This window comes from Lissotriton helveticus, chromosome 7 (genome assembly GCF_964261635.1).
Source record: "Lissotriton helveticus chromosome 7, aLisHel1.1, whole genome shotgun sequence".
Taxonomy (NCBI): domain Eukaryota; kingdom Metazoa; phylum Chordata; class Amphibia; order Caudata; family Salamandridae; genus Lissotriton; species Lissotriton helveticus.
This window is the reverse complement of record NC_136068.1, coordinates 1873888967-1873961055: the sequence shown is the minus strand read 5'-3', so window position 1 is coordinate 1873961055 and position 72089 is coordinate 1873888967.

The window sequence follows — 72089 nt, the reverse complement described above, 5'->3', positions numbered from 1 at the left end:
TTTCATTGAGTCAAGATCCACTAGGAGGACCTGTTATCGAAAATGAAGCTGCCACTGCCATGAATGAAGTGGAAAGAGCCATGGCACATGCTCAGGAGGATGTGGTTAACTTAGAAGACTTGGAAAGACAACTCAACGTTGAGCAGAGGAAAATATATGACGAAGTTACCAAGCAAATTGATCATGGATTAAGTCATGAGAAGAAAGAGTGCTCATGTACGTCGTTGAAGCCTGTCCGACTGTACGTGAGTGGAGAAGCGGGAACTGGAAAAAGTTTCCTCATTAAAGCAATTTCATGTTATTTGCAGGAAAGGACTGAGTCATCGCTGTCTTGTGTTGTCACCGCTCCAACTGGACTGGCAGCACATAACATTAAAGGTATTACTTTGCATCGTCTATTGATGCTGCCAGTGGAGCATGATAACAAATTACAATACCACAAGTTATCTGGAGATGCTTGTTGTGAAGTTTCAAGAGTCTTGAGGAAAATGAAACTTCTTATCATTGACGAAGTAAGCATGGTTTATAATGTCATGCTTGCCTTTGTGCATTTGAGAATGCAAGAAGTTCTTAAAAAAGAGTATGATGTGTTATTTGGTGGCAAACACATCATTGTTTTCGGAGATCTTCTGCAGCTGACACCAGTGAAAGGACAACCTGTGTTCAAAATGCTCACACATGAAGATACCAGGAAGTGCCTAGGGAGCATTGGCAACGTCAATATATGGTTAAACTTCAATTATGCTGAACTGCATGAAAATATGCGTCAGGCGAAGGATGAAGTTTACAAGAATATTCTACAAGATGTTAGAATTGGAAAAGTGACCGTGCATGGGAAAGAAGCTTTACATGCACGATTACTGTCAAATTTATATCCAGAACAAGACGTTGTGCCTGAGAATATTTTTCAGAAAAATACTGAGAAGAAATCTGGAATATGTTTGATGCCAACTCTTGCAGAATGTGCCATCTTCAACAACAAAATGTTGCATTTAGAAAACCAAGAGATTGTGAAACTGGAAGCTATTGACAGAGTAGAGCATATGGGATCAACAATTATTTTGTCTGAGAATTTGAAAACAAAATTGGATTAATTAGAGAAGACTATATCTAAAACAGCGGGTTTTGAAAAGACTCTGAATGTGTGCTTAAATTGCCGTATAATTTTAAGAAGGAATTTACATGTTGAAAGAGGTCTGGTAAATGGATCAATGGGTAATGTTGTTGATTTTGTGAAATACAGAAATAGAGATGGAATTGAATTTTTAAAAATTAAATTTGATGGCATTGAGGAAGTACAGCTAATTGGTCGTTGTTCTGCTAGATTTTTGCTTGTAAAAGACTTATATGTTCGCCGTAAGCAGTTTCCTGTTTGCTTGGCATATGCGGTGACAATCCATAAATCGCAAGGTTTAAGTGTAGACAGTGCATTGGTGAATATTGGCAGTTCTGTGTTCAAGGAGGGTATGGCATATGTGGCATTGTCACGAGTTAGAACTTTATCGGGATTGTACTTGATTGAGTGTGATGTCACAAACATTTGTGCGGATCTAGATTGTGTTAAGGAATACAATAGGTTAAGAAGAGAGTATGCGCCACATTTGCCTCAATATCCTTTGTTTGAGAAACGTGTGGTAGGCCGGAAAAGAAGAAATGTGACCAATAGTAGGGAGGTTGTAGCAAAAAGACGAAAAGTCGCTGAACCTGAAATTATAAGCAGAAAGAAAAAGGATTCTGTTGAAGATGTTGTTGGTTTTCAATTTGAAAACAGTTCTGGTGTCAACTGCTATGCTAATGTAGTGGTTAATGTTTTGTTTTCTCTAGAAAATGTAAAAGAAGAGATTGTGGTCAATTCTGATCAAAGATTTTGCAGTTTGTTAAATTCTGTGTTAGAGAAATGTAGCACTGATAGAACAAAAATAGAAAGTGTGTCTGAAATTCGAAATCTGTTAGACAGATGTTCAGGTCAAACACAATTCTCTCAAAATATTCAGCAAGATTGTCAGGAGTTTTTAATGTATATGCTTGATGTATTGCATGCTGAAGGTGTAGATGTAGATCACCTGTTTGGGCTTTCTTATCAATGGCAGCATGACTGCGAGAACTGTAGGGTATCAAGTACTACTAGTGTAGACTCAGAAAGATTTATATATTTAACGTTGCCAGAGAGTAAATCAGTGTCCTTTAATAAGCTAGTAAAAGCAGCTGATCACAACATGGAGTGTAGCCAATGTAAGTCTGCAATGTTGTCAACATTATTTATACGAACATATGGCCAGTATGTCATTTTAATGTTCCAACGATGTAGGCCTGATGGAACAAAATTGACAACTTTAATTAAAAATGTTGTGGCTTCACAGTTGTCAATATCAGGAAGGACTTTTGTAACTGCAGCAATTATATATCATGACGGTCCTTCAATAACATCAGGACATTACACAGCTTATTTAAAGTATAGAAATGGCTGGTCATTCTGCAATGATTCTGTTTTAACTTAAAAAAAATAATTGCCTTTTGACCTTAAAAATTCTTACCTGGTGTTTTTAAAACCAAAATTTTAGGGAAGGAATCTCAGGATTTGCTCTGAGGAATTTCAAGAGGTTCTAATGGCTCCTACACGATTTGGCCTTGAGGATAAGTGTAGTACAGAGTCAAAAGTTATTTTTGAGTTTTAAATAGTTCCTGGAAAAAAAGAAGATTTACTTACAGAAAGTGGTGGGCAGAGATTAGTTGAAGGACAACAGAGTATTTCCCAAAGCAAACGGTGTTCTTACCATAACACTTGACGTCATGGAAAAATAACTGCACTTTGTATGAGTTCAGAAAAACTGTTTCTTTTTAAAAGCTAATTCAAGCAGCCAATCAACACATGGAGTAGAGGGAATGTAAGTCTGCAATGCTGTCTAGATTATTGGTCCAAACTTTTGATTATAATGTCATTTTGAAAATCCAACTATATAAACCTGATGAAAGTAAGTCTTCAACTTTAATTACAAATGTTGTGGCTACACAGTCGTTGATTTTAGGAAGAACATTTGTAACTGCAGCTATTATATGGCATGATGGTCATTTGACAGATCCGCTTATTACACAGCTTAAAATGTAAAAAAAATTGCTGTTTCGGAAATTATTCCCATTTGACTACGATACAATGTTGCCTTTTTATTTAAAAATATTCTTACTTTCTGTTTTCAGAAAAGAGAATTTAGGGTAGGTAACTGGCGTATAATGATTCTAGGGGTTGATATAATTTTATCTACTGTTTTATATTGCTTTGTGATTAAAAGTGATGTAGACAATTAAATAATTGTAGTAGTCATAGAGGTAGTGTAAGTCTGCTTCATAGTAAGCAGTATCAGTGTCATAGGAAATGTAGAACATGAGTGAGCAAGAAGGGTAAGATATTACTAGTCCAGGATTGTGAAAGTGATCTTGAACGTTTTCTTTCTGAAAGTTGCGAAAATACAAAATGACGGGATTTGCTTACAAGAATTCCAAGAGTTATAAATGGCTCTTACATGATTTGGCCTTGTGGAAACATGTGGTAGAGAGCGAGAAGTCATTTATTGTATGTAACATATTTTTCAAAACGATGGAGGTTTTCTTTCAGAAAGTGGCGGGCTTAAAATAAAAACAGCACAACCGAGTGTAAGCTGTTCATAGGACATCCTTCGACGTCATGGAAAGTAAGTTACTTTTGAGGAGTTCTGATTTCTGATTGGTTATGTTATATGGGTTTTTTAAACACAATCATTTTGATTGTGGTTTTTTTTCCCCGCTGTTATATGATGAATACCTTCAAGTCACTGTTTTTAGTGAAATTTGATAAATTCTGAGAACAGCAAAAATAAACCATTTAACATGTATAATTAATTCTGTACTTTTTGTACTTATGATCTACATTTAGAAATGTGTAGTAGACATGGAGAAGCTGAGGCTTCTGTAAGTGTCAAAGTTGTTGCATACAGTGCTCACATTCTACATAGTCTTTCATATGAATGACTACATTTCCACAATGAGATACCTAAGCTAAGGATACACAGGTGATGTGATTGTGGAATGAGCAAAAGAAATTGCACGTTATTCAATTAAATTACCTGTGTTTCCTAACATTACACATCACATTGTGTAGATGAGGTTTAGGCCTGTTCCAGGAGACAGAGGAGGTCTGACATTTGTTCAAGAGTGCAGTGGGCATGACTCACTTCGTTAGTAGGCCTGCACATGTATTATCTCCTCTATACTCTTCAACAAGCCTAAATTTCATCTGCAACCCTGAGTAGGACTTACCTGAAACAAATCTGTGGATAGGTTACACCTTATCAGCATCTAGAAACAATCATTTAAAATGTTAAGGGCAGTTTTATGAAGGCTGTGTGCCTCTTTTACGCCGCTGTTCCGTCACTTTTGTGTAAAAGATGCACCATGTTGCAAGATAGGCCTCAGTTCTTTTCCAGCAAGATACCGTCAGTTTAAAATGTATATAATTAGGACTGTGTAGGGGGTATGGAGAAGCTGAGGCTTCAGTAAGTGTCAAAGTTGTTGCATGCAGTGCGTACTCTTTCATATGCTGGACTACATCTGCACAATGAGATACCTAACCAAAGGAAACACAAGTGATGTGATTGTGAAATGAGCAAAAGAAATTGCACATTTTTCAAATACATTACCTGTGTTTCGTAACATTACGAATCAAATTGTGCAGATGAAGTTTAGGCCTGTCCAGGGAAACAGAGGAAGTCTGAACTTTATTGGTTGGCCTGCACATGTATTATCTCCTCTGTACTCTTCAACAAGGCTAAATTTGATCTGCAATCCTGAGTAGGCCTCACCTGAAACAAACGTCTGGATAGGACACACCTTATTGCCATCCTGAAACAATCATTTAAAATGTTAGGAACAGTTTTATGATGATTGTGCACCTCTTTTGCGCTGCCATTGTGTCACTTTTGTGAGACAACAGCAGTGCAAAAGATGCACCATGTTCCAAGATAGGCCTCACTTCATCTGCATCAAGATACTGTTAGTTTAAAATGTATATCTTTAGGACTGTGTAGGGGGCCTGGAGAAGCAGAAGCTTCTGTAAGTGTCAAAGTTGTTGAAAAACTGTTTGTCCTTCAATCTTTTCCGTTGTCTTTTCTAATTTTTAAATACATGTTTTAATATTTTTCAAATGTTTGTTCTCTCTTTCACAGATTGAAAGTATAAAAATAACAAGTGACTAAGTTAACGACAATTATAAGGTAAATGTTTTGTACTCTTTTCATTACATTTCTATCACATTTAACTACTATTAGTTCCACTGCTTCATTTCTTTAACCCTCACTTTCCTGCCTTTGCTACTTCCCTCATTCCTTTCTCTATTACTTACTTACTCTACTCCTTCCACTCCTTTTCTCAGTCCCTCTCTTCTCATAGTTCCTCACTCTTGTTCACTCACTCCGTCTCTATTACTCTTAGTGTCTTTGACTGATCACTCTTTCACTACTTGTTCATTATGCTTTCTCTGTGTAGTTGAAGCACACTAAGGGGCATATTATGAACAGAGCCATTAAAATTATTGCTGTTTTTATCGGCAGAAAACTGCTGCAAAAGCGGTTTTAGCGGCAGTTTTCTGCCGCAAAAGCGGCTTTAGCGACACATTTCTGCCGATAAAAGCTGCAAAACTTTTATTGCCTATGTTGATAATATGGGCCTATGTTATTTACAATTTTTTGCTGTTTCAATTATTCTTTTTCTGTTACTTCTTCTTTTCTGCTTTCAGTTTTTTCTCTCTGTTATTCCACATGTTTTAATCTTATTTTGAACATTCACTCACATTCTCTAAGAAACTCTTCTGTGTTATTCTTCTACTCTCCTTTTTTTCTTTCATTTCCTTATCTATTTTGTTTTTCACAATTATATCCTCTTCCATCTTTTCTTCGGTAAATAAATCTATTAAACAGTATCTCTGGTTTAGTCCCTATAGCTGTCTTTCTTTTAACATTACTCTCTGTTTACTTCCCTTATACTTACTCTTCTTTTTTTTTTTTTTTTTGGTTCGCTCCCGGTTCGCGTACCGGCGAGCGAACCGGGAAGCGAACCAAAAGAAATAGAGCTTGCCAGAGTGCTAAACATTCTAGCAATTTTTTTATAAAGGGGAGGTAGTTCTGAAAATAACTTTTTTTTAAATGTTTTTGTTGTTTTATATATTTTTTTTATTTTTCTGAACATTTTTAATTTTTTTTGTATTTTTTTTTTTGGGGCGTTTAGAGCACTTGTGGTTTTCAAATGCTCTGTTTATTAAGTTAATGCTCATATTGGCACATGAGAGTAAGGTACCACAATATAAACAGACAATCTTCATGTGGATAAAGTTATCCTGAATGTTTGGCACTGTTTCCCGTGCCTCTGGCCCCGACAGAGATACCTGTGCCGATGTCCTGGCCACAGGAGTTGGTGGGTTGTCCTGGAGGTCACGCATCTGTGCCCGGCTGTAATTTAGTGGATGCCACCTCAGCATGTGACGGTGCATAGTATAGTTGCCATAACTATACTTCTTATCTGTGCCTCTAGATAAGTCCTCTTTGCATATGAGGCACGTCACATACCGAGCATTAACTTTTTTCTGTCCTTCAGGAAAAGAAAAAAACTGCCAAATGAAACTATTTTTATGATGAGATACCCGGGGCTCCTCTTGTAAAAACTGTGTTCCCTGTATTTCCTCTTCCTCTTCTTGATCATCTTCCTCCTCTGTGTTGGGAAGGAACTGTGGAGGTGGTCCTCTCTTCCTATGAGGAGGTGGTTGGTGTGGTGGGGGTGCACCAGCTGCAGCTACTAGTGAAGCCATTTTCCACTGATCAAAATAGGTCTTCCTTTCACAAAGTTGAAAGTCAGAGTGAGAAAAAAGGTGGGGGCTTTCATCATTTGGGAAAAAAATAGTTCTAAACCAATGAAAAGTGTTATTTTTAGGTCACCTGACCTAGCCTTACATCATTAGGAAACCAAAAGTGAAATGAACCAATGAAAAGTTGTATTAACAAGTCACATGACCTGTTACGCTTATGTTACGCGCTGCGGAACGCGCCCCGGATCGTTCCGGGGAGCTGCGCTTCGCGCCTCGGTTCGCGCTCCGGAGCACTTCCGGGTGCGCTAACGCGGCGCGTCATAAGACGCATTACGCGCCAACGCGATATGTCGCGCTTTCGCGACGCGCCCCGGATCGCTTCCGGGGAGCTGCGCTTCGCGTCTCAGTTCGCGTACCGGAGCACTTCCGGGTGCGCTAACGCGGCGCGTCATAAGACGCATTACGCGACAACGTGATACGTCGCGCTTCCGCGACGCGTCACGATGTTGATTTCTAACGCGGACCGGGTCGCGGCACCAAATTGAGCTAACGGGAAGCTTCCCGGTTCGCGAACCGGGAGCGAACAAAAAAAAATAATAATAAAAAAAATTATTAATAAACATATAAAATATATTTTTGATTTAAAGAAGAATACATTTTACAGCTATAGATATTAGCTTTTAAAAAACCAATGAAATTCACTGAAAAAACCATAGGTTATAGACCATATATAGTTAGGAATTAGCATTTACAAAACCTTGAAAATTCACTGAAAAAACCATAGGTTATAGACCATATATAGTTAGGAATTAGCATTTAAAAAACCTTTTTTTACTCACACAAAACCATTGAAATTCCATATATAGTTAGTTGTACTAACTATATATCGCGCACCCGCAATCCACTGCTGATCATGTCACATATTACATCATTCATGACATGGTCAGTGACATCACTGATGACATCACTGATGATATCTCAAATGACATCACTGATGACATCACTGATGACATCTCAAATGACATCACTGATGACATCACTGCTGACAACATCCAGTGACTGTATGTTTCTGTAAAGTTAAAATATGTCTTACATATTGAAGAATGAATGGATGTATAAGTGTCTGAATGAAGGATTTAGTAGGTGCATGACTGACTGTATGAGTGAGTGAATAAATGTGTGTCACTGAGTGCATGGGTTAGTGACTAAACTGTCTTAATTTGTGCATCATTATGTCTGTTGTTCTGTAAACTGCTGCATGTGTTGATCAGTAGCTACATGAGTAAGTATATGGGTTATTGATTGGTTGCCCAAGTATTTGTATGGGAGACTGAGTGTGTGTGTGTGGGTGGCTGGGAGGTGTATGACTCTGTGCATAGATGTGTGAGCAGTTGATTCACTAGATGTATGGGTTCAAAAGTGCATGTAGAAACACCTGTATGGGCGGTTGAATGAGTGCATTGGTGAGTGAATGGATATCTCAGTGCTACATGTCAAAGTAAGTACATATGTAAAACACAGTACATGTGAAAGTTGACATATATAAATAACTGTGCATAAGAGCCAGTGAATGTGTGAGTGGCTGTATTGATCATTGTGAACTTGTATCAGGCATTGTAAAAGAGAGTAAATATGTGTTAGTATATGTTTGAATAAGTAAGGTGTGTATAACTGTATAGTTGAGGAAATGGAGGTGTGATTGATTCTTTGCATGACTGACTAGGTGTGTGAGTAACTCCATGGATGAGTGACAGTCTGTGAGTGTCTGTTTACACTGAGTGTATCTAAGGTTATATTAGAGTCTGAAGAGGTTTATCGTATTATCACATGAATGATGCCATCAGTGATGTGATCAGTAATGTCAAATGAGATGTCATCAGTGATGTGATCAGTAATGTCAAATGAGATGTCATCAGTGATGTCATCAGTGATGTCATTTGAGATGTTATCAGTGATGTCATTTGAGATGTCATCAGTGATGTCATCAGTGATGTCATTTGAGATGTCATCAGTGATGTCATCAGTGATGTCATTTGAGATGTCATCAGTGATGTCATCAGTGATGTCACTGACCATGTCATGAATGATGTAATATGTGACATGATCAGCAGTGGATTGCGGGTGCGCGATATATAGTTAGTACAACTAACTATATATGGAATTTCAATGGTTTTGTGTGAGTAAAATAAGGTTTTTTAAATGCTAATCCCTAACTATATATGGTCTATAACCTATGGTTTTTTCAGTGAATTTTTAAGGTTTTGTAAATGCTAATTCCTAACTATATATGGTCTATAACCTATGGTTTTTTCAGTGAATATATATATATATATATATATATATATATATATATATATATATATATTCACTGAAAAAACCATAGGTTATAGACCATATATAGTTAGGAATTAGCATTTACAAAACCTTAAAAATTCACTGAAAAAACCATAGGTTATAGACCATATATAGTTAGGGATTAGCATTTAAAAAACCTTATTTTACTCACACAAAACCATTGAAATTCCATATATAGTTAGTTGTACTAACTATATATCACGCACCCGCAATCCACTGCTGATGATGTCACATATTACATCATTCATGACATGGTCAGTGACATCACTGATGACATCACTGATGACATCTCAAATGACATCACTGATGACATCACTGATGACATCTCAAATGACATCACTGATGACATCACTGATGACATCTCAAATGACATTACTGATGACATCACTGTTGTGATAATACGATGAACCTCTTCAGACTCTAATATAACCTTAGATACACTCAGTGTAAACACAGACTCACAGATTGTCACTCATCCATGAAGTTACACACACACCTAGACAGTCATGCAAACAATCAATCACACCTCCATTTCCTTAACTATACAGTTAAACACACCTTACTTACTTATTCAAACAAATACTAAAACATATTTACTCACTTATACGATCCTGGATACAAGTTCACAATGATCCATACAGCCACTCACACATTCACTGGCTCTTATGCACAGTTATTTATATATGTCAACTCTCACATGTACTGTATTTTACATATGTACTTAATTTGACATGTAGCACTGAGATATCTATTCACTCACCAATACAGTCATGCACACAGTCAACCGCCCATACAGCTGTTTCCAACATGCACTTTTGAACCCATACATCTATGCACAGAGTCATACACTTCCCAGCCACTCACACACACACTCAGTCTCCCATACAAATGCTTGGGCAACCAATCAATAACCTATATAGTTACTCATATAGCTACTGATCAACACATGCAGCAGTTTACAGAACAAAAGACATAATGATGCACAAATTAAGACAGTTTAGTCACTAACCCATGCACTCAGTGAGACACATTTAATCACTCACTCATACAGTCAGTCACGCACCTACTAAATCCTTCATCCAGACACTTCTACATCTACTCATTCTTCAATATGTAAAACATATTTAAACTTTACAGAAACACACAGTCACTGGATGATGTCATCAGTGATGTCATTTGAGATGTCATCAGTGATGTCATCAGTGATGTCACTGACCATGTCATGAATGATGTAATATGTGACATCATCAGCAGTGGATTGCGGGAGCGTGATATATAGTTAGTACAACTAACTATATATGGAATTTCAATGGTTTTGTGTGAGTAAAATAAGGTTTTTTAAATGCTAATCCCTAACTATATATGGTCTATAACCTATGGTTTTTTCAGTGAATTTTTAAGGTTTTTTAAATGCTAATTCCTAACTATATATGGTCTATAACCTATGGTTTTTTCAGTGAATTTTCAAGGTTTTGTAAATGCTAATTCCTAACTATATATGGTCTATAACCTATGGTTTTTTCAGTGAATTTTCAAGGTTTTGTAAATGCTAATTCCTAACTATATATGGTCTATAACCTATGGTTTTTTCAGTGAATTTCATTGGTTTTTTAATAGCTAATATCAAAACCTTTACAATGTATTATTCTTTAAAAAGAAAAATATTTTTTACATGTTTTTTATACAATTTTTTTTGTATTTTTTTTGTTTCGCTCCCAGTACGCGTACCGGTTAGCTTCCCGTTAGCTCAATCCGGAGGCGCGACCCGGTACGCGAACTGGTAAACGTTCCTTTAGCGCACCTCTCGCGTTACAAAACAACATCGCGACGCTTCGCGTCAGCATGACGTTTCGCGTTCTCGCGTAATACGTCATATTACGTGCTACGTTCGCGTACCCGGAAGCGCAGCGGTACGCGAACCGGAAGCGATCCGCGGCGCGGCGCCGACCGCGTAACGTAAACACAGCAGGTCATGTGACTCGGTAATAACACTTTTCATTGGTTCATTTCACTTTTGGTTTCCTAATGATGTAATACTAGGTCATGTGATCTAAAATGAACACTTTTCATTGGTTTAGAACTTTTGTTTTTCCCAAATGATGAAAACCCCTCCTTCTTTCATCACTCTGACTTTCATCTTGGTGAGAGAAAGACCCTTTATTGAGACTTTGTGATGGCTTCATTAGTAGCTTCAGCTGGTGCTAGCCCACCACCTCCACCAAATCCAAGAAAGAGAGGACCACCTGCAGAAGTAATTCTGCAAGAAGAGGAAGAACAGGAAGAGGAGGAAGAGGAGGAAGAGCATGAGTTTTTGCCAGAGGAGCCCAGGAGGTACAATCGACAGGAGAATTATATCTGGCAATTCTACAGAAATCCTGAGGGGCAAAAGAAAGTGAATGCTCGTTACGTGTTTTGCCGCATATGCGGTGACAGATTGTCAAGGGGCACTGATAAAAAATATAGTTATGGCAATCATACTATGCATCGGCATATGAGTAGGTGGCACCCAAATAATTATAGTGCTGCCCAGCTACGTGACCAACAACAAAATCCCCTCCAAATGGCAAGAAGATCGGTGGTTCCAGAGGTGTCGGGACCAGAGGCGAGGGAGGTGATTGCAAACATCCAAATGTTGTTTGGGCATGTAAAACAAGTGTGCGTGGAATGTGGCGCTTTCATCTGCTACAGAGAAAGTAGCATCACTTTGATTTTGCGAGCAATTCAAAATCATATTAATGTTTGCACAAGACGCACCAAAAAATAAATTCTTTTTTTTTTTTTGCTCCTGTTGAGCCCTTTATAATGGATCGTTTTTGTTTCCCCCCCCCCCAAAAAAACCAAAAAATTTTTAAAAACGTTCAGAAAATACAAAAAAAGTAAAAAAATGTTCAAAAAATACTAAAAAAAATATAAAACAACAAAAACATAAAAAAAAAGTTCTTTTCAGAACTAACTCCCCATTATAAAAAAATTTGTAGAATATTTGGAACTCTGCCAACCTGTATTTCTCTTAGTTCGCTCCCGGAGCGCTACCCGGTACGCGTACCGGAAGCTAACCCAAAAAATATTTTTTAAAAAAGAACAGTAACTATAAGGGAAGGAAATACACAGTTATGTTAAAAGAAAGACAGCTCTAGGGAGTAAACTAAGGATACTGTTACCTACAATCCACTGTTGATGATGTCACATATTACATCATTCATGACATGGTCAGTAACATCAACAGCAGTGGATTGTAGGTAACAGTATCGTTAGTTTACTCCCTATAGCTGTCTTTCTTTTAACATAACTGTCTATTTCCTTCCCTTATAGTTACTGTTCTTTTTTAAAAAACATTTTTTTGATCAGTCATAAACAGTGACATTAATAGAAACAGAGAGAGTGAACAAGAGTGAAGAACTATGGTCCTCCTCAGCCACCCTCAGAAAACCAAGGGGGTCAAGATACATCTACCGTGCCCCCTTCTACCTATTCTGAACATTATTTGCCCTCCATCTTGTATCTTGATTCGAACGAAACACAAAATGGTGGACTGCCATAACGCTGCTGGTTTGCGAACCGGGCAACTTCCCAGGAAGCGGTCCCAAAAAAAAAAAAGTTGGGAAAGTAATTCACAGACACTAAGAGTAATAGAGATGGAGTGAGTGAACAAGACTGAGGAACTATGAGAACAGAGGGACTGAGAAAAAGAGTGGAAGGAGTTGAGTAAATAGGTAATAGAGAAAGGAATGAGGAAAGTAGCAAAGGCAGGAAACTGAGGATTAAAGAAGTGAAGCAGTGGATCTAATAGTAGGTGAATGTGATAGAAATGTAACGAAAAGAGTACAACTATTTACCTTGTAATTGCCGTTAAATTAATCACATTTTATTTCTATACTTTCAATCTGTGAAAGAGAGAACCAACATTTGAAAAAAATTAAAATATGTATTTAAAAATTACAAAAGACAAGGGAAAATATTGAAGGACTAATAGTTTTTCAACAACTTTGACACTGACAGAAGCTTCTGCTTCTCCAGGTCCTCTACACAATGCTAAAGATATACATTTTAAACTAACAGTATCTTGATGCAGATGAAGTGAGGCCTATCTTAAAACATGGTGCATCTTTTGCATTGCTCTTGTTTCAGAAAAGTGTCGCTTCAGTATGCCAATAACATGTCTCCTATCCAGAGATTTGTTTGAGGTGAGGCCTACTCAGAGTTCAAGATGAGATTTACACTTGTTGAAGTGTACAGAGGAGATAATATCTGTGAAAGTCTACTAATGAAGTGAGTCATGTCCACTGCACTCTTCAACAAAGTAGAAACCTCCTATGTTTCCCTGGACAGACCTAAACTTGATCTGCACAATGTGATTCGTAATGATAGGAAACTCAGGTGATGTAATTGAAATATGTGCAATTTATTTTGCTCATTTCACAATCACATCACTTCTGTTTCCTTTGCTTAGGTATCTCATTCTGCAGATGTAGTCCAGCATATGAAAGAATACGTAGAAGTGCAGCACTGCATACAATAAATTTAACACTTACAGAAAACTCACCTTCTCCATGCCTCCAACACAGTTCTACATATACATCATAAATGCAAACAGTACAGAATTAATTATACATGTTAAATGGTTTATTTTTGCTGTTCTCAGAATGTATCAAAATTCACTAAAAACAGTGACTTGAAGGTATTCATCATGTAACAGCGGGGAAAAAAAAACACAATCAAAATGATTGTGTTTAAAAAACCCATACAACATCAGAAAATAAAATTCAGAACTCCTTAAAGTTAACTTACTTTCCATGACGTCCAAGGATGTCCTATGAACAGCTTACACTCTTTTGTGCTGTTATTACTTTCAGCCCGCCACTTTCTGAAAGAAAACCTCCATCGTTTTTAAAAACACGTTACATGCAATAAATGACTTCTTGCTCTCTACCACTATTTTCCACAAGGCCAAATCTAGTCAGAGATATTTATAACTCTTGGATTTCTTGTAAGCCAATCCCATCATTTGGCATTTCCGCAACTTTCAGAATTAAAATGTTGAAGATCATTTTCACAATCCTGGAATAGTAATATCTTCCCCTTCTTGGTCAGTCATGTTCTACATTTCCTATGACACTGATACTGCTTAATATGAAGCAGACTTACACTACCTCTATGAGTACTACAATTATTTAATTCTCTACATCACTTTTAATCACAAAGCAATGTAAAACAGTAGACAGCATTGCAGACTTACATTCCCTCTACTCCATGTTTTGATTGGCTGCTTCAATTAGCTTATGAAAAGAAACAGTTTTTCTGAACTCATTTAAAGTGCACATACATCTCCATGATGTCCAATCCTTTGATTAGAAGTTATGTCTCTGAACTACACTTATCCTCAAGGCCAAATTGTGTAGGAGCCATTAGAACTTCTTGAAATTCCACAGATCATATCCCGAGATTATTTTCCTAAAATTTTGGTTTTAAAAACACCAGGTAAGAGTTTTTAAGGTCATACGGCAATTTTTTTTTGAAAATTAAAACAGAATCATTGCAGAATGACCAGCCATTTCTAGACTTTAAATAAGCTGTGTAATGTCCTGATGATATTGAAGGGCCGTCATGATATATAATTGCTGTAGTTACAAAAGTCCTTCCTGATATTGACAACTGCGAAGCTACAAAATTTTTTATTAAAGTTGTCAATTTTGTTCCATCAGGCCTACATCGTTGGAACATTAAAATGACGTACTGGCCATATGTTCGTATAAATAATGTGGACATCATTTCAGATTTACATTGGCTACACTCCATGCTGTGATTAGCAGCTTTTACTAGCTTATTAAAGGAGACTGATTTACTGTCTGGCAAAGTTAAATATATAAATCTTTCTGAGTCTACACTAGTAGTACTTGATACCATACAGTTCTCGCAGTCATGCTGCCATTGATAAGAAAGCCCAAACAGCTGATCTACATCTACACCTTCAGCATGTAATACATCAAGCATATACATTAAAAACTCCTGACAATCTTGCTGAATATTTTGAGAGAATTGTGTTTGCCCTGAACATCTGTCTAACAGATTTCGAATTTCAGACACACTTTCTATTTTTGTTCTATCTGTGCTACATTTCTCTAACACAGAATTCAACAAACTGCAAAATCTTTGATCAGAATTGACCACAATCTCTTCTTTTACATGTTTTAGAGAAAACAAAACATTAATTACTACATTAGCATAGCAGTTGACACCAGAACTGTTTTCAAACTGAAAACCAACAACATCTTCAACAGAATCCTCTTTGTTTCTGCTTGTAATTTTAGGTTCATTCACTTTTTGTCTTTTTGCTACAACCTCCCCAGTATTGTTCTCATTTCTTCGTTTCCGGCCTACCAGACGTTTCTCAAACAAAGGAAACTGAGGCAAATGTGGCGCATACTCTCTTCTTAACCTATTGTATTCCTTAACACAATCTAGATCTGCACAAATGTTTCTGACATCACACTCAATCAAGTACAATCCCGATAAAGTTCTAACTCGTGACAATGCCACATATGCCATACCCTCCTTGAACACAGAACTGCCAATATTCACCAATGCAGTGTCTACACTTAAACCTTGCGATTTATGAATTGTCACCGCATATGCCAAGCAAACAGGGAACTGCTTACGGCGAACATATAAGTCTTTTACAAGCAAAAATCTAGCAGAACAACGAGCAATTAGCTGTACTTCCTCAATGCCATCAAATTTAATTTTTAAAAATTCAATTCCATCTCTATTTCTGTATTTCACAAAATCAACAACATTACCCATTGATCCATTTACCAGACCTCTTTCAACATGTAAATTCCTTCTTAAAATTATACGGCAGTTCAAGCACACATTCAGAGTCTTTTCAAAACCCGCAGTTTTAGATATAGTCTTCTCTAATGAATCCAATTTTGATTTCAGATTCTCAGACAAAATAATTGTTGATCCCATATGCTCTACTCTATCAATAGCTTCCACTTTCACAATCTCTTGCTTTTCTAAATGCAACATTTTGTTGTTAAATTTGGCACATTCTGCAAGAGTTGGCATCAAACATATTCCAGATTTCTTATCAGTAATTTTCTGAAAAATATTCTCAGGCACAACATCTTGTTCTGGATATAAATTTGACAGTAATCGTGCATGTAAAGCTTCTTTCCCATGCTCGGTCACTTTTCCAATTCTAACATCTTGTAGAATAGTCTTGTAAACTTCATCCTTTGCCTGACGCATATTTTCATGCAGTTCAGCATAATTGAAGTTTAACCATATATTGACGTTGCCAATGCTGCCTAGGCACTTCCTGGTATCTTCATGCGTGAGCATTTTGAACACAGGTTGCCCTTTCACTGGTGTCAGCTGCAGAAGATCTCCGAAAACAATGATGTGTTTGCCACCAAATAACACATCATACTCTGTTTTGAGAACTTCTTGCATCCTCAAATGCACAAAGGCAAGCATGACATTGGAAACCATGCTTACTTCGTCAATGATAAGAAGTTTCATTTTCCTCAAGATTCTTGAAACTTCAAAACAAGCATCTCCAGATAGCTTGTGATATTCTAATTTGTTGTCATGCTCCACTGGCAGCATCAGTAAACGATGTAAAGTAATCCCTTTAATATTATGTGCTGCCAGTCCAGTTGGAGCAGTGACAACACAAGACAGCGATGACTCTGTCCTTTCCTGCAAATAGCATGAAATTGCTTTAATGAGGAAACTTTTTCCAGTTCCCGCTTCTCCACTCACGTACAGTCGGACAGGCTTCAACGACGTACATGAGCACTCTTTCTTATCATGACTTAATCCATGATCAATTTGCATGGTAACTTCGTCATATATTTTCCTCTGCTCAACGTTGAGTTGCCTTTCCAACTCTTCTAAGTTAACCGCATCCTCTTGAGCATGTGCCATGGCTCTTTCCACCTCATTCATAGCAGTGGCAGCTTCATTTTCAATAAGAGGTCCTCCTAGTGGATCCTGACTCAATGAAGCAGAACTCTGACTGTCCTGAGAACTGTCTCTGGCAATCTCGGCTGCAATCGTTGCTTCCTGCTCAATTTCCGCATTCAACATTTCTACATATTTGGGAAAAGCAGGACATTCTATGGTCTCCTTGGCGGCATTGAAAGAGTCTTCATAACAGAGGAAATCTCCAAGCAGTTCCTCTTCTGCACGCCAAGGCTTGAAAAGTTGCAAAAGTGCTAAATAGAAAAACTCCTTTTTTTCAGGAGATTCGCCACTCAATTTTCGATGGTTTATCAAGTGGCATTTTCTTTGCTTGACCAGACATCCCTCACTTCCTATTACAGCATACACTCCTTTCTCAGTATCTTCTTTGATGTTCCTCTTGAACATGTAATTTTGCAGAACCTCATACAGACAAACATTCTCTAGGTGACTGCTTCGATTTGGATAATATGTATCCAACATGTTTGTCTTCAAAATGTCGGTACTGTTTGGCTCCTTTTCCGCCAAATACTCAATTTCCCGCACAGGTTTGAGAACTCGATTACGCGTTGCAGCAAGACCAAGACTCGCCCAAACGATACTCCTGGACTTGGCATAGAGACTTGCTGAAGACAACCGGTCAGAACATTCGTACGCTCCGATTTCTCGATGCGACAACATCTTCAGACTGAAACTGTACAACTTCTTGCTGAGGCTCTTTTCATGGGAAATGTCCTCCCACATATCCTTCAATTCTGTCTTCTCTTTTTTGGTGATGTAAGACGTCACATACCGAGCCACAGCCATACAGTTATCAGCCACAAACTGTATATCCATGTTAGCATTCCACATGGACAAAATCACCGGGTTGTAGTCGTTGATGTACTTGGACTCTTCGTTCCTCTTCAAATTGTAAGTGTTTTTAGGTGATTTCTTCATCACATTATGTCGCAGCGAAGACATCAAACTGTTTACTCTTCCTTTAGAAATCACCGGTCGTGGAAAGCCGAAACGACATTTGGTGTAGAACTTGTCTTTCTTTCGGAATTTACGACGGCAGTACTTTCCACATCGATGGCTTTGGAAACGCAGAACTTTTTCTCTTAGGCTTTTCTTCTCCTTTGCGTTTGGAACAGCACACGTAGAATACTGTTGGATGAAACTCATCACTGAGTCTTCTGGATCCGTTCCAAATTTAGGTGCATCCTTGATCCACAGCAACATATGTATATGAGGAGCACCTCTTGCTTGGTACTCCTTTCTCCAGAAGAAATCCAACACCTCTCCAAGAGGTGGATTCTTCTTATTCATGATGAAAGACATCATAGCTTCAAATCTATGATTGAAGTACCTACATACATTGACTGGATCCAAAGAGCACAGTTCTCCGGGTGTCTTGAATTCGATGTTTTCTACGTTAGCATTTGCCTCTCGTAGAAATTCAAGTAAGTCTTCCCAGCCATACTCGGCACAGCTCAGAGTGAGGAACCATGTGGGAGTACCTAAGTTCCTCAGCATACATTTTAAATCACCATGACGACGGTACCAGTACTCATTAGTACCACGCTGACACGCCATGAGATTAATCAGGTGAGAATCCAAAATACTATCTTGGACATTCACTTTATCCATAAAATCACTTGCCGAGATGTTTTGCATGTGTATACCACTTTTCAAGATGTGGTTCACTGCATATGACAGTCCAGAAAGATCGCTTTCAAACAGGAGATGAAACAAATAAGGAATGCATTGTCGAAACCTAGCATCTCCTGCATACAATCGCAAAGTCCGGTATTCAGAAGCAGGAATTTGATGAGGTCGCTCATCATATCTTCCTCCCTGACCTGTTGGAAAAAGCTGTGGGAAACACCGAGCTTCCAAACTTTCCTCCCAAACACTAATGGGACTCCCTTTGGCTTGTTTCATTTGAAACAACTCAATAGCATTCCCCATGACTTCCTTTGAATGCAAAGGATGAACACTATAATGTTCATATATTTCCTCACTAGTAGAGGGTTCTACTTTCTCAATTTGACCAGCACACAAATCGCTATCCCCTTCCTCACTTACTTCCTCTTCTGCAACATATACATTCTTATAGTATTTATTATTTTTTTTCAAATACAATGTTGCCTTTTTAACTTTCCTAACATCTACTAAATCTTGCCATATTTTCTTATTCTTTGTCGGAACCCCATTAACTAAGATAACCAGAGGTTCCTCTTCCACTTTTTCTACTCCAATTGTGTTAATGTTTTTCTTCAAATCTAGAGGCAAATAAACAACTCTTCCCTTTAATCCTCTCTGTAAATCTGATGGAGGCAATTTCCCTGTCTTTGGCTCCATTCTTACAATAGCCTGAAAGGGATGGATACTTTGAATCAAAATAGATTCATAAGTATTTAAATCCTTCAATTCAGAAGGAATCTCAACCAATTCCAGATTATTATGAACTGCTCTAGCAGGCATCTGGTTTTGTTTTAATTTGTTACAACAATAAGTACACACACGTTGATCCAATCCCAAATCAAAACAATTTTCTACCATCAAGTATGTTGCAAAATCCTTCCATTCACTATTATTTTCCCTTTCACTTTTTGCATATAAATCCACTAACTTAGTCTGATTCTTATAATAAGTGCGTCGACAACACACACAAGTGAAATTAGGCCTCTCACTTGATTTCATGTCAAACGTCGCAATTTCCCTCTGGAAATTATCTGTACTGGAAACATGTACAGTATCTTCCAAATGACCCTCTATTTCTTGCTCAATTTCAACATTCTCCTCTTTACTTCCAAAGTAACAAAACTCAATTTCTTCACATATATTCCTCACATCTATTTCAGAACCATGCAAAAGAGCAGCGCATAATTGTTTCAGCATAATTGCTGGACTCTTAGCATAATACAACAGTCTAACTAACTTCCTCACTTTGTTATGATGCACTGCTAGCATCCTGAAATGATGAAAAACACTCTGGCATACTCTCCTGGAAAGACAAGCCAGTGAATGACCATGCAAACCTGTCACTTCTCTCACTCTGCAAGGATCTAATTCTTGCAACAACCTCATTTTCTGCTTCAAACTTTTCTTGTTAAATGACCGTACAAAATCACAAAGCAAATTGATGGAATCCTGTCGCACACTGCAAATACTACTACACTTCCAGGTGTACACAGGACCCTTAGCACGTCTTCCTAAAACCTCATTACCTAACAACTCTTCTGCCTCTGTTGTCACAAGTTTTTCTTTTTCAACTGGACAACCATCTTTCACTTCATAAGCACGACCACTGATGTCAACTGCATGCACCAAATCATTATCCTGGAAATAACTCTCTTCATTAAAAAATGCCTCACAGCTTGAACTATGTATCCATTCTCCAGAAAAAACTTCACAAAAATTACTACGATTAACTATTCTCTTCCATCTACTATTTCTTTTGAAATCAAAAATTGCCTTGTTTAGCTTCCTAATTCTATTGATTATCAAAATAAATAACTTACATTTAATTTCAAAAGCCTGATCAATAACTTTCTCAACTTTTTTTTTTCTCCTATAAAAAACTAATTTCTGTTGACCTTTCTTAATATTTTTTAACAAATTGCCAATTATCCTGTTACGGAACATTCGTTTACGAATCTCCGTAAACTGTTGTTTCCTTCTACTATCATGCACAGATTTATCTCTTGCTCTAGCAGTAACATTTTCATTTGTCCTTTTCTTTCCATTTGATTTACTTGTGTTGTTATGGATTGAAACATTTTCTGTACTAATATTTTTTTTATTAGAAATATTTCTTATGAAATATTTAGAGCTCTTACCCGGTGCTTTCTTCATCGCTTGAGAAATCTTTTTGTTAGAGGACTGCTGCATTTTTTTTTTCTCCTGCTGTCTTTGACGTTTTGCAGCCTTCATCTCTCTTATTTTTGTAGGCATAGTTGAATCTGAGGAAAAATATAATAAAAATGTTATTAAACATTATTATCAAACAGTAAATCAGTAATAGTGATCAAAAACATAACACACTACTTGACATTTTAAATAGAAGATTTTTTAGTCCTTGCAAATTTACAATACAGAAATAGCAGAAAAGAAATGAGATTTATATTTATGTTACCTATGCTATTTTATATGTGAATCTGATCTAATTTTATGAGCATATTTTAATATTTTATTGAAGACACTACACATAACCTGTTTTTGAAGGTGTCTTTATTTTTAAATTAAACGGTTTACCTTTTTACTTTTTATTGATTATAAATTTTAAAAATAAATGTTTATAATTCCAAAGGCTCAAGCAGGTCAGCTTCCCATCCTATATCATATAATTCGGACAAATCTGCATCCTCATCACGCTCTTCTTCATCCTCAGGATTTAAATCATCCAATGGATCAACATCCACTGATGTTTCAATTACAAGTTCAATGATGAGGTCAAAATCAACTGATTGCAGATTGTCGCTCATGTTGAGGTTGTCTTTATCTTTAAAGAAAGACAACAACAATGAGATGTTGCAGAGTAAGAGACAAATCTCACAGATTATAATAGTAAAATTATTTAACAAGAGTAACATTTTGCAGCTATTATTTAGCCATGTCCAGCGATGCTGAGCAGGTGAAGCCTATGTCTAATTTTTCACTGAACAGGACTCATCTGTTCTTAACCTTGGATAAGCCTCAACGACTCTGTGTCCCCTGCACATACTCAAATGTTAAAGTGCAGATTTATATTAAATGGCACATCCCCAGGCATGCACCAGTTAATGTGCACCACTGCTTTACCACCCATGGTGTGCCGCATTTACAATCAGATAGGAGAAAGCTGCTTCAAAACCCTGCGCCTGCTTGAAGCTGGCATAGGTCTTGACGCAGCATTGTATAGATGGGGCACCCCTGATCCTTGCTGGAGCTGCATCGCACTTACGATACAACTCCAGCAATGCGCCACCTTTACAGCACAGATGCGTCACGCATCTGTGCCTTTTTTGCCCCATGCTGCGCCGCATTGTAAATGCAGCACACCATGGGTGGCGGAACAGTGGCGCAGGATGACTGTCACATCCCTGGGGATGCGCCACTCATCATAAATCTATCCCTAAGCTTCTTATCTTGTTACAGATGAACTGCCATATGTATCATCAAAATATTTTACATATTATAAATAGCAAATTTTAAGGAATAAATAGCGATTCTTTACTATTCCTAATTTGCAATGAGCAAATTGCTAATTGCAAATTACCCATTCATTTCCATAGGCTAGGAGGCTCATAGGAATTAATGTTGCAAGTTGTGATTAGCAATTAGCTCATCACAAAATAGGATTTTTTTCAAGCGTGCAGGGGTATCTCAAGAACACCCTGCTGCACCCCTGAAAAAGAAATTTGGGAGCACATGGCACACCTACATGCCCTAATGGCATGTATGGGCGTCATATGGGACCTTTTTTTTTTTTAAAAAAAAAAATGCTTTTTGAAAAGAATTCGCAAATTACCACAAACTACAAGTTGGTGGTAGTTTCCAAATCCTTAATATCATTTTTTACATATTTTTTTTTGATACATTGCATTTAAGGAATCACAAATTTTGAATTATTGACATTTTAAGTAATTTCCACATGTGCACTGTTTTCTAAATAAAATTTGAAAATCGTTTTTGGGGAAAAGTAATGGTTTGCAAATTTATGACAAGGACATAATGGTGTATGCTTCTCTATAAGGCATTTCAGTATCTCTAATGTCATTTTTCCCATATTACATTATAAGACCTTTCCCCATGAAGCACATTCCTTGTAAATATGCTCCCACCAGTGCATTGCAAATTTAGATTTTGACTGTTTCAGACACATAGCCATGTTGAAAGTGACCCAAAAAAATTGCAAACGTTTTAAAAAAAAACATTCATGTGTCTTAATGACATTTTAAGTCATTTCCCCATGGACAATGTTTTCTAAGTGGCACAAAAGAGGTATACACCTATCATAAATCTGTCCCTAGAATTATAAATGATTAAATCAGGATGACAATAAGATGTGGCCTATCCAGAGGTTTGTTTAAGGTGAGGCCTACTCAGGATTGCAGATTAAAGTTATGCTTGATGAAGAATACAGAGGAGATAATTTATTGTAAAGGCCTACCAATGAAGTAAGTGATTTCTACTTCATTGCACCAGTCATCATAAATGTATCCATAAGCTTCTTATCTTGTTAGACATCAACCGCCATATGTATCATATAACTATTTTGCATTTCCAAAAAAGCGAATTTTAAGGAATAAATAGCGATTCTTTACCATTCCAAATTTGTTTGAGAAAATTGCTAATTGCAAATTACCCATTCATTTCCATGGGCTAGGAGGCTCATATAAATGAAGGTGCAATTTGCGATTAACAATTTGCTCATCACAAATTAGGAATTTATTCCAAAAGTGCAGGGGTGTCTCAAGAACACCCTGCTGCAACCCTGAAAAAGAAATTTGGGGGCATATGGCGAACATAAATTTTAACAACATTCCTTTACCTCAAAAACGATTTTCAAATCATAACTTCAAAACACTACACATGGGAAAATTACTTAAATTGTCCTTAAGACACATAAAAGCGTATTTTGATTGGCTTTCCTGCATGGTAGGGTCACTTTTAACATGGCTATGTAACATAAACATTCAAAATCAAAATTTTCAATGTACAGGTGGGAGCATATTTACAAGCAATTTGCGCCACAAAGAAAGGTCTGACATTAAAATGGGAAAAATAACATCAGGGACAGTCAATTGCCTTATAAAGAACCATACACCATTATGTCCTTCTCATGAATTTAAAAACAATTCCTTTTTCCCAAAAACGATTTTCAGATCATAATTTCAAAAAACTGCACATGAGAAAATGACTTAAAATGTCATTGAAACACATGAAAGCGTTTTTTTATTGGCTTTCCTGCATGGTTGGTTCACTTTTATCATGGCTATGTAACACAAACATTGATAATTAAAATTTTCATGCACATGTAAGAGCATATTTACAAGCAATTTGCGCCACAGAGAAAGGTCTTACACTAAAATGAGAAAAATAACATCAAGGACAGTCAATTGCCTTATAAATAACCATACACCATTATATCCTTGTCATGAATTTAAAAACAATTCCTTTTCCACAAAAACGATTTTCAAATCATAATTTCTAAACACTGCACATCAGAAAATGACTTAAAATGTCATTAAAACACATGAAATCATTTTTTGATTGGCTTTCCAGCATGGTTGCGTCACTTTTAACATGGCTATATAACAAAAACATTCAAAATCAAAATTTTCCATGCACATGTGAGAGCATATTTACTAGCAAATTGCGCCACATAAATCATAATTTTCTCCTTAAAACACACTATTCTCTATCTAAAGTAAAGAAATATTTTCTCACCTTAGCAAATACTTTGAGTTTGAAAACAGTCTAAGAAACACACCAATTTGTCTTCAGCAGAGCAAAAGGTATGCACTCCAGAGTCTGCAGCTATCAAAAGCACAGAAATGGTGTAATTCTTCACACATATTTCTCATGTCACCCAATCAAAACTCTTCCCTCACTTTTTTTCAAATGAAAACCCTTCCCCCTCTGCCCTTTCTGCCTATTTTCCATAGCAACCACCTCTTGGAGAAACTCTGGTGTTTGCAAATTCACACAACAATGTTGCAATTGAACTCTGAACTCTCAGTGCACCTGCATATCCAGTGCTTTCTTTCATTTAATGATTTTTTATTGACCACTCAAAATACATCTTTCAAACAACACATCTGTACACCCTAACTTTCTGTTTTCATCAATTAAAATCCACCAATCACTGTTACTACTTCATGAACACAGAAACTCCACAGTTTTTTTCATTTCAAACTCACATTTTTTCAACTGCCATTTCATTGCCACACTTCATCTGACTGCAGGAGAACCTTCTCTCACCATGTTTTCTGTCTGGATTGTTGGTCATAGTTATATTCACTGGGCTCAAAGGTACGTTGAAAGCAGGAATTTACCTAACCTCAATTTACAAGATGTGGAAATTAAGTGGTTTGGCCACAGAGGATTAAAATGTCACCAATTGATACCATTGGTGAAAACCTTTATGCATTTGCCAAAACCTGACCTGTTAATTGTGCACTGTGGAGGTAATGACTTGGGCACTTTGACTGGTGTAGGTCTGGAAATGCTTTTAAAGGACACCTTTGAGCAATTGATGGCACTTTTTCCTCAGACTGCCTTGGTATATTCAAATATATGCCAAAGACAGAAATGGAGGTGGTCAAACCAATTTTGTCCACAAATTGAGAAGTCGAGGAAGCATGTAAACAAATCTGTTTCAGCTTACATGAGAGACCATGGAATGGGCTCCCTGTACAACAATAACTTGCGTTATTACATGCAAGATATCTACAGAGGAGATGGAGTTCACTTCTCAGATGAGGGCAACAGAGTTTTCACTCTGAATTTAAAAATGTGCATTGGTACCTACTTATAAGTACCAAAATGTACTATAAACCCAAAAGCTCTTCTCAGAGCTACCCTACATCTAATTACTCACAATTATTATTTTACTCTAACTTTTTTCACTAATTTTCAACAAAGTACACTCCCTGGTGCGCTACCCGGTACGCGTACCGGGAGCTAACCTCGCGAAATTTTTTAAAAAAATGTTTTTTTTTCGCACATATGGGCCTCCTCAGCCACCCTCACAAAACCTAGGGGGTCAAGATAAGTCTACCGTGCCCCCTTCTACCCATTCTGAACATTATTTGCCCTCCATCTTGTATCATAATTCGACCGAAACACAAAATGGTGGACTCCCGTTACGCTTAAGGTTCGCGTACCAGGGCGCTCACCGGTTCGCGTACCGGGTCGCTTCCTGGGAAGCGCACCATCAAAAAAGGTGGGAAAGTAGTTCACAGAAAAGCCACTGGAGACAATTTCACCAAATATAGAATAGCTCATACTACATACCAATCCCTACCATTTTCACAAATTTGATTGGAATTCCATTTAGCCATTTAGCCTGTAGTCCTCTCTAAATACCATGAGGTAAATTACTTCACAAAACACATCTGAAGTGTTGGAATTGACAACCAATTAAAATGTTACTTTCATTTTCTACTTTTTTTACCTGACATTTGATTGGTTATGTACCCGAATATATATAAAGGAAGAGAAGGAAACACAGCCATTTTGACTACTACTTCCTGGTGTACATTTCATTTGGATTTTCATTAATAACTTCAACTTCTTTTTAAAGGTAAGTTGTTATTTTTAAAACTGAAGTATATTGTGCACTTTAAGTTAATATGGCAAACTTTTTCTGTTAGTTATATACTATCCCTCTGTAGTACTTATAAATTTAGATACACTTTTTTATATTCCTACTTCCACTCTGATACTATACACTGCCCAAAGATAAATTCTCTGATAAAAACTGCCTATCTAAAATTAATCCCAACAGTGCCCTACCTCTACTAATATATATTTTTTTTATGCAAATTTCAGGAAAAATGGAAAGTGAACAAAACATTTCATTTGAAATTGTCCTTCCAGAGTCCAACACAGAAATCATTGATCCAAATGAGATTGAATTTATGGATGAAACATGGGACCAAGAACTACTGCAATGTGTGCAAGCAGTAGATAACCTCCTTGCAAATGAGGACATTTTACAACCTCAGAGACTACAATCTATATTCCATGATTATGAAATTTCTGACAATGAAATGTTAGAAAGTTTAATAAATTATGAAACACAATAAAAAAAGTTTAAAAAAAAATAAAAATAATCAACAAAACCAACAATCAATTAACATACAGCATTTGAAAAGTCTATCATTCATTTTTTATTGTGATACGCTCCCCAGTACGCTTCCCGGTTCGCGTACCGGGCGCTAACCACGAAAAAAAACAAAAATTTTTTTTATTTTTTTTGCTTAGCGGGGCCCCTTTAAAACCTCCACATCAAACCTAGGGGGTCAGGGAGTATCTACTATGCCCCCTTAAGGTCATTTGCCCCTTCGCTTTTGACCTCCTCTTGTCTCTCGATCCTACCGAGAGACAAGATGGCGGCCGCTCCGGACTGTTTAGAATGTTGACAGACACCGGAGAGCCAATCAACTTCGCTACGCGAAGTTCCGTTACGCGTCAAGTACGCGTACCGGGGCGCTGCCTGGTCCGCGCTTACAGATATATATCTTTTTTTGAACGTTATTTTCTCAAAATCCACTGCAGCACATATATTGAGACCTACAAAAGGCACATCGGGCTACCAGTCCCTACAATTTTGCCAAGTTTCGTGCAAATCCATTCAGCCGTTCGGGCTAAAAGTGAGGCTAACCGCCCTATGGAAAACTCAATGTTAAAAACACGTTTTGGGACCCCCCTTTTTTCTCGGCCCCCCCTGGACCAACTCCCCCCAAATTTCCAGTGGCTGCTCAGAAACAAAATGTTCCATTTTCCAGAAAATTTCAGCCAATTCCGTCCACAAACGCCAAAGTTATTAGACATAGAATTTTCAAAAATCCCATAGGGAAAAAATCCTAACTATATATACCTACTGGCGACCGCCAGTAGGTAATATATATATATATATAATTAATTAATTAATATATATATATATATATATATATATATATATATATATATATATATATATATTATGAATTAATATTTACATAAATATATCTATATAGATATACACACATATATATATATATATATATATATATTACCTACTGGCAGTCGCCAGTAGGCAATTATAGTTAGGACCTAGTTTCCATAGGAAATCGTCAACATTCTATTTGGATTAACTTTGGCCCTGGTGGATGAATCTTTGCAAATTTCTCAAAGAAGATGGCTCGGTCCGCTGCGCTCCTTCCCTGAAAATTTGGGGGGGATTGGTGAAGTGGGGGCTGAGATAAAAGGGGGGTCCCAAAACGTGTTTTCTCCATGTTATTTTCCATAGGACGTTTAGACACGGCTACAGGTCGAACGGCTGAATGGATTTATAAGAAATTTGGCAAAACTGTAGAGTCCGGCTCGCAGATTACGCTTTTTGTGGAATGGTGTAAATCCGTTCAGTAGTTGTTGAGAAAATGAAAGTTAAAGTCAATTATATATCTATAAGCGCGGACAGGTGCGCGCACCCAAGCGGCTGCGCGCGCACGGAATTTTTTTTTGCTGCGAAATGCATTGTGGGTTTGTTGCTGCGGCCGTTTGTCATGTAAATAGTTGTTTTAATATATTTTTGTTCAAGAATAAAAACGTTTTAACCTGTTATTTTGCTGTCGTGTGGTATATTTCTAATATTTGTCGCTCTGATGTTGTTTCCCCTCCCAAATGTAACATGTGATTGTAATCTACAGCCGGACATTCCGACAGGACATGAGAGCAAAAGGGGGGGGGTCAGATCTGAAGTTATTATGCTTTTTGTGGAATGGTGTAAATCCGTTCAGTAGTTGTTGAGAAAATTAAAGTTAAAGTCAATTATATATCTATAAGCGCGGACGGGTGCGCGCACTTAAGCGGCTGCGCGCGCGCGGAATTTTTTTTTGCTGCGTGACGTCTGTTAACGTTCGATTCGAAGGAAATCAGGAAGTGTTGACCGCCATTTTGCCACTGCGAGTAAATATATTGTCATTTCAAAGGGTTGGAACATGGAAAGGGGAGAAGGTAGAGATTGTTTTGCTGCGTAGGTTTTCTCAGGGTGTGCAGTAAGGACCTTAAACGCGAAAATATATATATTTTTTTTTTTTGAAAAAAGTTGCGGGGTGCGCGCGAGTAAATATATTCTCGTTTCAAAGCGTTGGAACATGGAAAGGGGTGAAGGGAGAGATTGTTTTGCTGCGTAGGTTTTCTCAGGGTGTGCAGTAAGGACCTTAAACGCGAAAATATTTATTTTTTTTTCCGAAAAAAGTTGCGGGGTGCGCGCACTCGGGCGCGCACAACTATTTACAAAAGTGTGAAAATGGAGATAAATCAGAAGTTTGAGTGCTTTGATATAAGGTGGCTCTGAAAAGAGCCCTTGTGTTAATTGAGTTGTTTCTGCATATATAAGTAAGTACCGATGCAGAGTCTGATATAATATTGTTGGCAGCATTTTGAAAGGAAAGACAGGGGCCCATTTTCTGGTTAACAGGCGACCAGGCCAACTTTTCACTCCAGGCCCATTCCTGCAAAGTCGACCGCCATTTTTAGGAGATCTGCAACCACCGGCAGTCACTGGGTTGCAGGAGCAGATGGACTCAAGCCTGTCGGGCGAAGCATCGTTGCACCGCCACAGTGGACGAGACCCTGCTGGGTGAGTGGAGCGTCGCTGTACCGCAACAGTGGGCGAGTCCTTTGCTGGGCTCGTGGAGCGTCCCTATACCGCCACAGTATGCGAACCCTTTGCTGGGCTCGTGGAGCGTCCCTATATCGCCACAGTGGACGAACCCTTTGCCGGGTGCGTGGATCGTTGGGGGTGCAGCTGAGGGGCCTCCACCTGGGGAGGCGGGAGAGGCTCGTCCGCGCCGCCTCTCCCTCCCAGTGCACCCCACGGCGTCTTGCTGACATTTGTTATGGCCGGACCAGGCGATGAAGAGAGGGGGGGGTCGGAGGCATATGCAAGACATTCCCCCCTCGTGGCCTGCAAGGCGCTGAAAAAAGAAGAGAATGGGAAGACAACTACATCTCGGGTAGGGCCCATGCCTTCTCTGGCTGATGGCGGCCGGCCGCTCTTTGCCACGGCCCCAGGAACGGATCCCTTGGTTCATCCTGGGGACAGGCCTTGGCGAGTGGTGTCGCCTCCGGACTATTCACGTAATGGTTCTCCACCCCAGGCCGTTGCCGACAGCTTTTGTACACTTTCTGACGCTCAAAAACCCTACTAGAAAGCAGCCCAAAAGTAGCCCAACATTGCTACTTTGGGGAAGGAGGGACAGGGACGGCGTCAAGTAGACGGCGAAATGCATTGTGGGTTTGTTGCTGCGGCCGTTTGTCATGTAAATAGTTGTTTTAATATATTTTTGTTCAAGAATAAAAACGTTTTAACCTGTTATTTTGCTGTTGTGTGGTATATTTCTAATATTTGTCGCTCTGATGTCGTTTCCCCTCCCAAATGTAACATGTGATTGTAATCTACAGCCGGACATTCCGACAGGACATGAGAGCAAAAGGGAGGGGGGTCAGATCTGAAGTTGGGCAGGCGATAAGATCACGTTTTGCTATGTGGGGCTATCTATGTTCGTGATGGGGCCTAAAAGGGGGCAAGATGGCGGGGCCACTGTGCCGTGACTTTCGCTTTAACTCCAACAGTGGTGAGGGTGAACACAAATGAACGCCGCTTATGTACATATACATTTTCATTTTCTACACCACATGAAACCTGCGTCAGGTTTCATATAGGCGTTTTGTTGCAGGTGGGCATTCATTTGCATGAAAGCCCTGTAAAACTAACACAGTGAAATTTAGAAGATTTCACTGAGTCAGCTTTATAGCATTCCTGAATCAAATCCTTACGCCTGTTTGAAACAGGCATAAGGAGTGATGCACCATGCAATGTGTGGCTTGCTCCTGTGCATTGGAGTAGACATGTCGTGCTTACGACGTGATTCCTGCAATGTGCTGCTTTTGCGGCACAGGTGCGTGACGCATCTGTGTTGTTTTTGCTCAATGGTGCTCCACATTGTAAATGCGGCACACCATGGGTGGCAGAGCAGCGGTGCACATTAACTGGTGCATCTCTGGGGATGCGCCAGTTAACATAAATCAGCCCCTTTACATTTAAGTATGAGCAGGGGACACAGTTTTGGTGAGGCTTATCCAAGGTTAAAAAGAGATGAGTCCTGTTCACTGAAAACTTGGACATAGGACTCACCTCCTCAGCATCGCTGGACATGGCTAAATAATAGCTGCAAAATGTTACTCTTGTTAAAAAAATTTACTATTATAGTCTCTGAGATTTGTCTCTTACTCTGCAACATCTCATTGTTGTTCTCTTTCTTTAAAGATAACGACAACATTAACCATGAGTGACAATAAGCAATCCGTTGATCTCGATCTTATCGTTGAACTTGTCATTGAAACGTCAGTGGAAGTGGATCCCTTAGATGAATTAAATCCTGAGGATGATGAAGAACATGATGAGGATGCCGATTTGTCAGAATTGTATGACATAGGGTGGGAAGCTGACGTGCTTCAGCATATGGAACTATAAACATTTATTTTTAAAATGTACTGGAAATAAAAAGTGAAAATGTAAACCGTTTCATTTAAAATTAAACATAACTTGAAAAACAGGTTATGTGTAGTGTTTTTAATAAAATAGTCAAATATGCTCATAAAAATATTTCTAAACCAATGAAAAGCTTTATTAACAAGTCATATGACCTGTTATGCTTACGTTACGCGCTCCGCGCCGCGCCCCGGATTGTTGGTCATTCAAACTGAGGCTGGCGTCAGCATGAGAGCGCCAACGTCTCGTGGCTACGCCATTCAGAAAATATTGTTGGCAGCATTTTGAAAGGAAAGATCTGCAACCACCGGCAGTCACTGGGTTGCAGGAGCTGATGGACTCAAGCCTGTCGGGCGAAGCATCGTTGCACCGCCACAGTGGACGAGTCCTTTGCCGGGTGCATGGAGCGTCGCTGCACCGCAAGAGTGGACGAGTCCTTTGACGGGTGCGTGGAGCGTCGCTGCACCGCAAGAGTGGACGAGTCCTTTGACGGGTGCGTGGAGCGTTGGGGGTGCAGCTGAGGGGCCTCCACGTGGGGAGGCGGGAGAGGCTCGTCCGCGCCACCTCTCCCTCCCAGTGCACCCCACGGCGTCTTGCTGACATTTGTTATGGCCGGACCAGGCGATGAAGAGAGGGGGGGTCAGAGGCATATGCAAGACATCCCCCCCTCGTGGCCTGCAAGGCGCCGAAAGAGGATCGTCTGCGCCGCCTCTCCCTCCCAGTGCACCCCACGGCGTCTTGCTGACATTTGTTATGGCCGGACCAGGCGATGAAGAGAGGGGGGGGGTCGGAGGCATATGCAAGACATCCCCCCCCTCGTGGCCTGCAAGGCGCCGAAAGAGGAAGAGAATGGGACCACAACTACATCTCGGGTCGGGCCCATGCCTTCTCCGGCCGATGGCGGCCGGCTGCTCTTTGCCACGGCCCCAGGAACGGATCCCTTGGTTCATCCTGGGGACAGGCCTTGGTGCGTGGTGTCGCCTCCGGACTATTCGCGTAATGGTTCTCCATAGTTGTTTTAATATATTTTTGTTCAAGAATAAAAACGTTTTAACCTGTTATTTTGCTGTCGTGTGGTATATTTCTAATATTTGTCGCTCTGATGTCGTTTCCCCTCCCAAATGTAACATGTGATTGTAATCTACAGCCGGACATTCCGACAGGACATGAGAGCAAAAGGGGGGGGGTCAGATCTGAAGTTGGGCAGGCGATAAGATCACGTTTTGCTATGTGGGGCTATCTATGTTCGTGATGGGGCCTAAACGGGGGCAAGATGGCGTCGAGCTCGGTTTCTCTCACTAGTTTCATATTTCTCATGAGGGGTTGTTCCTAATGTTTCTATTTTAGCAAGGTCAAAAAGAGATCCTATCAGTGGCCTACTGATTTTGTTCGATTCCTTTTGTTTTCTCTAACGATTTTTAAGTTAAAGTTTGCTAGTACAATACAGCGGCTAGTCCGCATTTTATATATATGTCTTTTTTATTAGGGGTGTCCTCCGGTGGAGTCGGACGATCTACCTCTAATAAACGGTAAGTGTTCCTCTGAAGGAATGCGTCTTGAAAGTGGCTGACTGTAATGTATGATATTTCACTCAGTGACTTTCAGGCCCATGCTGTTTCAAAACTGTGCATGTGTTTGAAGCAGGCGTAGGTATTGACGCAGCATAGAAACTACTAGGAACCAATTGGAAGTGTTGTTTTCAAGTCACATGACTTCACATGCGCGTCTCAGGACGTGTACGCGGTGATAGTATCTGGTTGGAAGTAGCGGTCTAATTCAGGGAAGTTTCAAAACGTGAAAAGGAGTAAATCTAAACACATCTGGATTGAATATATCTTCTGAGTAGTATAAGTTCTATGATGGGTCTATGAAGAAATTTAATAAGTTACAATCGTGAAGTTTTCCCGAAATATATCGGTGGGTGCGCGCACACGGTCGCGCACGATCGAAAGCCAAAAACGGGGAGATAAACGCCCTTTATAATATGCTCCTGGAGCTGTTTTTGGTACAATGAGTTAGTTCTGAAAAGAACTTTTTTTTTTTTTTAAAACAACTGTTATGTTGTTTTTTAAATGAAATGAAGAAATGTATCTTTTCTCGGGGCATTTATGACTCTCAATTTTTAGTTTAGTAAGAATGAGGCTCTGCTCTCCGTACAGAAGAATTTCTCCACACTCGTTGCATTTCATGTGCACCTTTGCAAGATATGGTCTCAAGTCCATCACAGCACTCGATGGAGATACAGGTCGTCCACCAGAAGATGTGCTGGTCACCTCTGATGGTAATAGCGTGGCCAGGGCTCTTGTCGATGCCTTTGCAAATTCCACAGGGTGCACTTGTTTGACATGCCGCATCATGGTATGTATAGAAAAGGAATATTTTTTTCTTGGATTTCCCCTTGAGAGAACCGAATTGCATATCGTGCAGGTAACTTTTGGTGCATTTACTTTCTTTAATTCTTCAGGATAAGTACAAAATTTCCAAATAAAAGATTCCTTTTTTCTTTTTAAAGGTAGTCGCTCATTTCCTTCAGATTCGGAAGATGAATGCGGGGCGGCAGCCATTTCAGCAAAGTCTTCCGAAGGGTGTTGAACGTTGTTCTCTTTTGAGAGTACAAAAGATAGTGAGGGAAGTGGGTGGAGTCCTCCGTGTAAATTGCAGAATAGAAACTACTAAGAACCAATTGGAAGTGTTGTTTTCAAGTCACATGACTTCACATGCGCGTCTCAGGACGTGTACGCGGTGATAGTATCTAGTCACGTACGTCATTTGGAAGTAGCGGTCTAATTCAGCGAAGTTTCAAAACATGAAAAGAAGTAAATTCAAACATATTCGGATTTAATATATCTTTTGAGCTCGATTCAAGCATACAATTGTTAAAGTATAAAACCTTTTATATATTTTTTTAAAATACCAACGTGTGTACATTCGGTCACACACGAAAGTTTAAAAAGACATTCGGCTCCATTTAATGAAAATTTTCATAATATTAAAAAAGAAGCCTAGGTTTAGTCTGTTTGACGTATTATAAGTTCTTTGATGGGTCTATGAAGAAATTCAATAAGTTCAGATTGCAAAGTTTTCACGAAATATATAGGTGGGTGTGCGCACATGGTCGCGCACGAAAGCCTGGAAATGCGCTATCCATTTTATTGAGAACTGTTGCCGAGAGTGCGCACACCGGGTCGCGCACGAAAGTTTAGAAAGGCTATTTTTATTTACAGACACATTTTAATGCGTTGAAAAAAAGGCAAGGTACAGACTTTCTAATTCTGTATCGCTTTACAAGGAGTCTCTATGCAACTTGAACAGTGAAGAAAACGGCTTGTTTCTGAAAAAAATATTGCCAGAACTTTATGGACAAAAGTATAGGTTGTATACACGAGATATTTTTGAATTAGCATTTTAAAAACCAATGAAATTCACTGAAAAAACCATAGGTTTTACACACGTTATAGTTAGGAAGTAGCATTTACAAAACCTATGAAATTCACTGAAAAAACCATAGGTTTGACACCAGTTATAGTTAGCTGGAAATTTTACTGATATAAAACCAATGAAATTCCACGTTATAGTTAGTTGGACTCACTATAACTTGCGCGTGTAATGCACTGCTGATGACGTCACATATTACATCACTCATGACATCACTGATAACACCATCCTTGTGACACAGTGACAGACCTCCTTTCACTGTAATCTAACCCTTGAAACGCATATTCAAAAATAGAAACTAAAATGTTCAAAAAAATGGAGATACTCATACCAGTTACAACAACCAATTCAATAATTCCACCATCTATATACACATGCACTAATTCACCAACAGTTCTATATAGTCACTCATACATATATTCACTAATCATATGTAGTGATACACCTACACATCCTGTTACACACCGACAGTCATCCAAAAGTTATTCACACACATACTCACACATGCAAATAAACTATTGAACATCCATTTATTTGCATAAACAGCTATACACACACTACCACTTTACTTCTAAGGAAACTTACACATACTTACTCTCTTAAAAATCACTTATAGAAACACATACTAATTTAAACAGGAACTCTTACAATACCTCACTCTCACATATAGTCACTTATATACATCAATATTCACATATACTACATTAAAACATATGTAGTTACTGATAAAGACACTAATAAGACAGTCATTCACTCACTAACACAGACATATGCACACTAATCCACCCATACAGTCCTGCACATATGCTGTCTTCAAAACACATACAAACAGAGACTCAGTCATTCTTGCATGTATGTACTAAGTAATACTCCCACCAAAGCATGCAAACACTCATACTGATACTAAGAAAAACATCTAATAACCTATATACATACACATGTATTTACTCATCAACCCATGCAGCCACTTATACACAAAGTGAAACACTAATACATATATTTAAATATTTAAGCATTACTCAGTAATATATGTATTCACTAAGATATTCAATAATATATACATATGTAACACATATTTATTTTTCAGAAAGACACACATTCACTGGATGGTGTCATCAGTGATGTCATGAGTGATGTAATATGTGACGTCATCAGCAGTGCATTACACGCGCAAGTTATAGTGAGTCCAACTAACTATAACGTGGAATTTCATTGGTTTTATATCAGTAAAATTTCCAGCTAACTATAACTGGTGTCAAACCTATGGTTTTTTCAGTGAATATATATATATATATATATATATATATATATATATTACCTACTGGCGGTCGCCAGTAGGTATATATAGTTAGGATTTTTTCTCTATGGGATTTTTGAAAATTCTATGTCTAATAACTTTGGCGTTTGTGGACGGAATTGGCTGAAATTTTCAGGAAAATGGCACATTTTGTTTCTGAGCAGCCCTTGAAAATTTGGAGGGGGTCATCAAGGGGGGGCCGAGAAAAAAGGGGGGTCCCAAAACGTGTTTTTAACATTGAGTTTCCCATAGGGCGGTTGGCCTCACTTTTAGCCCGAACGGCTGAATGGATTTGCACGAAACTTGGCAAAATTGTAGGGACTGGTAGCCCGATGTGCCTTTTGTAGGTCTCAATATATGTGCTACAGTGGATTTTGAGAAATTACGTTTAAAAAAAGATATATATCCGTAACAGCGGACCGGGCAGCGCTCCAGTTCGCGTACTTTGCGCGCAACGGAGCTTTGTGAAGCGAAGCTGATTGGTTCTCCGGCGTCTGTAAACATTCCAAACAGTCCGTAGCGGCCGCCATCTTGTCTCTCGGTAGGATCGAGAGACAAGCGGAGGCCAAACCGAAGGGGCAAATGACCATAAGGGGGCATAGTAGATCCTCCCTGACCGTTTAGGTTTGATGTGGAGGTTTTAAAAGGGCCCCGCGGGGCAAAAAAAAAAAAAATAATAATAATCGAACAGCTGAATGGATTTGCACGAAACTTGGCAAAATTGTAGGGACTGGTAGCCCGATGTGCCTTTGGTAGATCTCAATATATGTGCTCCAGTGGATTTTGAGAAATTAACGTTCAAAAAAAGATATATATCTGTAACAGAGCACCGCTTCGCGTACTTTTCGCGTTACGGAGCTTTGCGAAGCGAAGCTGATTGGCTCTCCGGTGTCTGTAAACATTCCAAACAGTCCGTAGCGGCCGCCATCTTGTCTCTCGGTAGGATCGAGAGACAAGAGGAGGCCAAAGCGAAGGGGCAAATGACCATAAGGGGGCATAGTAGATCCTCGCTGACCCCCTAGGTTTGATGTGGAGGTTTTAAAAGGGCCCTGCGGGGCAAAAAAAAAAAATAATAATAATAATCGAACGGCTGAATGGATTTGCACGAAACTTGGTAAAATATTAGGGACTGGTAGCCCGATGTGCCTTTGCTAGGTCTCAATATATGTGCTTCAGTGCATTTTGAGAAATTAACGTTCAAAAACAAGATATATATCTGTAACAGCGCTCCGCTTCGCGGAGATAAAATTATATCTGTATTACCTAGCTGTTGCTAACACCAGTTAGCGACGGCTAGTAGGAGATAGCGACCATCTTGGGCCCCACTTTGCATGTGAGTGATATTTATCACTAATGACATGCAAAGTGGGCATGCCAAGATGTTAGCGACTGGAAACAGTCGCTAACATCGCTATCTCCTATTATCAACTTTTGGAAATATTCGAGATAAGCGCGAATATCTCCAAAAGCTAGCACCTGCCCTGAGCAGTTCTTAGCCATGTTATCCAATGGGAGGTGGATAACATGGCTAGGAGCATTAGCTCGGTAATGCATGAATATCGCTGAGTTTTCAGCGATATTAATGCATTGCGGTCGTTTTTTATCGTATTTGCGATAAACCTTGATAATAGCAAGGTTTATCTGCGATAATTTCTGACGGTAAAAAAATCGTTGCTAAGCATCGTTAGGGATAAATATCGCTTAACTTTGGTAATATGCCCCAACGTCTGTTAACGTTCGATTCGAAGGAAATCAGGAAGTGTTGAAAAACATTGTCTGCGCCATCTTGTCTTTTTTCAAATGCCACACTTTTGTCGTGCACGGCAGCCATTTTAGATGCCTTGACCAGATCCACTCTGTGCACGCTGTCGATCCTTAGCATGGCTCCCCACCCTCGCAAGCATCTCCCCCAGGCAGTGGTCACCCCCGCTCTCTGTCTTATGCATGGGTAATAAACCTCCCCCCATCTGCGCTGCTCTTCCCTGAGAATCACACCCTGTGCCTGCCCGACACGTCCCTTTCGCCCTATTCACTACCGCACCCTCTGACACTCCTTTTCCTCTGTGTCCGATTGTCCAGGATGGTCCTAGGGTATCAGCTCGCCCTGCAGATGTAGTTTATGGCCACAGCTGTAAAGAATCACCCCTCTTCAAAGGAGTTATAGTAGATCAAGGCCCACACTCGATGAGATCCATCACAGCAGAAGCGTTGCTACTATCTGAAAACCATCCTGTATTGTGATTGGGGAGGGGACCGAGCCTGAAGCGGAAGATTCCAGGGATGACTCTTTGTACATCAAAGTTTTTACAATTATGTGTCACATTAAAAATATATAGCACTCCGACAAAGTAGTAAGATTATAAAACTTTAATAATTTATAAATATATACAAGAAAACAAAAATAGTAATAACATATAAACATTTTTAGGGAAAAACAACGAAGTAGCGGTCGGCTGTGCGAATAGTCCCAACGCAGCACAACGTCCAGATTTCCGGCGTGGGGCGTCGCGGGGGGTGGGTCATCAGTAGCAAACTGTTGTGCGAATAGTTCCAAGGCAGCAGAACGCGCTGAAATCTAGATGACACGAAAGTGATGTCTAGTAAGTTGCCACCCAGCAAATAACGGCGTGGGGCGTCGCGGGGGGTGGGTCATCAGTAGCAAACTGTTGTGCGAATAGTTCCAAGGGAGCAGAACGATGGCACCAAGGTGATGTCCAGTAAGTTGCCGCACTGGTTTTGGTATCCTACAATGCTGCTCCGAATAACGGCGTGGGGCGCCCCGGGGGAGGCGGCGTGAACGGGCCTCTCCAGGTGGAGTGTCATCTGTTGTAGTGGGGCGCCCCTTTACCGTTTCAGTTGCCATTCCGTCCGTTTTTGGTCCACTGTGTCAAAAGCCGCAATTCAGCTGAGTTGCGCCCACTCTTGCGGTGCAGCGATAGGCGGCTGTCACAGGACTCTCAAAATGGCGGCAGGCTCTTTCCTTTTTGGGCCTGGTCCACTGAAATGGCCCTGGGACACCTTGGAAATCGGACGCTTGTCTGCTAGGTCTTGGACCCCATTCTCGAAAGCGTCCCCTCCGCCTTGAGAATTCATCAAAAGTTTTGGGGGCCCGACTCCTGCAGGCTTCTGGTGGGGAGCGGCTGCCATGATTGCTCGCGGAATGACCACGACGGAGCTACGAGATGGTGGTGCTCTCATGCTGACGCCAGCTTCAGTCTGAAACATCCAGAAACAAGGTGGGGCTTTCATCGTTTGGGAAAAAAAAAAAGTTTTCATCCAATGAAAAGTGTTGTTTTTAGGTCATATGATCAAGCCTTCCATCATTAGGAAACCAAAAGTAAAATGAACCAATGAAAAGTTTTATAAACAAATCACATGACCTGTTATGCGGCATAGGGTATAAAATGCGGAGAAAATACGTTGGCACGTGAGGCGGCGTCAGTAGCGGACCGATGTGCGAATAGGCCGAAGGCAATACAACGCGCCAAGATCCGGATGGCACCGAGGTGGTGTCCAGCAAGTTGCAGCACTGGTGTGGCCATCCTACAATGCTGAAAGTCGGCGTGGGGCGCCCCGTTGTCCTGTGAGTTTGCGTCAGTAGCGGACCGATGTGCGAATAGGCCGAAGGCAGCACAACGCGCCAAGATCCGGATGGCACCGAGGTGGTGTCTAGTAAGTTGCCGCACTGGTGTGGCCATCCTACAATGCTGAAAGTCGGCGTGGGGCGCCCCGTTGGCCTGTGAGATGGCGTCAGTAGCGGACCGATGTGTGAATGGGGCCGAAGGCAGCGCAACAATATTTTCGGAATAGAAGACACCACTAGGCGCTGAGATGCCAAGATCCGGATGGCACCGAGGTGGTGTGTAGCAAGTTGCCGCACTGGTGTGGCCATCCTACAATGCTGAAAGTCGGCGTGGGGCGCCCCGTTGGCCTGTGAGTTTGCGTCAGTAGCGGACCGATGTGCGAATAGGCCGAAGGCAGCACAACGCGCCAAGATCCGGATGGCACCGAGGTGGTGTCTAGTAAGTTGTCGCACTTCTGTGGCCATCCTACAATGTTGAAAGTCAGCGTGGGGCGCCCCGTTGGCCTGTGAGATGGCGTCAGTAGCGGACCGATGTGCGAATGGGGCCAAAGGCAGCGCAACAATATTTTCTGATTTGAAGACACCACAAGGCGCTGAGATGCCAAGATCCGGATGGCACCGAGGTGGTGTCTAGCAAGTTGTGGCACTGGTGTGGCCATCGTACAATGGTAAAAGTCGGCGTGGGGCGCCCTGTTGGCCTGTGAGATGGTGTCAGTAGCGGACTGATGTGCGAATGGGGCCAAAGGCAGCGCAACAATATTTTCTACAATATTTTCAGAGTAGAAGACACCACAAGGCGCTGAGATGCCAAGATCCGGATGGCACCGAGGTGATGTCTAAGTTGCGGACCGATGTGCGAATGGGGCCAAAGGCAGCGCAACAATATTTTCTGAAGAGAATACACCACAAGGCGCTGAGATGCCAAGATCCGGATGGCACCGAGGTGATGTCTAAGTTGCGGACCGATGTGCGAATGGGGCCAAAGGCAGCGTAACAATATTTTCTGTATGGAAGATACCAGTAGGCGTTGAGATGCCAAGATTCGGATGGCACCGAGGTGAAGTCTAGCAAGTTGCTGTACTGGTGTGGTCATCCTCCAATGCTGAAACTCGGCGTGGGTCGCCCCATTAGCCTGTGAGATGGCGTCAGTAGCGGACCGATGTGCGACTAGGCCGAAGGCAGCACAACGCGCCAAGATCCGGATGTCACCGTGGTGGTTTCATAGTTGAGAGGCACTTCATCTGCAGTGGGGCGCCGAGATCCGGATGGCACCGAGGTGATGTCTAGCAAGTTGCTGTACTGGTGTGGCTATCCTACAATGCTGATAGTCGGCGTGGGGCGCCCCGTTGGCCTGTGAGATGGCGTCAGTAGCGGACCGATGTGCGAATGGGGCCAAAGGCAGCGCAACAATATATTCTGAATTGAAGACACCACAAGGCGCTGAGATGCCAAGTTCCAGATGGCACCGAGGTGGTGTCTAGCAAGTTGTGGCACTGGTGTGGCCATCCTACAATGGTAAAAGTCGGCGTGGGGCGCCCTGTTGGCCTGTGAGATGGTGTCAGTAGCGGACTGATGTGCGAATGGGGCCAAAGGCAGCGCAACAATATTTTCTGACTGACACCACAAGGCGCTGAGATGCCAAGATCCGGATGGCACCGAGGTGATGTCTAAGTTGCGGACCGATGTGCGAATGGGGCCAAAGGCAGCGCAACAATATTTTCTGAAGAGAAGACACCAAAAGGCGCTGAGATTCCAAGATCCGGATGGCACCGAGGTGGTGTCTAGCAAGCTATGCAGTTGAGTTGTGTGCGCACTTGCGGCGAATAGGTCGAAGGCAGCATAACAATGTTTTCTGAATAGAAGACACCACAAGGCGTTGAGATTCGGTTACCACCGAGGTGATGTCTAGCAAGTTGCCGCACTGGTGTGGCCATCCTACAATACTGCTCCGAATAACGGCGTGGGGTGCCCGAAGGGGGGGGGGGAGGCGGCGTGAATGGGCCTTCCTAGGTGGAGGCTCGTCTGCTGTAGTGGGGCGCCCCTTTACCGTTTCAGTTGCCATTCAGCTGAGTTTCGGCTGCTCTTGATGCTACAGCGACAGGCGGCTGCAAGAGGACTCTCAAAATGGCGGCCTGTTCTTTGGATTTGGGCCTGGTCCACTAAAATGGCCCTGGGACACCTTAGAACTCGGACGCTCGATTTTTTTTTCCTTTCCTGTACATGCAAAAAAAGGTAAATGCCCGGTACGTTACACGCTTCATCTGCCACGATGAACTCTCCAGAGGAACCGAAAAAAAATATAGTTGTGGTAACTATACCATGCATCGTCATATGGAGAGGTGGCACCAATTAATTATAGTGCTGCATAAAAGAGAGATTTGGAGGAGAACCCCTGACCTGCTAGTACATTCATCAAAGAAGTGGCACTGAGAGCTTCAGAGGCAAGGGAAACGGTCCCAAATATTTAGAAGAACTTTGGAAAGATTAAAATGACATGTTTAGATTGTGGCAAATTAATTTCATGTGGACAGATGAGTGTTACTCTAATAAATACAGCATATGAACATCATCATAGTCGATGGTTGGTAGAGACATTTTGACTATATCCTGGACCTGCCCGTCCTCGCCCAAAATGGCGCCGGAATAAATGGGACTCGTAACTCCTTGTTGTGTACTGGTTGCAGAACCTTGAAATCACGAGATACGTATGCAGTTTTGAAGCACATGGCGGGCGGGGACGAGAATTGATTGAATATTTCGACATCCCTATTGATATTAAGTTCTGATGTGTTATTGATTACTGTACTGTTGAAAGTTCGAATTAACGTCACCCATGGTACTTGCCCGCAAATGTATATCTAGATAATTTTATTGTAACTGGCCCTGTCGTATTTTAATTATAAAATGTACGTCCACCGATTCCGTAACTGTTAGACACCTTAGTTCTTGCAACCTAATGGCCCGCCCGTTACGTTCCTCTACAGTGTAAATGTCTATTCATCATATACGATTACAGTTTGCTCCGTGGCAGGCCCACGTGGTTATAGGCTCGTATTTGTATAATGAAATTTTCACAATAAAGGTTTTTAAAAGAAAACATGGTAGTAGTATATACATTGGTAAAGTTTTTAATAATAGTCACTGTTTTAGAATCATTAAAAGGCAAGTGAAATAAAGCAGACCAATTACATGAAGGGTAAAAGGTATAATACGAAGGAACGCAGTAAAGATAAATGGTCAAGGGCTGTTGTGTTTTCTATTCCTGCAACATAAAGTGATCGATAAGAATCTCATATTCAGGCGTATCGGCGACTAAGACAGCAGGTCGACCCTCTTTTGCTCAACGGCTCCGTCATGGGACGAAGAAACGCTCTTTTTCTCGAAAAAAGAATATATTTTACTTGCAGGACAGTTGTAAAATTTCCGGGAAAGTACATTAGCCTGGAACATTATAACATATATTTAAGAAAAAATAATGTTCGGAAGTAATGAAAAGCGTAATTTTTAGGTCATATGACCAAGCCTTTCATCATTACAATAAGAAAAGTAAAATGAACCAATGAAAAGTTTTATTAACAAGTCACATGACTTGTTATGCTTACGTTACGCGCTGCGCGCCCCGGATGACTTCCGGATGCGCTAACGCGGCGCGTCATATGACGCATTACGCGACAACGCAGGTCCAGAATATAGTCAAAATGTCTCCACCAACCAGCGGTCGGAACACAACCCCTTTCAGCAGGCTAAATAGTTCTGTTAAATGACAACAGAAGGGACAGGCAACAAGAACCATCAGTCAAAGAGGGGAGGGCTAGTTCTTCTCTACCGGGTTACATTGGGGCGCTACCGGAACTGATCGAATTGGTAGTCTACAGTGTTTCTGTATGTTTCAGACTGAAGCTAGGGTTAGCATGAGAGCAGCACCATTTCGTAGCTCCGTCGTGGCCATTCCGCAACCAATCATGGCAGCCGCTCTTTATCGTTATTTTGGGCGGGGTGGGTGGCGGAGCCGAGCTGTTTTGCAGCCATCATTGTGTGGAGTTCAGTTCATCTCACTAGTTTTGTATTTGTCATGAGGGGTTGTTCCTAATGTTTCTATTTTAGCGAGGTCAAAAAGAGATCCCATTAGTGGCCTACTGATTTTGCTCGATTCCTTTTCTTTTTTTTTACACGATTTTTCGTTATCTGCAAAGACTAAACAGAGTATTGCGACTCTGTGTTTGTTTGTAAATAGAGAATGAACCAAAGAGAACTAATTCTAAAACAGTAAATACTTGGATAACAATCAATCAAATGGAGAGAGAAGCAGGCACGACGGATTACAACGGGGGCAAAGGCCTGCGTTAACTACCTTTCACTATCTGCAAAGAGAGAGTACTCCTAATAGAAATGAGGGGGGGGGGAACCATTCAAAGAAGATCAGTGTGCATAAACACGAAAATGTTTTCACTTACCACGTACTTGACATTCGACAGCTTATGATATTTGCTATTAAAAAAACATTGAAATTCACTGAAAAAACCATAGGTTATAGACCATATATAGTTAGGAATTAGCATTTACAAAAACTTGAAAATTCACTGAAAAAACCATAGGTTATAGACCATATATAGTTAGGAATTATCATTTAAAAAACCTTATTTTACTCACACAAAACCATTGAAATTCCATATATAGTTAGTTGCACTAACTATATATCGCGCACCCGCAATCCACTGCTGATCATGTCACATATTACATCATTCATGACATGGTCAGTGACATCACTGATGACATCACTGATGACATCTCAAATGACATCACTGATGAGATCACTGATGACATCTCAAATGACATCACTGATGACATCACTGATGACATCTCAAATGACATCACTGATGACATCACTGATGACATCTCATTTGACATTACTGATCACATCACTGATGACATCATTCATGTGATAATACGATGAACCTCTTCAGACTCTAATATAACCTTAGATACACTCAGTGTAAACAGACACTCATAGACTGTCACTCATCCATGGAGTTACTCAGACACTTAGTCAGTCATGCAAAGAATCAATCACACCTCCATTTCCTCAACTATACAGTTATACACACCTTACTTATTCAAACATATACTAAAACATATTTACTCACTTATACAATCCTGGATACAAGTTCACAATGATCCATACAGCCACTCACACATTCACTGGCTCTTATGCACAGTTATTTATATATGTCAACTCTCACATGTACTGTGTTTTACATATGTACTTACTTTGACATGTAGCACTGAGATATCCATTCACTCACCAATACACTCATGCACACAGTCAACCGCCCATACAGCTGTTTCCACATGCACTTTTGAACCCATACATCTAGTCAATCAACTGCTCACACATCTATGCAGAGAGTCATACACCTCCCAGCCACCCACACACACACTCAGTCTCCCATACAAATGCTTGGGCAACCAATCAATAACCCATACAGTTAATCATATAGCTAATGATCAACACATGCAGCAGTTTACAGAACAACAGACATAATGATGCACAAATTAAGACAGTTTAGTCACTAACCCATGCACTCAGTGAGACACATTTAATCAGTCACTCATACAGTCAGCCATGCCCCTACTAAATCCTTCATCAAGACACTTATACATCCATTCATTCTTCAATATGTAAGACATATTTTAACTTTACAGAATTATACAGTCACTGGATGACGTCATCAGTGATGTCATCAGTGATGTCATTTGAGATGTCATCAGTGATGTCATCAGTGATGTCACTGACCATGTCATGAATGATGTAATATGTGACATGATCAGCAGTGGATTGCGGGTGCGCGATATATAGTTAGTGCAACTAACTATATATGGAATTTCAATGGTTTTGTGTGAGTAAAATAAGGTTTTTAAATGCTAATTCCTAACTATATATGGTCTATAACCTATGGTTTTTTCAGTGAATATATATATATTATTATTCACTGAAAAAACCATAGGTTATAGACCATATATAGTTAGGAATTAGCATTTAAAAAACCTTATTTTACTCACACAAAACCATTGAAATTCCATATATAGTTAGTTGCACTAACTATATATCGCGCACCCACAATCCACTGCTGATGATGTCACATATTACATCATTCATGACATGGTCAGTGACATCACTGATGACATCACTGATGACATCTCAAATGACATCACTGATGACATCACTGATGACATCATCCAGTGACTGTGTGTTTCTGTAAAGTTTAAATATGTTTTACATATTGAAGAATGAGTAGATGTAGAAGTGTCTGGATGAAGGATTTAGTAGGTGCGTGACTGACTGTATGAGTGAGTGATTAAATGTGTCTCACTGAGTGCATGGGTTAGTGACTAAACTGTCTTAATTTGTGCATCATTATGTATGTTGTTCTGTAAACTGCTGCATGTGTTGATCAGTAGCTATATGAGTAACTATATGGGTTATTGATTGATTGCTCAAGTATTTGTATGGGAGACTGAGTGTGTGTGTGGCTGGCTGGGAGGTGTGTGACTCTGTGCAGATCAATGTGTACTACTATCAATGATTGTATAAGAGAGTAAGTATGTGTTAGTATATGGTTGAAAACGTAAGGTGCTCTATGTTTAACTGTATAAACTAGAAAATGGAAGTGTGATTGATTCTTTACAGGACTGACTAGGTGTGTGAGTAACTCCATGGATGAGTGGCAGAGTGTGAGTGTCTGTATAGGTGTATGAGTGCATATGATAGTGTTGTAAAGATGAGTGATTGTATGTATGAATGATTGTATGGGTGAATGAGTGAATGTGTGTGTAGACGTACGAATCAGTGAGTGCGTATGTAGTAACTAGTATTGGTGTGTCAATGGTTTCAAAAATTATACTCTGTATTTAACACTGGGTGAAACAGAGGTTATATTGAAATGTGAGGAGATGCATTGTATTGTCACATGAATGATATCATCAGTGATGTGGTCATTGATGTCAAATGAGATGTCATCAGTGATGTCATCAGTGATGTCATTTGAGATGTCATCAGTGATGTCATCAGTGATGTCACTGACCATGTCATGAATGATGTAATATGTGACATCATCAGCAGTGGATTGCGGGTGCGCGATATATAGTTAGTGCAACTAACTATATATGGAATTTCAATGGTTTTCTGTGAGTAAAATAAGGTTTTTTAAATGCTAATTCCTAACTATATATGGTCTATAACCTATGGTTTTTTCAGTGAATTTTCAAGGTTTTGTAAATGCTAATTCCTAACTATATATGGTCTATAACCTATGGTTTTTTCAGTGAATTTCAATGTTTTTTTAAGCTGTCGAATGTCAGGTACGTGGTAATTGAAAACATTTACGTGTTTATGCACACTGATCTGCTTTGAATGGTGCCCCCCCCCCCTCATTTCTATTAGGAGTACTCTCTCTTTGCACATAGTGAAGGGTACTTAACGCAGGCCTTTGCCCCCGTTGTAATACGTCGTGCCTGCTTCTCTCTCCATTTGATTAATTGTTATCCAAGTATTTACTGTTTTAGAATTGGTTCTCTTTGGTTCATTATCTATTTACAAACAAACACAGAGTCGCAATACTCTGTTTAGTCTTTGCAGATAACGAAAAATCGTGTAAAAAAAAAAGAAAAGGAATCGAGCAAAATCAGTAGGCCACTAATGGGATCTCTTTTTGACCTCGCTAAAATAGAAACATTAGGAACAACCCCTCATGACAAATACAAAACTAGTGAAATGAACTGAACTCCACACAATGATGGCTGCAAAACAGCTCGGCTCCGCCACCCACCCCGCCCAAAATAACGATAAAGAGCGGCTGCCATGATTGGTTGCGAAATGGCCATGACGGAGCTACGAAATGGTGCTGCTCTCATGCTAACCCCAGCTTCAGTCTAAAACATCCAGAAACACTGTAGACTACCAATTCGATCAGTTCCGGTAGCGCCCCAATGTAACCCGGTAGAGAAGAACTAGCCCTCCCCTCTTTGACTAATGGTTCTTGTTGCCTGTCCCTTCTGTTGTCATTTAACAGAACTATTTAGCCTGCTGAAAGGGGTTGTGTTCCGACCGCTGGTTGGTGGAGACATTTTGACTATATTCTGGACCTGCGTTGTCGCGTAATGCGTCATATGACGCGCCGCGTTAGCGCATCCGGAAGTCATCCGGGGCGCGACGCGCAGCGCGTAACGTAAGCATAACAGGTCATGTGACTTGTTAATAAAACTTTTCATTGGTTCATTTTACTTTTCTTATTCTAATGATGAAAGGCTTGGACATATGACCTAAAAATTACGCTTTTTATTACTTCCGAACATTATTTTTTCTTAAATATATGTTATAATGTTCCAGGCTAATGTACTTTCCCGGAAAATTTACAACTGTCCTGCAAGTAAAATATATTCTTTTTTCGAGAAAAAGAGCGTTTCTTCGTCCCATGACGGAGCCGCTGAGCAAAAGAGGGTCGACCTGCTGTCTTAGTCGCCGATACGCCTGAATATGAGATTCTTATCGATCACTTTATGTTGCAGGAGTAGAAAACACAACAGCCCTTGACCATATATCTTTACTGCGTTCCTTCGTATTATACCTTTTACCCTTCATGTAATTGGTCTGCTTTATTTCACTTGCCTTTTAATGATTCTAAAACAGTGACTATTATTAAAAACTTTACCAATGTATATACTACTACCATGTTTTCTTTTAAAAACCTTTATTGTGAAAATTTCATTATACAAATACGGGCCTATAATCACGTGGGCCGGCCACGGAGCAAACTGTAATCGTATATGATGAGTAGACATTTACACTGTAGAGGAACGTAACGGGCGGGCCATTAGGTTGCAAGAACTAAGGTGTCTAACAGTTACGAAATCGGTGGACGTACATTTTATAATTAAAATACGACAGGGCCAGTTACAATAAAATTATCTAGATATACATTTGCGGGCAAGTACCATGGGTGACGTTAATTCGAACTTTCAATAGTACAGTAATCAATAACACATCAGAACTTAATATCAATAGGGATGTCGAAATATTCAATCAATTCTCGTCCCCGCCCGCCATGTGCTTCAAAACTGCATACGTATCTCGTGATTTCAAGGTTCTGCAACCAGTACACAACAAGGAGTTACGAGTCCCATTTATTCCGGCGCCATTTTGGGCGAGGACGGGCAGGTCCAGGATATAGTCAAAATGTCTCTACCAACCATCGACTATGATGATGTTCATATGCTGTATTTATTAGAGTAACACTCATCTGTCCACATGAAATTAATTTGCCACAATCTAAACATGTCATTTTAATCTTTCCAAAGTTCTTCTAAATATTTGGGACCGTTTCCCTTGCCTCTGATGCTGTCAGTGCCACTTCTTTGATGAATGTACTAGCAGGTCAGGTGTTCTCCTCCAAATCTCTCTTTTATGCAGCACTATAATTAATTGGTGCCACCTCTCCATATGACGATGCATGGTATAGTTACCATAACTATATTTTTTTTCGGTTCCTCTGGAGAGTTCATCGTGGCAGATGAAGCGTGTAACGTACCGGGCATTTACCTTTTTTTGCATGTACAGGAAAGGAAAAAAAAATCGAGCGTCCGAGTTCTAAGGTGTCCCAGGGCCATTTTAGTGGACCAGGCCCAAATCCAAAGAACAGGCCGCCATTTTGAGAGTCCTGTTGCAGCCGCCTGTCGCTGTAGCATCAAGAGCAGCCGAAACTCAGCTGAATGGCAACTGAAACGGTAAAGGGGCGCCCCACTACAGCAGACGAGCCTCCACCTAGGAAGGCCCGTTCACGCCGCCTCCCCCCCCCCCTTCGGGCACCCCACGCCATTATTCGGAGCAGTATTGTAGGATGGCCACACCAGTGCAGCAACTTGCTAGACACCACCTCGGTGGTAACCGAATCTCAGCGCCTTGTGGTGTCTTCTATTCAGAAAACATTGTTATGCTGCCTTCGACCTATTCGCCGCAAGTGCGCACGCAACTCAGCTGCATAGCTTGCTAGACACCACCTCGGTGCTAACCGAATCTCAGCGCCTTGTGGTATCTCCTCTTCAGAAAATATTCTTCGCTACCTTTCCCCATTCACACATCGGTCCGCTACTGACGCCATCTCACAGGCTAATGAGCGCCCCACGCCGAGTTTCAGCATTGTAGGATGACCACACCAGTACAGCAACTTGCTAGACATCCCCTCGGTGCCATCCGGATCTCGGCGCCCCACTGCAGATAAAGTGCCTCTCAACTATGAAACCACCACGGTGACATCCGGATCTTGGCGCCTTGTGCTGGTTCCGGCCTATTCACACATCGGTCCGCTACTGACGCCATCTCACAGGCTAATGGGGCGTCCCACGCCGAGTTTCAGCATTGTAGGATGACCACACCAGTGCTGCAACTTGCTAGACATCACCTCGGTGCCATCCGGATCTTGGCATCTCAGCGCCTTGTGGTGTCTTCTAGTCAGAAAATATTGTTGCGCTGCCTACATCGGTCCGCTACTGACACCATCTCACAGGCCAACAGGGCGCCCCACGCCGACTTTTACCATTGTAGGATGGCCACACCAGTACCACAACTTGCAAGACACCACCTCGGTGCCATCCGAATCTTGGCATCTCAGCGCCTTGTGGTGTCTTCTATTCAGAAAATATTGTTGCGCTGCCTTTGGCCCCATTCGCACATCGGTCCGCTACTGACGCAAACTCACAGGCCAACGGGGCGCCCCACGCCGACTTTCAGCATTGTAGGATGGCCACACCAGTGCTGCAACTTGCTAGACATCACCTCGGTGCCATCCGGATCTTGGCATCTCAGCGCCTTGTGGTGTCAGTCAGAAAATATTGTTGCGCTGCCTTTGGCCCCATTCGCACATCGGTCCGCTACTGACGCCATCTCACAGGCTAATGGGGCGCCCCACGCCGAGTTTCAGCATTGTAGGATGACCACACCTGTACCGCAACTTGCTAGACATCACCTCGGTGCCATCCGGATCTTGGCATCTCAACGCCTAGTGGTATCTTCCATACACAAAATATTGTTGCGCTGCCTTTGGCCCCATTCGCACATCGGTCCGCAACTGACACCATCTCACAGGCCAACAGGGCGCCCCACGCCGACTTTTACCATTGTAGGATAGCCACACCAGTACAGCAACTTGCTAGACATCACCTCGTTGCCATCCGGATCTTGGCATCTCAGCGCCTTGTGGTGTCAGTCAGAAACTATTGTTGCGCTGCCTTTGGCCCCATTCGCACATCGGTCCGCTACTGACGCCATCTCACAGGCCAACGGGGCGCCCCACGCCGACTTTCAACATTGTAGGATGGCCACACCAGTACAGCAACTTGCTAGACACCACCTCGTGCCATCCGGATCTTGGCATCTCAGCGCCTTGTGGTGTCTTCTATTCAGGAAATATTGTTGCGCTGCCTTCGGCCTATTCGCACATCGGTCCGCTACTAACACCATCTCACAGGCCAACAGGGCGCCCCACGCCGACTTTCAACATTGTAGGATGGCCACACCAGTGCGGCAACTTACTAGACACCACCTCGGTGCCATCCGGATCTTGGCGCGTTGTGCTGCCTTCGGCCTATTCGCACATCGGTCCGCTACTGACGCAAACTCACAGGCCAACGGGGCGCCCCACGCCGACTTTCAGCATTGTAAGATGGCCACACCAGTGCTGCAACTTGCTAGACATCACCTCGGTGCCATCCGGATCTTGGCGCGTTGTGCTGCCTTCGGCCTATTCGCACATCGGTCCGCTACTGACGCAAACTCACAGGCCAACGGGGCGCCCCACGCCGACTTTCAGCATTGTAAGATGGCCACACCAGTGCTGCAACTTGCTGGACACCACCTCGGTGCCATCCGGATCTTGGCACGTTGTGTTGCCTTCGGCCTATTCGCACATCGGTCCGCTACTGACGCCGCCTCACGTGCCAACGTATTTTCTCCTTATTTTATACCCTATGCCGCATAACAGGTCATGTAACTTGTTTATAAAACTTTTCATTGGTTCATTTTACTTTTGGTTTCCTAATGATGGAAGGCTTGATCATATGACCTAAAAACAACACTTTTCATTGGATGAAAACTTTTTTTTTTTCCCAAACGATGAAAGCCCCACCTTGTTTCTGGATGTGTCAGACTGAAGCTGGCGTCAGAATGAGAGCACCACCATCTCGTAGCTCCGTCGTGGTCATTCCGTGAGCAATCATGGCAGCCGCTCCCCACCAGAAGCCTACAGGAGTCGGGGGCCCCTAAAACTTTTGATGAATCCTCAAGGTGGAGGGGACGCTTTCGAGAATGGGGTCCAAGACCTAGCAGACTAGCGTCCGATTTCCAAGGTGTCCCAGGGCCATTTCAGTGGACCAGGCCCAAAAAGGAAACAGCCTGCCGCCATTTTGAGAGTCCTGTGACAGCCGCCTATCGCTGCACCGCAAGAGTGGGCGCAGCCGTCTATCGCTGCACCGCAAGAGTGGGCGCAACTCAGCTGAATTGCGGCTTTTGACACAGTGGACCAAAAGCGGACGGAATGGCAACTGAAACGGTAAAGGGGCGCACCACTACAACAGATGAGACTCCACCTGGAGAGGCCCGTTCACGCCGCCTCCCCCGGGGCGCCCCACGCCGTTATTCGGAGCAGCATTGTAGGATACCAAAACCAGTGCGGCAACTTACTGGACATCACCTTGGTGCCATCGTTCTGCTGCCTTGGAACTATTCGCACAACAGTTTGCTACTGATGACCCACCCCCCGCGACGCCCCACGCCAGAAATCTGGACGTTGTGCTGTGTTGGGACTATTCGCACAGCCGACCGCTACTTCGTTGTTTTTCCCTAAAAATGTTTATATGTTATTACTGTTTTTGTTTTCTTGTATATATTTATAAGTTATTAAAGTTTTATAATCTTACTACTTTGTTGGAGTGCTATATATTTTTAATGTGACACATAATTGTAAAAACTTTGATGTACAAAGAGTCATCCCTGGAATCTTCCGCTTCAGGCTCGGTCCCCTCCCCAATCACAATACAGAATGGTTTTCAGATAATAGGAACGCGTCTGCTGTGACGGATCTCATCGAGTGTGGGCCTTGATCTACTATAACTCCTTTGAAGAGGGGTGATTCTTTACAGCTGGGGCCATAAACTACATCTGCAGGGCTAGCTGATACCCTAGGACCGGCCTGGACAATCGGACACAGAGGAAAAGGAGTGTCAGAGGGTGCGGTGGTGAATATGGCGAAAGGGAGGTGTCGGGCGGGCACAGGGTGTGATTCTCGGGGAAGAGCAGCGCAGATGGGGGGTGGTTTATTACCCATGCATAAGACAGAGAGCGGGGGTGACCACTGCCTGGGGGAGATGCTTGCGAGGGTGGGGAGCCATGCTAAGGATCGACAGCGTGCACAGAGTGGGTCTGGTCAAGGCATCTAAAATGACTGCCGTGCACGACAAAAGTGTGGCATTTGAAAAAAGGCAAGATGGCGCAGACAATGTTTTTCAACACTTCCTGATTTCCTTCGAATCGAACGTTAACAGACGTTGGGGCATATTACCAAAGTTAAGCGATATTTATCCCTAACGATGCTTAGCAACGATTTTTTTACCGCTAAGCATCGTCAGAAATTATCGCAGATAAACCTTGCTATTATCAAGGTTTATCGCAAATACGATAAAAAACGACCGCAATGCATTAATATCGCTGAAAACTCAGCGATATTCATGCATTACCGAGCTAATGCTCTTAGCCATGTTATCCACCTCCCATTGGATGACATGGCTAAGAACTGCTCAGGGCAGGTGCTAGCTTTTGGAGATATTCGCGCTTATCGCGAATATTTCCAAAAGTTGATAATAGGAGATAGCGATGTTAGCGACTGTTTCCAGTCGCTAACATCTTGGCATCCCCACTTTGCATGTCATTAGTGATAAATATCACTCACATGCAAAGTGGGGCCCAAGATGGTCGCTATCTCCTACTAGCCGTCGCTAACTGGTGTTAGCAACAGCTAGGTAATACAGATATAATTTTATCTCCGCAAAGCGGAGCGCTGTTGCAGATATATATCTTGTTTTTGATCGTTAATTTCTCAAAATCCACTGAAGCACATATATTGACACCTAGCAAAGGCACATCGAGCTACCAGTCCCTACAATTTTCCCAAGTTTCGTGCAAATCCATTCAGCCGTTCGATTATTATTATTATTTTTTTTTTTGCCCCGCGGGGCCCTTTTAAAACCTCCACATCAAACCTAAGAGGTCAAGGAGGATCTACTATGCCCCCTTATCGTCATTTGCCCCTTCGCTTTGGCCTCCTCTTGTCTCTCGATCCTACCGAGAGACAAGATGGCGGCCGCTACGGACTGTTTGCAATGTTTACAGACGCCGGAGAACCAATCAGCTTCGCAAACCTCCGTTACGCGAAGCGGAGCGCTGTTACAGATATATATCTTTTTTTGAACGTTAATTTCTCAAAATCCACTGAAGCACATATATTGAGACCTAGCAAAGGCACATCGGGCTACCAGTCCCTAATATTTTACCAAGTTTCGTGCAAATCCATTCAGCCGTTCGATTATTATTATTTTTTTTTTTTTTGCCCCGCGGGGCCCTTTTAAAACCTCCACATCAAACCTAGGGGGTCAGCGAGGATCTACTATGCCCCCTTATGGTCATTTGTCCCTTCGCTTTGGCCTCCTCTTGTCTCTCGATCCTACCGAGAGACAAGATGGCGGCCGCTACGGACTGTTTGGAATGTTTACAGACGCCGGAGAACCAATCAGCTTCGCAAACCTCCGTTACGCGAAGCGGAGCGCTGTTACAGATATATATCTTTTTTTGAACGTTAATTTCTCAAAATCCACTGGAGCACATATATTGAGACCTAGCAAAGGCACATCGGGCTACCAGTCCCTAATATTTTGCCAAGTTTCGTGCAAATCCATTCAGCCGTTCGATTATTATTATTTTTATTTTTTTTGCCCCGCGGGCCCTTTTAAAACCTCCACATCAAACCTAGGGGGTCAGCGAGGATCTACTATGCCCCCTTATGGTCATTTGCCCCTTCGCTTTGGCCTCCTCTTGTCTCTCGATCCTACCGAGAGACAAGATGGCGGCCGCTACGGACTGTTTGGAATGTTTACAGACGCCGGAGAACCAATCAGCTTCGCAAACCTCCGTTACGCGAAGCGGAGCGCTGTTACAGATATATATCTTTTTTTGAACGTTAATTTCTCAAAATCCACTGGAGCACATATATTGAGACCTAGCAAAGGCACATCGGGCTACCAGTCCCTAATATTTTGCCAAGTTTCGTGCAAATCCATTCAGCCGTTCGATTATTATTATTTTATTTTTTTTGCCCCGCGGGGCCCTTTTAAAACCTCCACATCAAACCTAGGGGGTCAGCGAGGATCTACTATGCCCCCTTATGGTCATTTGCCCCTTCGCTTTGGCCTCCTCTTGTCTCTCGATCCTACCGAGAGACAAGATGGCGGCTGCTACGGACTGTTTGGAATGTTCACAGACGCCGGAGAACCAATCAGCTTCGCTTCACAAAGCTCCGTACCGCGAAAAGTCCGCGAACCGGAGCGCTGCCCGGTCCGCTGTTACAGATATATATCTTTTTTTGAACGTTAATTTCTCAAAATCCACTGAAGCACATATATTGAGACCTAGCAAAGGCACATCGGGCTACCAGTCCCTACAATTTTGCCAAGTTTCGTGCAAATCCATTCAGCCGTTCGGGCTAAAAGTGAGGCCAACCGCCCTATGGAAAACTCAATGTTAAAAACACGTTTTGGGACCCCCCTTTTTTCTCGGCCCCCCCTTGACAAACCCCCCCCCAAAATTTTCAAGGGCTGCTCAGAAACATAATGTGCCATTTTCCTGAAAATTTCAGCCAATTCCGTCCACAAATGCCAAAGTTATTAGACATAGAATTTTCAAAAATCCCATAGAGAAAAAATCCTAACTATATATACCTACTGGCGACCGCCAGTAGGTAATATATTGCGAGTATTTTTACTGTTTATAACTTGATCATACATGCCTTGGCGTTGTAAAGGCATGCGTGGTAAAGTTATTTGCGGACAAAAAATGTGCGGAATGATGATATTACAGAGTAATTGTATCCGCGTTGTTATAAATGCAGAGTAATGGTATGCGGAGTGTTAGTTTGCGGGATAACATATTCGCCCCTAGCTGCTCACAGTCTCCCCTGTCTGTAAGTGATCCCTTACCCTCCCCCAAGTACAACCTGGGCCTTCGGATTCTTATCCTGTGAGCTATAGTTGTGATGAGGGCTTACTGGGCAAAATTGAAGTATTATTTAAAACACTTATACTGCCCTTACTAGAAAGAACTAGACTTATGAATTCAAAATTGGATGCTCTTGAGAATCTTGTTAATACTAACACTGGTTTGTTAAAAAAGTTAGTTAAAGTTCCAGTGGTATCGTCTAATTCTATTAGCTCCGCTAAGTCTAAATCTCAGGGAGTAGTTGTTACCAGTAAGCGGCCCCTTTTAGCATCTGGCAAGCCAACCACTATTCGGCCAGCCCCAAATAATCCTGCTTGCATGGGCCTCGGGGATAGGAATCCTCATAACGCTATCACTCCCGCACCGGCCTCAAGTATATAGGTTTCGAAACCTAAGAAGGCCAGCTCTAAACCGAATCCCCCGCCTCAGCCAATTACCTCTATGCCTACACCTATTACTCGGCCTCAGGACCATGTGAGGGGTGGCTCCATACCTTCTACGCATTCTAAAATAAGCTCCAGAGCAATGGGGAGTGCTACTACTAACCCTACCTTTCCCCCTCTGAAGGCTAATAAACGGGGACCCCCTTGCACAGACTTACCTATTGAAGCTACCCCATATACGATCGTCCTAACAGGTGTCTCACCCCTTAGGGAGGGCCAAACTGAAGCTTATGGGGATCTTAAAAACAAAGTTGTTTTTTGGTTACATAAAAGCCGTCCCCTTCCACCATCCTCTGCTACAGACATATTGAGTGTGAGAAGAGTTGACTGGGTGGGACATTGTGCAAAGGATTTAGAAGGGGATTGTATTATTATAAACTTCAGGGGTCCTTGGGTGGGGGACTTCATACGTAGGGAAGCAAGGTTTGGGAGGGTGGGTGATGTGCAGTCTCTGGGTCTTGGCTATTTTTACCCCAAAAGACATGGTGTGCCCTTAGCCAATTCTTTGATGCTGAATAGACTAGCTGGGAGATCCCAAGCTGTTGGGTTCCCACATTCCCCTTTTTACCCTTGCTTGTTTAACCGTTTTGAACCTCTTTCTGGCCTGGAGGGCATTGATTGACTCTATCCTGCACCTGATAGAGGGTGTGAATTTGATAATTATGTTAGTGGGGGTGATGGAGTATGTAATGTGACAATGAGTAAGGAGGGAGAAAACCTAGTGAAGGGGATGGAGACAGCCTTTGTGAGTTACAAAGATGGTAACCAGCCGGCTGATAGTCAATTTAGTATTAACAGGAGTTTAAGTCTGGAGCAGTGCGTTTCGGATCGCGTTGCTCCCGCCAGTCAGGTTGTGCCGCGTAAAATGGTGTCATGGAATATTGCAGGACTAAAGGGGCGTTTAGGTTCAGAGGATTGGACAGATTTTATTGATACCTTTGATATCCTAATCTTCCAAGAGAGTTGGGCTCCCGATCCAATATATCGGGTAGGGTTTTTAAACTTTTACAAACCAGCGATTCAGGGTCCCAAAGGCAGAGCTTCAGGGGGCCTAGTGATCTGGGTTAGGCAGTCTATTTGCTACAATCCAACAGAAATTGTAGTGGATAACCCGGACCTTCTGGGAATCAAGTTATGTAAGAAAAATCACCAGGACATAGTTGTTATTAATATCTATGCCCGAGGCCACCCTGGTGGGCGTTGTCCGGTTATTGTAGATGAAATGGACTCCTGCCTTGATCTCATTGGGAGAGACACACTAATTCTCGTAGCAGGGGACCTAAACTGCACCTTCGAACCCTTGTTTAGCGAGGGTGAGGACCTGGAGTCCGAGGAAGATGCAGTGTGGAATATTCAGTCATTGTCATTGAATAATAATAAGAAGGGGACTAAGGCCGCTCTTCATTGGTCAGGGCTGTGTTTGGAGTGGGGTCTGAGAGCGGCCAATGGTCGTTCGACTTCCGACATGGCTGGCCATCCCACCTTTGACAATGGGGTTAGCAAAAGCAGAATAAATTAGATCCTGATTAAAATGAAATACTGGCCCATCCTGGTTGACATGGAAGTTGTGATTCACCCAGAAAGTGACCACAACCCACTGTTTTTAAGTTTGAAGCTCCCAGGCAACCCCGTTAGGCCCCTACTAACTCCGTGCATAACGGCTGAGACTGTCCTGACTAATGACAGAAGAAGGGTCAAATGGTGTAGGGCCGTGAAGGATGTTAGTTTGTTAGATGGCATATCGAAGGAAGTCTCGACGACGTTGAGTGCCATTTTGAATTTATCGCCCACTCTGGACGCTATTCATCAGATCAGTGATCTTCATGAACAGTGTTTCATTAAACTCAAGGCCCTCCTGACTTTACCGCCAAAACGAGGGAAAGAGATGGTAACGGGTTGCCGGAAAAAATGGTATAATAAGAACTGTAGGGCTGCACATGGTAACCTAATTAAAGCCATTAAATCCAGGGTCACCCGTGTTATTAAAATGGCACGTCAAATGTATAAAAAAGCCCAGTGGGAGGCGAAGAGAGAGTGGGACGAGTGCCATTGGTCCGATCTGTTTGAGGCCTGCTTATCATCGAAGCAGGTAAAAATCTGGGAAATTGTGAAATGGGGTAGGAACCCCGATTCTCAAACCCCAGTAAACTATGTGTCTGCGGAGGATTGGGTGGACTTTTTTCTCCTGTCAGTTTAAGGATCTTGATTTAGAACCTCTTAATGGGCAAGAGAAGCAGGTACCTCTGCACTATGTCCACAGCCACTTGCTAGTCTTTACGACTTCTGATACCGAGTCTGCTCTCCGTTTGGTAGAATCGGGGAAAGCGCCAGGGATGGATTCTATTCCGGCAGACCTATTTAAAACAAACCTCCAACTATAGGTTCCCTATATAACTTTGATTGCCAATGCTATCGCTAAGGGGGCTAGGATCCCAGAGTCCTGGAAAGGGAAAGGGGACCGTTCGGCACCGGGCAATTACCGCCCTATCAGTTTAATTGATTCCCTACAAAAAAAATTGCCAGGATGGTCCTTGCCAGAGTTCAAGGGTGGATGGAGACGGAAAGCATTCTCTCCCCATTGCAGGCGGGCTTTAGATCAGGTACCAGGTTTTCAGATTTACTCTGATATACTGGAAGGTGGTGCTGTTGGGCGGTGGATACATCTACCCCGCCTTTGTAGATTTGAGGTCAGCCTTCGATATTGTGCCAAGGGCTAAACTGTGGCCGGTATTGAGAAATTTGGGATTACCGTTAGACCTTCTAGATCTTGTGGTTACATTACACGAGGGCAATTTTGCCAGGGTAAGGTGGGGAGGCCAAGAGCAGGTGACGGACAGCTTCCCCGTAACACGAGGTGTCCGTCAGGGGTGTGTCTTGGCACTCACCCTCTTCTTATTGTTCATCGATCAGGTGGTGAAGTTTCTTGCTGATACCCCCACCGATGCTCCATCCCTAGGTGGGTCTAAGTTTCCAATGCTCATCTTTGCAGATGACACTTTACTCCTCTCAAAGACACGTAGAGGGCTGCAAACTGCACTTAACAGGTTTGAGGAGTTCTGCAAATTAAATGATCTGCAAATAAACGTGAGCAAGACCAAATTCATGGTCTTAACTAAAAATTGTCCTATCAAAGGTTTTGTTACGATGAATGGTATCAGTCTTGAACAAGTTGAGGCTATGACATACCTTGGAGTGACCCTAGACTATCACCTCCGCTGGAAACCCCAGATTTATGCGCTGCACCTAAAATTTGCACACCTAACGGGCTGCCTAATTCAGGAGCAAAAAATGTCACTAACCAAACGGGTTATACCACTACTTAGGATTTATGAAGCTAAAATCAGTTCTGCCATTTTGTACGGGGCTGACCTATGGGGCTACAATGACCTATCGCCATTGGTAAAAGTCCAAAATAAATTCCTGCGGAATCTGGTAGGTCTTCCCCAATCTACACCAATGAAATCTCTGTTGCTGGATATGGGTTGTAAACCCATCAACGAGATGGCTCGACATCGGCTAGTAGCATTGTGGAGACGGATCTGGACGTCACCGGATAATAGTCTCTTTGCCCGCAAATTGGCGGAAGTGAGATCAGCACTGGGTTCGAGTAATATTCAATGGCTACGTGAGGTGACACTAATTTTGGAGGACATGGGTCTTAACCAACTGTGGGTTTCTCCGGGGTCCACTACTTTTCCGCCGAAGCAAGCCTTTAAAGCACTTTATTGGGCATCTGTTAAACCTCCATCTGTTGTGCAATCTGTTGTTACCAGCTTGTCAGGTAGATTTTTGGCCCATAAATTGGATCCTCTTCTGGAGAACTATTGGGACGTTATTATAAAAACTCTAGACAAAAAACGATACCATCAGTTTCGAGTCGGGTCCCTACCAGTAAGATCCTTTACCAAAAACTGGTCTGCTCATTCTAATGATCTTTGCCCCTGGTGTGCTGATCATAAGGAGAGTGTGGGTCATTTCCTTTTTGCATGTCCTGCATATCATGCCCCTAGAATGAAATGGATTAGGCCTATCTGTCGTCGAATGAAAATTAGAGGGAGCACTGAGGCTTTGTGGGTGCTACGCACCAACACCTCAGAGATAGTGGTAATAGGCGTGGCCAAGTACTTGGGCTGGGCGTGGATCATCAGAGCCAGATACTTGTAGCCACTTTGATCCTAATTTTAGCTGGGTATTTCATACATAGGGTCTTTAATACACTGTTTAATTCTTTTTTAATGATGACATGTTTTAAGTATATATGGTGTTCTTAATTCGTTATATGCATATTTTATCTCTTTTTGTATAAATTGTCTTTTATGATGCAAAAATCGAAATAAAGACGTATGAAACTGAAACAACAATTGCACACTAAGGAAAAGGAATGTAGAACCCGGGGCACACCAGCAGCGAACCCTCAGCAGCACTCGCGTCTGTCCACTATTCAATGCAGCACACGTATTTTATGCAAGAATTACTTTGGTTCAATAAATATTATTGAAAACGTCCTACTCTGTATTCGATGAATATTTCTCTTAGACCTTGCTAGTATGTGAGACTGAGCGAAAGGTTCTGTTCTGTTTCCACAATCCCTGAGGGGTTAACGTTGTAATGTTCAGTGGTTGCCAGAAAATGTTTGCTCCCTGGTAGGTTAAGGGGGCTTATAGTGGCACTGTGAGCTAGCTGGTCCATAGGCCAACTTATCCTGCTGGAGTGTCCGGAATCACTCTAGACACCAAGCCCTTAATGTTGTCCAAACAATGTACAGATCCTATGGATTGGTAGGAACTACATGACACTTTGAGGCGCGCCATTGCAGCTTGAATTGGTAGCAGTCATGCTTGTAGGCTCTGAGCTCTGTGGTGTACCAGCTGGCACAATTTGAAGTTTTGTTGGATTTCACTGGTTTCATGGAGGCCACTGCTGATGATTCAGGGATGGTGGTGCTAAGAGCCTATGTCCACTGTCTGTCAGTTACCTTGCACCAGTTTAGGTGGGAGGAGTTGTGGTGGTTTGTTATGGTGTTGCGCTGAGCATTGGAAATGGTAAAGTGTATGATGGCTTGGGTGGTTCAGTTAAGCTCTGAGACATGGCTGAATTTGTTTTTGCTGCTGGAGGTTTAGGATATCATTGAGAGTATGTCTGGCTTTGTGCGAAGGTTTAGTGACCAGTTGGGATAGACTGCATTGTTCAGGTCTTCCAGGGAAGCGGTGCAGTTGGCATTGTTGGAGTCGATTAGATGGAAATTGAGGTCGCGGAGCAGGAGATGGTGGTAGGAGTCGATGGCTAAGGGTGTGATGATGTTGCCGATGGAGTCGCAGAAGGTCGGCCAGGGCAGGGGGGTCTGTATACGAGACTGACCTCTGGCATAAGTCTGTAGTTGGAAATTGACGTGCTCCATAAGTGGCATGGGATCGTCCTTGGTGGTCATGGTTTCTTCAAGAGGATGATGATGCCTCCACAGTGTTTGTTGGTGCGGTATCTGTGTATCATTTTGTTGCCTGTCGGTGTTGCTGTGGAGATTGGAAGTTGTTGAATTAGTCATAGCAAACAATCATGCAATATCCTACACACTGTGGGCCCGAGTCACAAAGGTAAAGTTAGACCTAAAGTCTAACTTTACTACTTTTTGGTATTTACAAAGATAAGTTACTACTAGTCACTTCTCTACTAGTAAGTTTAGTAGCAGTAAGTCTACTACTAGTAAGGTGATTACTACTAAAGTTACTAGTAGTAAATTACCTTTGTGAATACAGCAAACTATTAAAGATAGCGTTTTGGTCTACTTCTACCTTATGAATCAGGCCCACTGCCTCTTCTCATCTTTCCATGCTACTGTTACTGGTGTCCTGTTTCTTATTGTTGGTGCATGTTTTATTTGGTGAAATGAGTTATCGTCCTGGGCCATGTTTGAAACCAACAGACAGAAATATCTCTTTTCAGCTGGAATTGCCACTATCCATCTCAACCAGTTAATTACATTAAATAAATACGCTTGTGATGTCTCCAGCATAGCTTTATGAAGCCCAGTATATCCTCTGCACAGCTGTGTACTTTTCCATAGGTGGATGTAAACATACGTCAAGGCTGCTTGATGTATTCCAATTAATAAGGTTAAATCTGAGTGGATGTGTGTTGAGTGGTAGCTACAGAACATTCTTCTTCACCCAGGTTATGTTAGAGTAACAGTTGTGACAGTGTGTAGTTAAAGCATACCTTTTTACTAGCATCTGCAAGAAAGGGTGGGCTGGCACCCCCTCATTGTAAGTCTGTGAAGTCTTATACTTGTAGTACATTACCTCCAAAATGTCTAGGTTGCCTGCTGATATGTTTGAGCTCTCTTTGTACAGTGCTAACCCTGGGTGTACTTCGCGTAGTAGCACTATGCGTAGCTACATGAAGTGCACTTTGCACTATGCAAGCTACGCAAACTGCATAGTGCACTGTGAAAAATTCTGTTCGCACTGATTGCACAGTGACGGATACTTGTCCACACTGTGCAATAAGTGCAAACCGCATCTTACACAGTGCAAGCAGTCGTTTTCTGCTGCTCGAGTAGATTTGTACTTGAGCGGCAGCTTTCTCAATGCAGACTGGTAGTTTCTCATCGCGATCGGTCGCGACCATACGCGGCCACTCGCGATGAGAAACCTGAACTCCCCGCATTCAGAATCTCGCTGGGAGGTTTATTTTCCACGCTTGTGATCAGCAACTTGATGTTGCTGATCGCGAATGAGGAAAAAGTATCACCGGGATGTTATTTTGCTCACTCGCGGTCACTAACTTGATGTTGAAGACCGTGAGGAAGCAGAAAATGCCTGTGCAATTCGCGTAGCGTATGGTTCGGCAACTACGCAAACTACCCTAGCGTAGTCCTACGCCCAGGCCTATACAGTGCTCCATTATTGTGATAGACATATTTGCGCTTTATAAAACACTATATATGAATTTAAAAAAAGAAATGTTTGTAGGTTTTACGTGAGTACATGGATAGGTTAATTGTAGAATTCACTCTGAAGGACAAATTCACATATAATTTTGGAATATGTTAATTACTGTTCCAGTAATTCTATTTTATGTACTTTTACATAGCTTTATGAATTGGTTGCAAAACATCAAAAATAGGAAAAAACATAATAATAACAGAATGTTCATCTACAATTAGTATATAAGGACAGGACTATGACCTCTTTTCACTTTTACTAATATGCTGTTGGATGTTTTAGGGGTCAATTCACTAAGGCATGTAAGAGTATGTAAAAGAGTACAACATGAGTATTACTTCCAGTCCTTATAAATGATTTTGTTAATGTACTGGTCATTGAAGGCAGACTGTACACAACCTCATCTTCTTCCACACAAAACCTGATTAGTATGGGGTATTGGAGAGATAGTCCAGCCTATCCCTTGCATTTATCTTTTGCAAGCCCTACTGGAGGGCAGTCTTTGACCAGTAAATCTCTACCTGCGAGAGTTAAATTCACCTCTTCTGTATCGTTTTAAGCCCACCATCTGTTTCCAGCAGGTTTCCTGTCTGCTTATTCATTTAACACCCTAGACATTCACATGAAGGCAGGGAGACTGCAAGAAGTGAGCATTAAGTAATAACAGGATTAGAATGGCTTGCAAAAATTAAACGGGTCAGAGTTCCTCATTGACTAATAGTTTCATCATCATATATATTTAATCTCTCCAACTAAGTTTGACCTGCTCATTAAGGAAAGGGAGAAGATTAAAATCTCGAACTCTGATCACTGTTGTATCAACACTACACCACTATTCTGGGCATAACTGTTGGACGAATCAGAGCATCTGACTTGCAAGGATATGTTGAAAAAAGAGATTTACCTGCTAAAAAGCTGGAATGCTATTGTCTATAGGTATGACCTGCTTAAGTATCTTCTACAGACCAAATTCTGAAAGGAATTATATGTCACAACAAGAAACAAGCGAGCTCGCCCTGGAGATGAGAGGCCAGCTGTTCAAGGATCATGATGACAGCCAGGTCCAGGAAAGACTACGACGCCTTCAGCCATTTTCATTACTGACACTCCTGGGGACCTTTAGGCTCATGTACCTTCCCATTCTATCACCTTAGGAAGCATATAAGAATGCTGAATTTGACTCCTGGTTTATGCTTTTACAGATATTCTTTTGATTCCTGATCACAGCTGCCAGACCGGATCTCTAGCATTCGTTGGTGATCATCAGTTGTGCCTCCAAACTCATGACTTCAGACTCCTGGGTGTTCCTACTACCAATACATGTGTGGTAGGACTGATGGGTTCTGAAATATAGCAAGTGCCCTTTAGGCATTCAGCTTGAAGTGAGACACTAAGCATTCACTGGCCCCTTGGTGCACAATGGCTACTGGATATGGACTCCTCTGACTTTGACCCATAGGTACTGGTAGCCAGATACCAGTTCAAACACCACATTACTCACTTAGATGACACTAGAATAGCCTTAAATATAGGATGTAGTTACCTGGGGGGGCATCCCCCAGAAGCTAATGAATTAACTTGAGCTCAATCCCTGGTAGCTTTGGCACAGAGCAGACAGGCTTAACTAAGGGCAGTGTTTGAATTATTTCAGCTGTACCAAAATCAGTAATAAAGTAAAAACACAAAACATTAAAAATGGCAATCCAATGTAGATAAAAAGAGCATAATGCAATAGAAAACGGACACCAAAAGGACATAGATCCAATAAGCAGAACCAGAGATATGAGTTATACAAGTTTTAACAGAAAATTGCCAAAAGCACTAAGCACCAATCATAGTCTATGTGTGGTAGGCGGTATCTAGGCACACCTTGAGGCTGACTGCTCAAGGTGAGCTCAAGGTCAAATACACCAAGAGGCAGGGCCCATTCAAGCACTTTAACGTCAGACTTATTCTGGGGGGGGGGGGCTACACACCATGGAATTCCATGGATTTACATGAAAACTGTGCAAGATTGTAAAAAGAAAAAGGCATGTTCTGCTGCTGGCACCGATTTTTAGTGTTGGGTGCTTATTCTGCACAAAACAAATCACAGTGAAATGTGCCACTGCTGCTTCTCAAGTGAATTTTCTACTCGAATGGTAGTTTTCTCACAGAGAATGGTCGCAACTGCCCATGACTTCATGTGTTGGAAAAATATCACTGGGTGCCGTCCTAGCATGTGAAAATTGAAATAGAGGTTGCCAATTCTCTGTTACACAGTGCTAGGTGGAATTTGCCATTATATGCGTAGAGCAGAGTGTCCACATCCTGGTAACTCCACCACCAGAGCAGAATTTATTGCTGATCCCTAAAAATGTCTTCCAGAAGGGCAAGGCAGTGGGCTGATCTAGTGGAAGTTGAAGTCAGACAGCCAGTGGGTGAGGTCCTACTGAAGTAATTTCTCTTACTGGGAAAACGTATAGGCCGTAGACTTTAGAATCTTCATCTGTGAGTTCCAAATGTCAGATCATTTTTTAGCTTATTGCCAGTCAAGGTTCTGTCATTGGGAATCAGCCTCTGAAATGGAAGTCCTTTTCTTCCAGCACAACAAGGCAGCAGGATGAATCCAATGAGGATCTGACAAAGTCAGATACCTTCAAGACGAGAGCTCACTGAAACAGATTTTCTTCTGAAGAGAAGTTCCAAGCGGGGCACACCTGTATCTTCAGTCCTGGTGAGATAGTTGGCTGTTCCTGCTATTCTGGCACCTGGAAGTTAGACTTTTTCCAAGTCCAAAACGTCTGGGTAAGTCACTTTTTATCCTCAGCTTTTCATTTAAGGCTCCCAAACTTCAGGGGAATTTCATGGTACTTTAGAGTTTAATCCAGCAAAGCCCTTGAACCTGGTCCAGTGCAGGTCAAGTTTTTACTGTGCACTGACGCCTGGACTCAACTTGTTCTCCCGGGGAGAAGAAGAGGTGATAGCAGTAGGTCCATAATGTATTATGAGGGATCCTGAATGTAACATCTTTATGGGTTGCACTAGTCAGTGAATGGAGTTGAATCCTGACTACTCCCAAACCAGAGGGATAATATTTTCCAGTGGTAACCCTACCCATCTTTCAGCAGTTTCTCTTTCATAATGATAACCATTCCAAAATGCACCTTCATTTTTAAATCCAAAATGGGGCACTTTTTTATGCTCCCAGATAAGTAGTCAGGGAAATGAGCACTCCCCTCTTCTTTGTCAACTCCAAACTATTTTTTGGGACAGCTTTTGTCCCATGGGTTCAAAGCTAGGCTGACTATGGTTGCCCTGGCAAGAAAGGCTTACCCTCTTCTAGATCTCATTGTACAGATCTAATTTTGAAAAGGCAAATACCATTTTCAAGTTAACAGAGTTCAATCAATCAATCAATAGTCATTGTTAAAGGACGCAGCCACCGAAACAGAGGTGTCCCAGCACTAGGAGCGGAGTAGAGACAAAGACCAGCCAATAATACTACCCCTGACTAAAGAGTCACTTTATTAAGACCTTCCTAAATTCCTGTTCACTCTCAATCCAGTGCAGATGGATTGGCAATTCCTTCCAGAGTTTAGCTGTCCTTACAGAGAAGTCAAGTCAAGTCTTGGCATATCATGGGATGCGGAGGATTCGCATATTATTGGATCTCATGGTCCGCTCCTGTCAATATGGGCTTTGCCTCTGCTTGAGGTAGCATGGGCAAATGCCACTTTTGGCTCTGAAGGCAAAAATTAGACCCACCCCAATTGTCCTTCCGCCAAAATATGTATTTATAGATTTTAGAAGCAAACCTGTTGTCTGTAATAATAAAGAGGCAACTTCACAGCTAATTCTGATAGATGGATGGAGCAAGATGCTGGTCCGTACATTTTTTAAGCAAATACTGACCAACCAAATTTGCCTACATGGCTACACAATATAAGGGGAATTTGCTTCTAAGTATATGGTTGGACAAGGCACATTGGTATATAGGGATGCCTCAACCAGTCATAGACATAATTCTATGCTGAGAAGGAAGGATTTTCAGGCTCCTACATCTACATCCCAACTACCCAACTAATAATTGTTATTATTAGTCTGTGATCTCTTAGTTATATATGCATAATTTCTCTATTTTTCTGTACGTTTCTGGATATTCAGTGGTTCTTAATTTGATCCTGTGCTTGCAGATGGGGCCCATTCATAATTGGGGCCGGCAATTATCTTTCCTAATCACACTTTCCCCTAGTACAATAGCAGGTGCTACACAAAAAGGAAAAGAAGGTTGAATAGAATGAAGGAAAAATTGTTAGAGATAAAGAAAGCAAGCTTGAAAGCTATCCTTAAAGAGTGAGACATATGGGCAGAGAGTGCCTGGTGGGGGATGAAAGAGGTTTTAGGTGAATGGCGACTACACAACCTTGGTATTGAGCACAATAAACTAAATTAACACTGGCTGTGGCATTCTGGGCAAATTGTTAGGCTATGGCACTTATTTTTAAACAAACATCAAGCGCTGATATTCTGAGACAGTTGACAAATGAAGCAGGGATATTCAAGTACATTAGAATCTTTGCAGAAAGAAAAAGGTCTGACTTATGACAGTTAAATATGACAAGTGAGGGAAGGCAGCCACAGTGATGCCAGTCACATGTGATTGGAAAAAGCTAGTTTAAAAATTTTTTTTTCATTGGTCGTGAGTAGAAAGGACAGAGAAAGTGAAAAGGGGGTAACTAACATGGATAAAAAGTGTACATGTCCTCCAGAAGTCTTTGGGGTTGAGACGTAAATTTTAATAGAGAGAATAAGGTAAAATAGCCTGAGTGTAACAGGCAAGTTCTGAAAGATACCTGGAGTTTAGTGTGTTTGGATAGGAAGCCATCTACATTTTTTAAGCAATTTAATTTGCTATAGAGTCCATTATTACTGCACCTAATAAAGGAGAATTTGAAATCATTAATTCACATTTCATGAAAGCCCAGAGATTATAGAGTTAAAATATGTAAACAATGTTTGAAGGAAATTCTCGAATGGAAGTGAGGTATGATGACTCAGAGATGACACTATTGTGGTGCTTCTTACTATAGGATCTTACATCGATGGTTTCGTATGCCAAATAGTACAGTTTGCAATGTAGAAGATTGTCACCATAAATGTTATAGCTGACAGCCTTAGGGTGGACCTCCCCCAACCTTTTGTACACCTCATTGTATATTTATCACCTTATGTGTACTGGCTTCAGGACTCTGTGCACTTTACCACTTCGAAACAGTGCTAAAGTGCCCATGAACACAGTTATATTGGACCATCCCCAAAGGCATATTTGAATTGCTTATGAGACCCCAGTGAAGATGAATCCCCTTATACCCAGGGCCTGTATATTAAATGTCTATATATTTCTGGCCTGCCACCGCATAGGCTGAGTAAAGAGCCTGATTGTGCAGTCCTATACTGCCAAATCGACCTGGCAAGGTACATCTTTCACCAGGTCCAAACCTTCCCTTTTATACATATACGTCACCCCTTAGGTAGGCCCTGTATAACCCAAATTGCAGGGTTCAATCTATTGAAAAGGAAGGATATATAATTTCAGTTTTAACTTTCATGGAAAAGAACAACTCCCATTTTTATTTTTTTACTATTGCAAGGCCCCTGTCTCCGATTGGATAACATTGGGATTACCTTCTCCATCAACAAACCCAATGCACTCAAACCAGCCCCACACCCACCACGAAGGAACTGGAGCAAGCTTACCAACAAGAAACTTAACTCCACCCTCACCCGAGACAACCACACCTGGGCACCCGACGCAAACGACGGAGCCAGAGAACTCCACACAGGGAGCTCCGACTGCGCAGACGAGCACGCCCGCTGCGCAACCCTAACAGACAACACCCCAGGAAAGCCGCCTGGTTCATGACTGCTATCCAAGAAACCAGACACACCTGCAGATGCCTGGAAAAGATCTGGAGAAACACCAAGACAACTGAAAACCCCCCACCTACAAGGATGCCATGACAGACTACCACAACCAGATCAGAGCCACTAAGAGGAACTTCATCCACAACAAAATCCTGGCCAACTCCACCAACTCCTAGGAACTTTTCAGTGTCATTCAAGAATACACCAACCCACACAGCAAAGCCACAGACATCACACCATCCCAAGACCTCTGCGACAAGCTTGGAATCTATTTCTACCTCAAGATCAAAAACCTCTACGACAACTTCATCGACCATCCTCCAGGCACCATACACGGCCCCTCGACCCCCGGAAACACCAACCAACCTACCATCTCCAACTGGACACCAATCATGACCGAAGACACTGCCTCGACCATGAAAAGCATTTCAGTGGCCCCCACCGATCCCTGTCCCCCTCACATCTACCACAGAGCTGTGGCCGCCATCGCACCCAAACTATAATGCACCAACAACACCACCTTCAAAACAGGCACCTTTCCAGATGACTGGAAGTGCGCAGAAGTCAGACCTCTGCTAAAGAATCCCACAGCTGACCCCACTGACCTCAAGAACTATTGGCCCATCTTGGTCCTCCCCTGCACAGCCAAAGTTGCAGAGAAAACAGTCAACAGGACACCGACACGATTCATTGAAGAGAACGAGATCCTCGCCCCGTCCCAATCTGGATTATTAAGCAACCACAGCAGAGAGACTGCCCTACTTCCCCCCACAGAAGACATCCGCACCCTCCTGGACCAAGGCCACTCCGCAGCCCTCATCCTACTCAACCTATCAGCGGCCTTTGACACCATCTCCCACCACACACTAGTTGCCAGACTACACGACGCAGGCATACAAGGAACAATCCAGGACTGGATTCAATCATTCCTCACCGGAAGAAGCCAAAGGATTAGACTCCCACCCTACATCTCCGATCACTCGAAAATCACCTGCGGAGTCCCACAGGGTTCATCCCTAAGCCCCACCCTCTTCAACATCTACATGGCCCCCCTCAAAGCCATCATCTGACAACACAGCCTCAAAATTGTATCCTACGCAGACAACGCCCAGCTCATCCTCTCCCCCACCAAAGACCCCACCCCTGCCAAACTCAGCTTCCAGAAAGTAATGCAAGACGTCACAGTCTGGATGACAAAAAGCTGCCAGAAGCTCAATGCTGAGAAGACAGAAGTCCTCGTCCTCGGTACCACCACTTCTGCATGGGACAGCACCTGGTGGCCAACCGCCCTTGGTAGCCCACCTACCCCTCAGAACATGCCAAGAACCTCAGCATTGTACTCGACTCATCACTCACTATGAACCGACAGGTCAATGCCATCACATCCAGCTGCTTCAACACCCCCGCATCCTCCTCAACACCTTTAAGTAGATCCCCCTGAGTCAAGGAAGAGAGTCACCCACGCACTCATCACAAGCAGATTTGACTAAGGAAATGCACTCCACGCCAGCATCAACAAGTCCCTACTCTGCAAACTGCAGACAATACCGAACACCGCCGCCAGACTCGTCCTCAGCATCCCCCAAAACAAACACATCATTCAAAACCTAGGAAGTCTCCACTGGCTTCCCATGGAAAAAAGAGTCACTTTTAAAATCCTCACTCACGTCTACAAATGCCTACACAACTGCTGACCCAAATACCTCAGCGACAGAATCAACTTCCACGTACCCAAAAGAAACCTCCGATCTTCTAACCTCGCACTGGCCGAAACCCTGTGCATCCACAGAGCCAGAGCAGGCGGAAGATCCTTCTATTACATTGTAGCCAAGACCTGGAACGAGCTACCGGCAGACATCAGACGCACCCCCTCCCTGAACACCTTCAGGAAAACCCTCAAGACCTGGCTCTTCGGCTAAACAGATCTGCAGACTCCCTCTCAGTGCCGTGAGACCCTCATGGGTGATTAGCACATACAATTCCCTGATTGATTGATTGATCGATTGATTGACCTTATTACATCTTTTGCAGTTAATTCCCAATTGGCAAGAGATAGACATTTTAGGGGTCACTGGACAATTTGAAATCACAATTCATGGTGAAGTTGGATTTTAACTTACAGTTCAGTAAATGCCACTTCTAGAAAGTTGGCATTTACTTAAGTTAGCCATTTGATGTTTGCTGTCTGTCTCCGTTCAGTCTGGTTGTATGGCAGATCAGCTTCTTGTATTCCTTGTAGATAGCCACACACAAAGGGCTCTAAGGTGTGACTGATGGATCTTCCTGGAAAAATGGAAGCGAGGAGCTCACACGTATACCTGCATGGGCTGTGTCCTGTCTAGACATTAGGAGCTGCATGCCCACCTGTATCAAGTCTGGAGCCAGGGCAAGGAGTGTGGACCTCTGTGCACTTCAAAGCTTTCTTTGAAGTTTCTTCCACTTCAAAGAGACAACTGGGCCTAAATACAGGAGCTGAGAAACCATGACTGGTGTACAACTCTGGACCTGTGACCACTTTGCCAGGAATAAGAACTGCTGTACTGCTAAAGGACTGTCACTCTGTTGGACTACTATACGCCTAAATATGACCTAGCTGTGCTATCTTGCTGCCTGCTGCTCTCTACCCAGGTGAGAAACACTGGACCTGCATCACTTAAATCCAGAGTGACTCTAAGGGCTTGCTGGCTTGCCTCCTGCTTTTAGGTCTCAGGGGCACAAATGACTCACAACCTGCTTGTTTATCACATGGACTGTACTGCTTGTGTGTCTGCCCGCCAAGAGGGGCA